The sequence below is a fragment of the Amblyomma americanum genome, chromosome 11 (assembly GCF_052857255.1).
Source record: "Amblyomma americanum isolate KBUSLIRL-KWMA chromosome 11, ASM5285725v1, whole genome shotgun sequence".
Lineage (NCBI taxonomy): Eukaryota > Metazoa > Arthropoda > Arachnida > Ixodida > Ixodidae > Amblyomma > Amblyomma americanum.
Window position 1 is genome coordinate 86288415 of NC_135507.1, and position 72089 is coordinate 86360503.

The following is a 72089-nucleotide window of genomic DNA, read 5'->3' on the forward strand; positions in this document are numbered from 1 at the left end:
GTGATCCTAGACACCGTTTTTTGGACACCCTGGTGTCCGGCCATAAAGGCGTCATGTCCTAAGCGTAATCCGGTCTCTCCATTATCTCTTGGTAACACCAGCTGTTGAACCCGCCTTCCTGAACTAAATATGTATTCACTGTGCAAAGGCCATTTACCAATTGATACTCGAATTACGTCCGAGTCTTCTTTCTTTTCACCTTTTCCCCGACTCTTTCGAAGCAGGCCTTCAAGCTCGGGTCTTCTTTTTGCCTAATTGGAGTTTCGCCCGGTGTTACGTTCAGGCACATCGTAACAGGAGTAGAGAGCGGACGCTGCGTTGCTCAGGCTGTCGCTTGAGCTCTTGTCTCCACTGCCGATGAGAAACTGACTGCACCCGTCTGAGCTGTCGCGCGCCTCTCCTCTGAATGTTCTTCAATGTCGGGCATACTCCACTCGGTATCGGGGTCTTCGACACTTTTTCCACCCGTAATGTTTCCCAAGATGAGACCGTAGATGGGTTGGTCTACGCATTTTGCCACTACCTGCCCCGTATAATATGGCGTGGACAGTAGAATCCTGGCTTCAGGAAGGTACCTTAGTTTAGTATCTACAAGAGTGACGGCCGACGCTACTGCTGTAAGATCCTCGTCCTTCACGAAGCTTCTCCGAACCAAGACTTTTTTGGGTCCGCTGTCTCTAATTACCAACATAGGACGGTCCCCCATTTTCCCAACCACCACCGGCAATGCTGCTTTCGACTTGGGTGTTCCACTCACTGCCTCGTTTTCCAGCGGCGTTTGCTCTCCTTTAAGCTGTGGAACTTCGGGTGGCGTGACAAGTTCTACACTAGCGTCGACAACGCATGCAGCTCGGACCTGCGTTCTGTATCGGCACTCGTCCAGAGTGGGACCCCTCCTCTTACAACCTTGACACAAACCTGTGCTATTTGGGCAGCGCTACTATAGTTGGACAGTCAGCTGTACGGTGTCCCACCTTGCCGCAGAGAAAACACCTTACTGGCGCCTTAGATGCACCGCCATATGCTCTTGGTTTTGCCGAATCTGACTCTAGGGTGTCATCCCCCGCCACCCCAGCCTTCCCAAGAAGATTCGAGAAACCAGGAACTTCGGGCCTTGCGCGTCGAGGTAAGCCGTCTCTCCTTCCTTTTAAGCAGCCCCACCCCTTCTCTGCCTACTCAACCCGCACCCCCTCTCGTTAACCCGACATCCCTATCCACAGACACTTAGAGCACCCCTCCAGCAAAGAAGCAGCGCACTTCAGACGCCACACCGCCTCCCACACCCCTAGAAATATACGCTAAATCCGCTCTACTGGATGCTAAATTTGACCACAAACTAAAAGAGCTAGACGCCCGCCTCGAGGCCAGATTCAATCACCTTGCCGCCATCCTCACCGCAAAACTTGAGCAGCGCATGCACGCTATGCTTACCAAGATGATGGAGCTCACGGAACATAACCTTACCCATAGCTTAACCCAAAATCAGACCACTTCCAGTCCTCCCCCCTACCTCCGCAAGCACAAAGCCCCTTTGCTGAACACATACCAATTGACACCCGTCTCACTCCCCTCCTCAACCCCCCGACTCTCCAATATGCCGGGGCGGAACACAAATTCTCTCCCAATTTTAACTTGGAACTGCCGCGGTTTCCTTGCCAAGCGCGCACCTCTGCAACTTCTCTTTCCCACCCTCACGCCCACTCCCCATATACTTCTTCTCCAGGAGACTGCACACCGCGAGCTACACATCTACACACTCGGACACCACTAGCAAACCCAGGGCGTCCACACTCATCCACCGCAGCCTCACCTATAAAATTCATCACATCACGTCTGAGACACCCTGCGTGATCACTGATCTTATACATAACACACATACACTTCCTTCAATCTCTATAGCAAATATATACCTCCCCCCGTCCCAGCCGATGACCTCGTTTGAATCACTTCTGCGAGAGCTACACCACCTAGCAGAGAAACATCGTGTATTAATTGGTGGGGACTTTAACAGTCAGCATACTGACTGGGGATACACAACCACGACACATCGAGGTCGCAGGCTGTGGCTGCTCCTGCAGAACCTCCATCTCACTGTTCACAACACGTTTCAGATACCCACGCGGGTCGGCAACAGTGTCAGCATGGACAGCAGTCCGGACCTGAAGCTGAGCTCCTACATCCGCGGTGTTACCTTGAACAGAATTCAACATACATTTGGCAGTGATCATTACATTATAAAAATCACTGTCCCGTACGAACCACCCCGTCATTCCTATACAACACATAAACTGGTTAACTGGGACGCACTTCGCGCTGCACGCACCGCCCACCCAGACACTCCTATCACAGATATCGACGCCTGGGTGCAATCACTCAAGCATGACGTTCACCACAACACACAACACATTGAAACGACCACCGAAACCTCTACCCTGGACACACACCTAGCCCACCTCTGGGAGGCTTATGACAGCCTCCTGGAACGCTGGAAAGGCAATAAATATTACAATACACTTAAAAAGCGGCTGGCCGCGCTGCAGACAAAAATCCAACAACACTCGGAGGAGCTCTGCCGATCCAACTGGGGACAGATATGTGACAGCATCGCCGGAAACCTGTCCAGCAAACGAGCATGGCAACTCCTCCGACACCTCATCGACCCCACAAACACCAAATCATCAACACAACACCACGTGACACGCCTCACACACCAACATATTGACGATCCCTAGGTCCTCATAAACACACTTTCGAACACATACTCCTCTCCGGGTGCCCCCACACCTCTACCCACCTACTCAGGACCAGCCAATCCAACACTCGACACAGACATCACTGAGACGGAAGTCTGAGCGGCCCTCCTGACTCTCCGAACCAACTCCGCACCTGGTGCAGACCAAATCAAAAACTTCATGCTGCGTAATGTGAACGACCAATCGGTCACCCAAATTACGCAATACTTCAACCAGTGCAGGAGGGAGGGTATCCTACCCAGTCCTGGCGCCACGCGAAGGTAATAATCATACCCAAACCCAACAAAACACTTGCACTTCGAAACCTTCGCCCGATTTCGCTAACCTCATGCCTCGGAAAGCTCTTCGAGCATGTTGTGTTAGCAAGATTCACAACGCACATAGCGGACAACAATCTATACCCGCATAGCATGGTGGGATTCCGCCCCCATCTATCCGCACAGGACGCCATGCCGCAACTCACACATGACATTTTCGACCCCCTTCTGCCTGGTCACACAAAGGCAGTCTTAGCTTTGTATCTCTCCAAAGCTTTTGATCGCATCGAACATCAGGCGATCATGACTGCCCTATCTCCATTGAATGTGGGAGCGCGCACATACGCCTACATTCAAGCATTCCTCACTCACCGCACGGCTGAGATACATTTTGGACCTCTCTCTTCTCCCTCCTACACGCTTCAGAATATCGGAACCCCTCAAGGGTCCGTCCTCTCCCCCTTCCTCTTTAACATCACCCTCATCCCATTCGCCCGAAAATTGGCACCTATCCCCCACTTTAGCACACTCTTTATGCCGACGACATCACACTGTGGACCACCCACGGCAGTGAAGGCGACATAGAGAACACCTTACAGGAAGCAGCCACCCTCACCCAAACTTATGCACAGAACATCGGACTGTCTTGTTCCCCAGAGAAGTCTGAACTTCCTCTCATCCGGCCTAAGAACCAACGCTCCCCCCGCTCCCCCATTGCCGTCGAAATGAATGGGGACCCGGTACCGGAGGTTGACACCCTCCGCGTATTGGGCCTGCATATCCAGAACGATGGCAAAAACACCACCATCCTTAAGAAACTCAAGCAGGTTGCAGGCGCGATATCGCATCTCATCCGCAGAGTTTCAGGCCATCATAGAGGCATGAAGGAGCGCGACCTCTGTCGCCTCATTCATGCCTTTGTCCTCAGCCGTGTGCTCTACACTACCCCATTCCTAGAATTATTCAAATACGACATAAATACTTTGGATGCCTTGATCCGCAAGGCATTCAAAGTCGCACTTCATCTTCCCCCACAGACACATTACTAGGCCTGGGCCTCCACAACACGATCGGGAAACTCGTGGAGACCCATCGTCAGGCCCAATACATAATGCTTACACAAACATCCACAGGCCGGTACATCCTGGACTCCCTCGGAATCAGAATACCGGCCAACGACCCAACCCTCCTCCCCATTCCTCGATCCCTTCACCGAGAGCTGGTCATCAAGCCACTGCCAAAAAATATGCACCCCTCCCACCATGAGCAGCGCCGAAGAGCCCGTGCGAAGGCACTCCACCGAGTGTACGGCTCCGAGCCGGACGCCGTATGGGTGGACGCCGCCTGCATGGGTGACGAAGCAACCGCAGCCGTGGTTGACTGCTCTTCATCCGCCCTCCTCACACTACCTCTCCCTCCTGACACCACCCCAGAGGCTGCAGAGGAAGCCGCCATCGCAATTGCCATCCCCCGCACGGAAGCCCAGTACATTTTAACAGACTCTAAAACTTCAATTCTAAATTTTGCGCGAGGCCGAGTCCACGTCCCTGCTTTTGGCATACTGGGCTCGCCCGATGCACCCCCACCCCGCCATGTAGAGCTTAAATGGGTGCCTGCGCACTCTGGGAATCCCGGAAACGAGGCCGCCAACCTTTTAGCCCGAGGTTCTTTAAACCGGGTTCAGGTGGCCTCTGATCGGGGATTCGCGAGGGAGCGAATGCACTCGTTCAGCGAGATGACGCAGGCCTACAGAGCCTCGTGCCAGCTCTACCCCCGCCCCACCCTTCCCTAGATAACAAACACGCAACACTCTGGCGCAAACTACAGACACACACACTCCCCTCACCCCTCCTTCCGCACTCCTGCCTGCACCTTGTGCCCAGATCCATTCGCCTCTTCCCTCCACATCCTCTCCCTCTTCCCGGCGGACCCTCCCCCGCGCGGCCTAGAGGACCTCAATACCTGGGAGGACTGGGAGACCCTGCTGCGCTCGGAGGACCCGGCCGTGCAGACAATCGCCACCGGGCTGCCAGTGTTATGGACCTTAGGCACATAAACCCTTGAGTGCAGTGGGGTCGTGCGGAGACCCAGGGGCGTGCCCCGACTCCTCTCCAACAATAAAATTTTTCTATCTCTCTCTCTCTAGGGTCTTTTGGGTTTCCTCCTTTGCCTTACTCAAATTTCTTGCCCTTGAGCCTCGAGGATTTGGTCTGCAGTGTCGGCGAACTCTTCCAACGAACACAACATTCTTTCAGGAATAGCGCCAGCATTGAGCTGCAACACGCTAAAGATTGCTCTGTGACCAGCTTGTCACGCACACCTTCAAAACTCTTTTCTGTGTTTGACATATCAAGCCACCTATCAAAATATTTGGATAGCCTGCAGAGAAACTGCTTAGCGGTTTCCGAATCCTCAGGTTTCGCGGTGCGAAATCTCTCACGAAAACCCTCTGCCGTAAGCCACAATCCTTGGAGGAGCGCCTTTTTGACTTTCTCGTAGTCCATGGAATCAGCAGCGGGCATCCTTCCAAACACATTCAGCGCCTCTCCGACTAAACACATGATCAATGCCGTGGCCCATTAACTGCGCTCCCAGCCTTGCCCCAAAGCTATCCGCTCGAATCGTTGCAGATATGCGTCCAGATCATCTCTTTTGTCATCGCAGGGAGCCATCAGCTTTTAAAGCAGACAGCTGGGCTAGTTGGTGATCTTTAGATTCAATGCACATGGTAACTGCGCTAGAGACACGAACAAAGATAGATAGCGTTCTAGGTGTCCTTCTATCTTTGTCCGTGTCTCTAGCGCAGTTACCATGTGCATTGAATCTAAAGCCATCAGCTTCCCTGGACAAATTCTGGCCGGTCTAGGAGATTTTCTATCCGCTAAGGAACGTTTATCACTTTCCGTGATCACCTCATATACTCCCGCGACATGTGTCTGTTTCCACAAAAGAAACTCCTTCTCCCGTTCTATCCTTCCAGCCTCTCGCTCTTCTGCCTCGCGAGCTCTTTTATCCTCGCGCTCTTCTGCTTCACGAGAGTCTGCGCGTGCTTGCGCCCTTTCCTCTCTCTGCCTATCTGCCTCCTCTCTCTGCCTCTTTGCCTGCTCTTGGTTGCCAACGAATGAACGCCGTGAGCGGACGCACTTCACCTCGGCTCCGTGGAGTTTTACTCGTGACGGCAAAATTTCGACCTGAAATGGACTGATACCACCCACAATCGGTCAGTGAAGGTGTTCGGCACCCGTTCCCACCATTGCCTGTGCAATTCCGACCACTTTTGCCCGAAAAAAGACTATAACGCTCCGAGCCAGGCGCGGAACGCTAGGCTTCGCGTTGTGCCTAGCACAAGGGCGGTCCTCCAGCCCATGCCTCGCCCCGCGCCACGCTGCGTGGCGCTGAAAATGAGCTCGGATGCGTCCCTGCCAGCCACAACAAATGAAGGCTTGGATTCCGACATGGACTTCACCGACTCTCAAGACCGAACGGAAAACGGCCCGACTACCAGTTCGTCCCCGGCCTCGCCACCGCCTACTATCCCTCTGGCCAACGGCTGGGAGATAACCTTGAGCAGACATCAAGAAAGGAAGCTTCGCAAAGCAGCCCGGACTGAAACCAATAGCCAAGTGCAGGGCAGCACTGACTCCCAGGACCCCCCACCAAATCAGAAACATCCTACGCCAAAGAAAGGCGGCCTTCGAGTCCGCCTCCCGCCTCTACCGCAAACGGACATCAAAATCGTGATTCGACCTCGCCGGGGATTCGCTTTAAAGAACTCCTCAAATCTCGATCTTGCCCTAGCAGTAAGCAACGCCTGTCCATAACCGCAGCAGGTGGAAGGAAGGTACCTCCTCCGCTCCCACTACGGATCAAATATCCTCGTAGCGAGCACTCCGCACGCAGAAGTTGCCAACGAACTTCGACAAATCAAGACACTGTCCCTTGGAGACCTCACTCATGACGTGAACGCCTACATACCTTTCACAGAGCACGACAGACGGGGCGTAATCCACGGAATTCTGGACCACGTGACACCGGAAGCTCTTCAGACGGGCCTATACATCCCCTCACGCGGGACTACCGTACTCTACGTACGACGCATGGGCAAAACATCGTCGATACTGATCACTTTCAACGGCCCGACCACCCCCAGAGTTGTGTATTTCAAGAGCACAGAGTTTCGTTGCCATCTGTACCGCCCAGCACGACAATTCTGCTATGTGTGCATGCAGCCGGGTCATCGCTCCTATGTGTGCCCCAGACCAGACCTGGCGGCCTGCAGGAAATGCGGGGCCCAAAATCCTCCTGACGGACATCAGTGCCTGCCGAAGTGCCTCCGAGGAACAGTGGGAGTCTGCCCTGCTCAGCTCTGACTTGGAGACGCAGCGAAAGTTGATATCCCAAGCAAGAGCAACTGTGGTGGACATTGGGGTCCTGAAATAAGGACTCCACCCAAAATCTGTATTTTCGCCTCTCTATCCTACCTTTTTGGAATAAATGTTTCCTTCTACTACTACTACTACTGCTCTTTCTTCCTCTTTCTCTCCTCGTCATAGAGACGCATCGCCTCTTCCTTGCTTAACCCTAGCTTGAGCGCCTGTTCTAATGTTTTTCCCAAATCCATACTTTCTGCCGTCGAGATAGGAAAAATCCGAGACAAAGCAAAAAAGAAAAAGGAAATGTATCCTGACGCAGGCTCGCCACTTATCTTTGTCACGGATCTCTCCGTAGAACACTCGGACCGAAAGAATGAACTAGGCGACGGGTGTACCCACGCAAACGCACATTTAATACACCCTACGTGACACACACGCTAGAACACAAAACTAACACAAACACTATAAATACACACGACCCGGGCACACTGCTACCAGCGTCTACTACTAGCGTTCTACTATTAGCGGTCGGCGTTCGTGCTAACGGTTGGTTCGGTGCGGCTGCGGCGTAGTATGGATCCCGTAGCCAGCGTCGAGGCGGCGTTCGACGTGCTTGGGCTGGCGTTGCTGGCAGCGTCGCTGGCTGCGTCGTATAAGCTCCCGGTCCAAGCGTCCGTGGAGGTGATGCCGGTGTTGTTCGCGTTGGGGGCACCACCAGGATGGGTGGCAACAGCGCTGGAGACACCCCTGGCCGTAGCAGGTGGTAGTGTCCTCCGTTGACTCCCCGGAACGGGCTCAGGCACGGCAGGAAGTCCATGATGCGATGCCGTAGAACGCGAGCTCACCGGAGCAGTAGCCGGCGTCGCTCTCTTCCAGCCAAAGTGTCCCTGATCCGCCGGAGCCTCCGCTTCTCTGCTGTTCCCCCCCCGTGCCTCTCTCTCACTCGCCCTTTTATAGCCTTCACATTAGTACACGTAAGCCTTGTCGTCGTCTTCGTTTTCTTCTCTTCTCCACCAATCACCTCTCTCTCCACCTCAACGAACGCTTCTTCACCAATCTTCTCTCTCCACCTCACCGAACGCTTCTTCTTCCTCTTTATTCTTCGGTTAATTTATTCTTCGGTTTATTCTTCCTCTTTATTCTTTCCTTTAAAATTTAATTTAGGCTCCTTATTATATGTGTCAAAGACCTGCCTAAAGAATTACGCCAGTGCCGGAATGTACCTGAGTGATTTGCAGTTTCCTCTGGATATGTTAATTCCTGCTGGTTGTAAGGTTTTAAATTCATTAGGAATGCTTCTTTGTGCTTCCTGTCCTTTGCGGGTTTGAAACTTGACTGAAGAAAGAACATTTTAAGTTCATCGAAGTTGTGAGCGCGTTGATTAAAATGTTACGCCACCGCCGTCTATAGGTTCACTGCTGTGTCAGCTCGATCACCATTTAGTCTGGCGTTCATTGATTGCAAAGTTTTTCCGATATATTGTACCTGATAGTAGGAGCATTGAACTATCAGATAATATCAGACGACGCGCAGTTAAAGCAAGTCTTTATACCGAAGCAGAAGTCGCTTGTCAGGCACTAAACGTATTTTCGCCTTGTAAGTGCTTCCATGCCCTGCCTCTAGGCCGAGAGCATGCAGTTATTAGAGAGTTTTAGTTTCACGTACGTAGAGGCTTCACGTACGTAGAGCTCTTACGGGTGACCAGTGCGCATGCGCAGAACGCAAAGGATATGCGCGAGTCTCACGTACGCACGTGAGATTCGGATTTCTACGTTGCGGTCGTTGCGTTGCTTGCGTACGTAGCGTTGGCACACATGGCGGCGCCCTGCCCGCCGCTTCACAGCGATAACAGCTTCGTCGCTAATCCCTCGACGAGATATCGTGTTCTAAATTGTTGTATTCGCCTTCGATTTGCCCATTCTTACCCTCGCATAAGGTTTCAAGCGACAAATAGCTTTTGTTTTTCAGACAGAAGGGCGATTTTTCAGCTGTTAAGCCTGACGAAGTAGCGTTGGTCGTCGTCATAGCAACGGTCTCGCTGTGAATGGCTTGGCCTAAAGACTTGTCTTGGATGATTTAGGCTACAACCAGTGTCTGTGTTTCTTAGTAGATGGCGCTAGGAGTAACGCGCGGCGTGCGTGGCGTACGTATAACTATAAGGGTTTCAAACGACCTGCATGCAGGCTACGTAGACTTCTCACGTTTGCGTACGTGAGCCCTCTACGTACGTGAAACTAAAACTCTCTGATGTCGGCGAGGGTTCCGTATCAAGCCAGACGGTACTGTCTTTGAGGTTTGTGATGCGTCGGGAATTATTTTTGGTGAGATGATCATTGCCAGTTATAATAGAATGGCATTCCGGCAGAATGTTGTTTATGTTCAGAAAGGCGTTCGAACATTTTGTTATAAATGCAGGAGGCCGCTCATTGTTAGATTTTGTTCGTTTTCTTAAGCAGCTCGACTCGTTTTAGCATTAAAAAAGGAGTTCTGTGTATTGTTTCTACCAAATATGGTGCTTTTTAGTGATAGAACGGGTTTAAAGGGGTTGTCGTCAGTGCATATTGTTCTCAGGCGCGTTGCCTGTCCTACAAACATACCTAGCTTACAATGTCTTCGATGACGGACAGTGAAATCCAAGTATTGCTGTCGGCCTGTAGACTGTGGCTTTCAGCTGGACATTTTATCAATGGACGGTAGTGTAGAGAAAATTGACTTCCATTGTACAATAATGCACGGCAAATTTAACGCCAGAGTGTAAAGAATTAAGGTGCGAGACGGATGTTTTTGGGGTCTTAGATCCGTGTTCCTATATTATAAAAAATTTCGTCTATGTAACGAAGGTATGTGAGCGGTTTTCTTGAAAATGAATTTAGATATTTACACTCCAGTAGCTCAAAAGAAATATTTGCACAATTCGGTACGAAGAGAGTGCCCATACTTGTTCCAAATACTTAAAGGTAGTAAGAAGAGTCGAACTGAAAATAGTTGAGCGTGAGTAGCAATTCAAGCAGCGAGATATACACTTCAGATTCATGTGGGTGTAGATTTTGAGTTAGAGCATAGAGGAGCGCATTGATCCCTTCATTTAAGGGAATATTTATGCAATTTTCCCATTTCTTCTTTGATCAATTTTATCTTTAGCTTTTGCCCTGACTGTTTTGCCCCCATTTCGCAGGAACAAGTCTTCGTTATCCTTTCCACCCCACACACACATCCCGTCATGCCTTCTCTGAACTCGCCCGCATGTTTTCTCTTATTCATTTATTATTTGCTTTTTTCGGTATTTCGTTGTACCATGCTGGCTAATCCCGCATCTGAGTTTTCCAGGTCAACACAGCCAGTGATACCAAGCCACCCGTCACAGCTGGACACACAACCTTTCAAGGCCACGCTGGCTATCTTTACACGCCTCACACCCCGGAATCATTTCTGCGGAGTTGGCGTTTTTCCTTTCACAGTTTAGGAGGTCAACCGGTCAATAAACTTTAGCAGCCATCATGCCTGGTCAAGATTCACCCTCTCAATCCTAACACCATTCTCAATTCACACTCTCCTCACCCAAAGCGGGCTATATTTACACGCCCCAAACCCCGGAACCCTTTCTGCTGAGTTCGCCTTTTTCCTTTCACAGTTTAGGAGGTCAACCGGTCAATCAACTTTAGCAGCCATCATGCCTGTTCAAGATTCACCCTCTCAATCCTAACACCATTCTCACTTCACACCCTCCTCACCCTAAGTGGGCTTTCATCTCCGGAGGGATGACACTTTTTAAACCCAGCCAATGATTAATGCTTTGCGCAGACGAAGGAAGTCCATTCCTCTTGTCGGAACGTTGGCAACAACTCTGAGGTTTTCGTTCCTTTCTTCACTTTGACTTTACATTTGCAGGAAGAAACGAGGGAGAAATAAAGAGCTTTAAACGGCTCTTTGAAACCTTGATAGTAAACGCAGGATAAATTCAGTGGTAAAAAGCATAATGTAGAACTAACTGTACGCAAGCTGCAAAAACCACATCTTTAAGGAATATATTTCTATGATAGATCAGGAGTCACTGCCCTACACTTTACAGCTAGATCGGGCTGTCTTAGAACGCGAAGATAAAAAGTAAATTTAACCAACAAGATGACACGTGAGCAATTTTCGGTACATGTAGAAAGAATTCAACATCTTATACAAGAATGTGGCGCTCTCTTGGGGATGTCGATGAAGACACAGTCACTCTTTCAGAGGCCCTAGGGTTTAGAGGCCACCTTGGCCATGTGAATGAATCGGCGCAATGAAGATTGAAAAAGCTATTCTAACCTTGGAAGAAGAGCCGGATTAAAATTTGTATTTGACGAAAATGGTGAATTTAGAGACCAGTTTATAACACCGTTAAAAAATTACCAAGCAAAAAAAAGCCGAACATGGTGGCAACTGCTACCACCCCGTTTCAAAGGGGACACTGCTATGCTCCATTCATCCACATTGCGCAAGACGGCGAATCAGTGGAGGTCCACGCATAACTCGTTCCTCTATATTCTCGTTCCTATCACATTTTTTTATGAACACGATTTTGCGGGTTAAATTCAAGGTGCGCAGGCGAAGCTTCAACAAGACGAAAAGCAAAAGCTCCAGTTAATTGCATAGGATCTGTTAAAAGGTTGGAAGTGGCCTAAGACATTTTGTTCTTCCCCAACGTTTTCCACTGCGTACATATGTATTTTTGGAAGATGTCAACACAGCATAAAAGGCGATCTTAGAGCAGACAGCCACCCATTGAAAAATTGAATGAGGGTCCTTCTTCATCGATTTCTTTGACTTTAAATGTCCAGTCGCGACGGTAAAGGTAAAATGAGCAGATGTGAAGCGCCTTTCGGTAGGACAAACCGCCTGTCCTCGCTAACAGCTCAAAAAGCCCGCGCTAGCTTTGGTGAGTACTTAGTGGGCGACCACAGTTACGCAAATTGCTCGTGTGTGTGAAACGTTACAACGTTCCACTAAGGACGCCAGAGTAGTTCAGCCGCTGCTGGACATGAGCGCTAAAGCCTGCGGAAGCGGTCTTCGATCACCGCCGTCGCCGCCGGACGATACTGGCGTCCCAGTGCCCGAAGTTCCGTCACCGCGCAGTCGGTTCTGTGGACGCCTGTTGAACAGGCATCGCGGCAGCAGTGCGCGATTTAGAGTGTAATTAGTGCAAGTGCGGATATAATTAGCGACAAAACAATGTACACTAGAATTACGTGCTACAGACTTCCTGCAAAATTCGCAGTCAGTGGTGGACTGCGTTCCAAAATCCCATGCGATTTTTCCTTCACATTGAGGTCCTCCATTACAGTAACCTCCTAACAGTGTTATAATATTAAGGTCCGGTTAGTATCTTTGCAACCGTCGATATACTTGATGATTCCATTCATTCGTCCCGGACAGAATCTTCTCGACATCGTCTCTCACCTATTCTATGCCTTCATCAAGACATTTTACAAGATCGTTTTCTTGCTTTGCAATAGTCCACCGTCCATAAATAAGCTACATGGCTTTTTCCCGCCATTCGCTCCCGTTACCCAGGCACGTTCCTTGCAATTTTATTTTATACCTTGCCTTTTTGTTTTTCGACGTACCAACTTACCAGTGCCTCACCCCTTCACTCCGCTGTTTACCTTTTGCACTCCTCTAAATTGCATAGCCATCGATAAACACAGGGTAGTCTACATCCCTGAATTTCAAATAGAGCTTATGCACCTATCTCACACTCCTTTAAATGATGATCTATTTCTGACCGTTTCGCTCTTTCTCTGCCCTTCCACATGTTTGCGCGACTGATCACGTGCTAAATTTGTTTTTACGTATCTCCTTCCTGATGTTCATAGTGGCTATTTTGTTGGCCCCGGCCTCCATTATTACATTTCCTTCTTCGCTGATACGTATTCTTAAGCCCGGAGTTCCCGTTGACCCCAGAAATAAAGCTACTGCATGGCCTACCTGTCCCCTGTCAATCACTGCGCCCCCACCTCCACTAATGGGTCTCATCTTGTTCAAATCCCCGGAAAAAAACTACTCCGTGCACTCTCCTGTAAAGAGGGGTTTTCCCAGCGGAATCCAGCGGCGGGCCGCGAAGCTGTGCGCACTGGGTCTGGCAACATGGTGTAGGAAAAAATGGGCCCTGATGAATCGTGCCCAGAAAGTACGTCCCACGAAAAAAAGCCCCTGAGGAAGCGCCCACTTTGAGAAAAAGTACCCAAGCAAAATTTTACCCGAACAATGAATTCTTCAGGAGCCCACTTTAGCAAAAACATGTCCTCTTTATTGGGCTCTTTCTTGACTGATATTAGATGTAAGCACGAAGTATTTTGAGCACTAGATCACACTATGGCTGGGTAGTGCAGGTCAAGCCAACGTTTCTCTTCCCAATGTTTAGAAAGGGTGGCTAGTGCTTTTATTGTCTCTTTCATTTTGACCGATATCCATGAAGCCCCGGTTAATTCGATTAAATCCTAGTTATTCCCCATTCTACTGCTTCCCCCTGCGATTTCACGATAGCCAGCCAGAGGTGACCGATCAGGGGGAGAGGGAGAGAATCGGTCAAAAGAGAGAATAAGTTGACGCCATCCGCTGGAGGGCCTCATTTGAGGTGGTGTTTTCTGATTGTTTCTTGTGTTGTATTCGACTGTTAGTTCATTCTTCAGGACTGATATGCAGAGATGTGGAGGGGAGATATCCTAGAGATGGGGTTGGTAGGGTGCGGACAAAAGCTCGTCTTCTTAACTTTCCTGCTTCCCAGCGTTGAAGAAACTTTCGCTGACGACTGCGTTGTCTGTTTTTCTGCTCCGCCGTGTCCGCTTTCCAGCATCGGACTGCAGATCAGTTTGTAGAGACGTGTGAACACGTGATGCGCGGGCCGCCGACCAACCGTCCGTCGTCTGAATCGCCCGTTATACCACCTGGCGCCTTATAACATTATCTTTCACTCGGCCTGTCAGATCATGTTCGCCCCTCCACTGGTTGAAATAAAACCATCACCTTCTTCACCGCATGCGCAAACGACAGATGACAACAGCTGTCAAGCAAGCACGCAGCACTTCGAAGGCAGAGTACGGATCTCGTGGAACCAGGTCTCGCCTACGTCACCCACATGCGTTTGCTTTGATCGAGTTTTCTAGGCAGCAGAAGAGCCTTCCCTCATTCCTCCAAGCGCACGTCATCTTGGGAAAAGAGGGGATTTTCGTCTCTGGTATCACCGCCTTCATTGTCCTCTCGGGGAGAACCCCGACTGCCAGTCGCCTATCTTCCTTACCCCCTCCAGTTTAGTTGGGGCGCTGTGTCTCTGGTTTGAGTCACCGGCTATAAGCATGTGTGTGCTCTCTCCCTCTCTCCGACTTTCGTCTATCCTCTACCTGTTACCACCGCCATTATGGCTTTGTCCCTTCCCAGACTCTTGGCTCTGCCCTCATCTCTCGGCTTTTCATCGTTAATCTCCTAGGTATCACTCCCTTCCCTATGAGTCACTTTTTCAGAGCTGCTCTTGATTCATACTTCCTTACCTATTTTCTCTAAGTTGCCCAAGCTACCAAACCAATTGAGGACTCCGTGCTTATGTTCTGCACTGTCATGTCCGCCATGTTCATTTACTATGTCTGTAGCGGCCACGCTTTCCTCCATTTCTGGCCACCTTTCCCTCAGTATTCGGCTCTCCCCAATCTTCCTATTACAGCTAACTTTCCGCGGCATCCACGTACGACGCTTGTGTGGGGTTTCCACTGTGTATCCTCATAAAGTGAGCACATGACACCTGCACACAAATACTTCACAGTTTAGCACCACATAATTATTGCTACCAGAAAAATCATTAGAATATGTACAGGCTCAAACACCGCATGAAAGCACGTGGTCACATAAACTTTGGAAAGTTCGTTCTTGCGCAATAAGCCAAAGCAGGAAGCACATACGACGCAAGAATGTAGTTTTCAAACTATGAACAAACTTGCCCAAATGAAATTAATAACAGATATATTTTGTCATGCCCAAACTCCGACTCCCGTCTGGAAAACGATTAACTATTATTTGGACATGCAAGTTTCCGTTGTAACTACACAGCAGGAAAGCGTAATTAAAGAGCTAGGAGGAAGCCTGACAGTGGCGCAGATAGCACAGGCTGTCCATGGTACCCTTTCTAGCTTACAGCAAACCCCAAGACAGGTCAGGCTTAGCAGCTGCAAGGCGTTTTAGTGAAGGTGTAATGAGATAACCCAAAACAGCTCAATTCCCAGGAAAGCCCAGCAGCCTGCATGACCTGAGGCATCCAGAAGGCTTACTTCCGAAGCCAGATAAGGGCAGAGGGGCGTCTACAATAGGAGGGCCACGCCCGACAATGTGCGGCCACTGCCTGCAGCTCCGCGACGAAAGGTGCCAACCAATAGCGTGCCTTCTTTTCGGGCACATGATGCTATGAACCTACGTTTTCAAACCCGTCGCGCACCGGTCAGGAACGCGATGTGAAGTCAACGTGATGTCAAACGTTCATGGCCTGGCTGGCAAAATACAGTCTTGCTTCTGAACTGGTTTCGCTTAGTCAAGAGTTCCCCGATCGTCTTTATTCTCCAAATTAGATACGCCTCGGTACGCGCCACACCTAGTCGCACCTCCTGCACTAAGCTGACAACAGACACATATTGCAATGGGGAAAACGCTCGGAAAGGGGCGATATATAAATATATATATATAAAATATAGAATACTTAAAATTATATAATACGTAAAACCTACAAAAAACATAGTAAAGCAGGGCGCATAATGAGACTTTCCCGGAAACCATAGTAGGTATGGTACTTTCGCTTTCAAACCCGTGAGGTGATGACAATTAAGGTGTACTGCCGTTTTTGTGAACAGAAAGAGCACTCGTGGTCGGCGTGGTAAGCGCATATCTCTTCTTCTATTAAAATGCAATTTGCATTATTTTTTTAGCATAAACCACTAATAGGAAATTGGTCCAGAACAGTTGGAAGTCGCTTGTGCAATGGCGAAATTTTCGTTCAAAGTCACCACGAATAGCAACAGGACGATCTCAATGCTTTTACAAAGCACACATCTAACCCTTTTACTGAAGTATGATTTGTTCCGTTGTGAAATTATAGTCAGTGAAGGAGACATGAAACGAAGTATTTCAGCAGTAATTTAGTTACAGAAGTGACTACCGCCGATGAATAAAGTGAAAGAATTCGGCGACGCCGATTGCAACAAACGTGCTCGGTGGTCATCGAAGAGGCACCTTCAAGATAAGGCGCTAAAAAAAAAAAACTAAAACAGCCCAGAATAATGTCGAAATAGTTACGCCTGGCTGCAATCCTTCCAGATAACGCTGATCGCATCTCGGATAACAAAGTGGTATACGCGCGCGCCAACGGCTTTGAACTCGAACAAGCAAGTAGTACAACACTTTCGCGGCATTACTTCTCTCAAAAAGCATCAGCTGGATGTTTAAACGAAAAGTAAGATCAACAGCAGCAAAGACAATGCAAAATAAACACTGACAGCGCAAACAATGATGGCTCAAGAAGATTTTCACTGATGCCGCGTCCTCGAATCGGTGTCCACACTCGTACACGGTCACCAGGCTTGTATTGCGAGTGGCGACGGAGTCATACTCGGAATACGGAATAGCCGGCCGAAGTGCGGAAGGGAAGGTGTTCCCAGGGTGTGTCAAAATATGACTCACACTTGTCTGTTTTGGCTAAGCGAAACCAACACTGCTTCGAACTACAGGCTGTATACCCCACCCTACCATTGTAAATGAATTATCGCAGCAAAAATGCGAGGGAGATTAGGGGGACCCAAAACGGAAAGGGTACGTTTCCTTGTGGCAGCTGGGTAGTGGATTACTGGAAAAAGGTCCATTCTCTGATCGCCACTACTTGAGACGGAGAATTCGTTCTTCTGTCTCCCAGCTTTGGCAGGATGTAGACCTCCTTCACCCCGCGACGTAACGAAGATGCGGTGGCGCTGATGTCAGCAGCGACTGTCGCATGGCAGGAAAGACAGGTTGCGCCTGCCCGTGCCTACCGCAGCTGTGGCAGCTATCGGCGGCTGCATCATGCCTGTGCAGTGCAGAAGCAGCATGTATTGACCTGCTGCGTCACTGTTGCATCCGCGTAGTGGCATAAAATGAAATTTAAATTAGCCTCGATAGGTTTCTCGCACATAAATTTCGCATTAGGAAACTGGCTAACAGGCGGTGGGCCACGGTAGTAAAGCGCGAAGTCTGTTATTGGACTGGCACTGCCGCTCAGTGCACTTAATAGCATGCAAGTTACTGAGTTCATTCACTTGAACAGCACGGTAGTAGGCTGATAATTGCACAAGGAAAAAATACACATATGTAGCTGCACACGTATTTATCACCTTGAGCCGGTGGGCACGAGGCGCCGGCAGGTTCACGCGCCCCCAAGGAATGCGTTGTTTTTTTTAACAGCACAGCATGCTTTAATGGCGCGCTTTATGGCATTTAATATTTATTTTAAACTGTTTCTTAATATGACCGACGGAATTATTTCATTCGAGTAAAAAGAAGTCTGGTAGGTTCACGCGCCCCCAAGGAATGCGTTCTTTTGTTAATAGCCCAGCATGCTGTAATGGCGCGTTTTATGGCATTTAATATTTATTTTAAACGGTTTCTTAATATGACCGACGGAATTATTTAATTCCAGTAGAAAGAAGTATAGTAAGTTTTGTCAATCTTGCGCGGTCGCTTTGGCGTGCTTAGAATAGCGTACCTTAAGTGTGGTAAACGCCACAAGCTTTTGCATTGCATCATGCATGTGTCGTGTTTCATGAGGTAGTACATGATCGCGAAGCTTGCTTGGAAAGAAGCAGCCCCAGGCGTGCTACTAGTAGACACGTACGTGGCGAGATTGAGAGGGGACGCGGCAATGAAAAGTGTTTCCGATATTTAGGCATGCGATATGTAACGAAACTTGGTGCAAATGTGAAAAATCTACGCTAGTTTAAGTAATGCCTTTTATTTTTAGCCATACCTGGTGCAGTTCTGGGTAATTATAATTAACAACCTCGTCAAGCAACCCCAAGGTCTTAAAAAATTGAATAGAAGGCACGCAAATCATTTTATGCCAGCATGTACACAAAGCCCTGTTCTTTATGATGATGCGATTAGTTCTTTTTATATGATCAGTACTTATGCGTGCACAGTTACATGAAAACGTTTCTTAAAAAAATAACATAGTCCTGCACGTATAGGGAAAAAAATCTAGATATTTATCACGCTCATCAACGTCTGAGGAATAGTTTGCCACAAAAGAATCATTTTATTTTCATGCGTTACGCTATTACGAAGGTGTGAGTGATGCCAGTCGCAAAAAATGTGCGAGGTCAGAAAACGAACCTTAAAGTTTAGTCCTTCGTGTATGGCCTCTTCGCTTGCGCTTTGGTCAAAAAAATGCGGCACTGAAATCAAAGAAGTTACCTCACAATTTTCGACGACCACACAGCTCAAAAGCGGATTTTATAATTTTGTACTGAATATTTTCTTATAATTTTTCGCCACGAAACAATACGCCAGGGCTAGGAAAGAAAATAATTCCAGAAATCAAAAATGTTAACCAAATCGATTAGTTTAACAAGGGGAGAAGTCGGCCTGGCTGGTGCGTGATCATGCGGCTAAAAACAGAGCTTAAGCGAGAAAGAGGAGATCGGGGACACGACGCTGTCCCCTCTTTTCGCATAGCGCGACACGTGTGTCTACAGACGGTGAGCGCACGTCTGCTCCGCCGAAACAACGCCAGCACTTCCCCTGACTACTGCTCCGAAGCAAAATCATTCCGGCTAGTGCAGAGTGTCAAAACTTATTTTATTCATTGCCTAGCGTATATAGCAACGGCAGAATCGCTTTCTACATGTTTACTACTAACCATATACACAATACACAGTGGCAAACCATTTCTCTGAATACGCCGCACGTGGCCAACGTGAGCTCGTGTACTTCGAGAAATTACTAAGTTGGAAGCATAAACCATTGCTCTGATTCGAAGAAACTAGAAACGCGCTAGAAGCCTTGAAAACCCGCGCTCAACACCTCTCCGCGATGCCACTCCCGGGCCAAAATATTGCCTACCGCGAGCTCGCAAGCGACTGCCGGGCCACCTCGTTTGTTTGCAAACATGCAGCAGGTCTGTACACAGAAAATTCTCGGCCCGACTTTTTGTTCCCGGAAGAACTAATGGTGTCTTCGGCTGACGGCACTCGTGGAGTTTTCCACGCATTTGTGCGGTACCCCACGTTCGGCTGGATGTCACTCGTGCAGTGCCTTACGTTCGGCTGGGACGAGGACGACACGAGTGTGCGCCAGCGCGCCAGCGTGGAGAGCGACGGTGGAGCGCGGTGCAATCCCGTCGTGCAGCTCGCGCAAGCAGACGTCGCGGGTAGACGATGCTGTTGGCACAGACAGTATCACTACACAGTGGCCGATAGGAAGTATCGACGAAGAGGAAAAAACATGAAGCATCACAAGTGGGCATATTTTCAAGAAATGTTGATTATTGTAACGGCTGCAATGCATTTATTCGCGCTGCAATCATGCAGCCACCGGCCGGCGAGCGCTGTGCCTTGACCGTTTGAAAAAATTAAAGGTTCGTCAATATTTTTAGTGCGGCGAACGGCATATTCGGTTCATCTGGCACACATGCACCTTATGACATCATACTTTTTGTCAACGTGAGCACAGGGTTAAAAGATATATTAATACAGTGACAATGTGAGGAGCTGAGATTGGATTGAGAATCGTCGGCAGATACTTTCGGAAGTCACTCTAAAGCGTATGCATCAAAACCAGCAAGCATAACGCCGTGGCGTGTCTGACAAACCTGCACAAGCACATTCGCAGTATTTCATAAGCATGTTCGTGGTTCCCGCATTGCCCACAGTCGCTATGAACGCCGGTCCTGCGCGCTGTTACTGAAGAGGTTGTTGCTAACTGTAAAAATTGCTGGCTGCAGTCGTTGGCGTCGGCCGCTCGTAAAAATGGCTCTTGTCTCAGAGGCCACGGTGAACAGAGGGCAGAAAGAGCAACGGCACTCTGAGAATGTTTTGCACGTTCGGCTGAGGTGCAAGTGGGCGTGCCACTCGTGTAGTATTTGACGTCATTTCCTAAGCACCGGCACGGAGGCAGTGCGGCTCAACCGAAGACACCATTACACTTTCGTGTCGCATCAAGAATGTGTCGCGGTAGAATTTACACACCTGGAGGGGAAATAGCTCTCTCCTTTTTGTGGCACTTAAGGGCTGCCATCTATCGGCAAAAAAAGTTCAAATCTGAGTTGCCTCGTAGCTTGTGAGCCCTTTTAAACGAAAAGTAATGTCAACAACAGCAATGGCAATGCAGAATAAACACTGGCAGTGCAAACAATGAGAGCGGTAAAAGCTTTTCACTGAGGCCGCGTGGTCGAATCGGCGTCCACACTCGTACACACTCACCAGGCTTGTATTGCGAGTGGCGACGGAGGAATACGCCGAAGTACCGAAGGGGACGTGTGCCGAAGGTGTGTAAAAAGATGACTCGCACTTATCTGTTCTGGCTAGGCGAAACCAACACGGCTCATAACTACATGCTGCTTAGCTCACCCTACCATTTTAAATGAATTTTCGCAGCAAAGATGCCAGGGAGTTTAAGGGGTCCCAAACCCGAAAACGTACTTTTCCTTGTGGCAACTGAGTGGTGGTTTTCTGCCAAAAGGTCCATTCTCTTACCCCCACTCCCTGAGAGGGGTTATTCAGAAAGTTCTCGGCACTACTTTTTGTTCGCGGAAGAGCTAACACTTTCGTGTCGCGGTCAAGGATGTGTCGCTGTAGACTTTACACACCTGGAGGGGAAATAGAAGTTCCTTTCTTTTTGTGGTAATTAAGGCTGCCATCTATCGACAGAAAAAGTTCAAATCGGAGTTGCCTCGCAGCTGGTGGGCTGGCTTAATGTACAGCTTTTGGCAAACGTAACCATGCCAATGAAGTTAGCAGTGTAGCGCAGCAAGAATGGCGCCCAATAAGCTCTATATACAGGGTGTTTCACCTAAGGCTTCACACAACTTTTAAATATAGGTCTTTTGAGTTAGAAGGGCGCTTTTTTCGGCATAGCATTCTGAGCTTTGTAGTACGCCAAAATGCAGCCAAGATGTGCGATCTAGAAGGCTGGTTAACGAATACTAAATAGTTTACTTTTGAACTTTTGCTGTTAGCTTCTATAATTATTGAGAGGTGTGTAGCCCACCGATACCATTATCTATATCAGTTTTTAGAATTTCAAAAACGCTGCAACTTTCTGCGTTCTGGCCGAAAAAATTTAAGTATACATCACGCCAAAATACAAACGTTTTCGAGAAGCTAGCAGACAAAGCAACCTCTCCACTGCACGTAACTCATCGAAAAAGCCGAAATTTGTTTGGCCCCAGAGCCGACAGTAACGGTATTTTCGAAATTCTAAGAACTGGTAAGGATATTAGCTATGGAGGCCTTCACTCCTCTCAATAACTAAAGAGCTTTACGATAATAGATAAAAAGTTAACCATCCAGTATTAGTTACCCAGACAGCTAGTTAGCACTTCAGCACTTCTTTGCTGTATTCGGGCGCAGTAGACCGCTTACAGTGTTATGCCTATAAAGGCGGTCTTCTAACTCGAAAAGCATATTTTTATCAATTGTGTAAATTCTGAGGTCGAACACCCTGGGAGTGTTACCTTAGGCTTACCTTTCGAGACTTTGAAGACATTAGTGGTACAGTAATGTCTCCACTCTACAGCTGAGAATCAAATCCTGCTGTTTGATTTCTTATGGGAAAGACTGCTCTTGTAGTGGTGAGAATGCGGTCCTGACTACGGGTGGCTAATATCAACGAAATTCGTTTTTTCGACACTTAAATCAAACGATCATAAAATAGTTTGAGAGAGCATCTTTATGGACAGGAGCGTTTTGTACTACGAGACCGGCTAACTTCAACAGCGCCGTGAGACAGAGGGTGTAAAAGGGCGCCGGAATAATTTAGACCACATGGCATATGGGTTAGGGAGATAGGTTCGCCTTATTCTGTGCCTCCCTATTCTTGAAGGCAAGGGGGCTAAGGATTCTCCGCAAAGAGTGCGAACAGCTCCTTGAGGGGATTGCCCCAAGTCGTTCTGCACAAGTGGCCAACCTCTATATAATCCTGTCTTGGGTGTATATGTTGCGCGAAAGAGGGCGAAGTGGCGGTGTGTTCTCCGCTGGAGGGACTCCTGTGAAGGACATACGCTGCTTCTTGCTCTAGTTTATTGTCTCTATATAGCATATAGAGGAACACTACACAACCCTGCAGTGGAGAGCCGCCTCCTAAGAGCTGTTGTGTTGGCACGCAGGCGCCTGTACTCTCTACTCAGCCTTCTCCCTCCTCGGTTGGGAAGACTGGTTATCCCAAATGAGGAAGATTGCTCTGACATCTCGGTGGACACCTCAACCGCGCTTTAAGGGAAGGCAGGAGTGACGGAAGGAGAAGATAAAGAGGTGCCATTCAAGAGTGATGTGGAAATTTCCACCACCCAATCAATTATTTCTTCCACGTGGGGATGTTTAACAGGCACCGACGTCGCTCAACACACTTGAGCCTTTAGCGTTTCACCTCGATCGATACGCGGCTGCCGCAGCCGGATTCGAACCCGCTTACCCCGGCTCAGCAACAAGGCGCTATTAACACTGAGCCATCGAAGCCAGTTTCTCGTTTGGGAGGCGGACGGAGGGTAGCACGTCATGTGCACCGGACGACCGCGACTGTGCAAAACAGGGGGAACTCGGTTACAGATGTGGTGATGTTGTAAGAAGTTGTCAGTTGGCAGACATGTTACTCAGCTTACTGGATTACGCAGAACTCCTGTCTTCTGTCGTGCTCTACTCTACAGGCATTACGCGATAACAAAAGGCACCTTAATGCGTCAAAAAGCCTATTGACATCTACAGGAGAATTCCGCTTAAACACTATGTTTTTGCACTTTTCCTGTGAATATTAAGAGCTGCCTCCATATTGCTGCCTACTATTCTTTGAGAACTGAATTATACCTTTGAACCTTACCTGCGTTAAGCTTGTATTAGTCCCAGCTGTCTTGAATTTCATGCTGTGGCCTATTTTTAGCCCTTAGGCATCAAGCCGATTTCGCATTCGAGTGAAGGAATCCACTGCCTGAGTGTTTCAGAAACACAGTGCGAAAACATTTGCCCGTCATGTGGATGTCCATGCAACAAGGCTGGCATTTCTTTTTCAGGGCGGATGTGCGCAGTGCTACCAGTTCGTGGACAAAAAAGCGAACGTGGTGTACGCAGGAAAAATTGTCTCCAAGAGTCATCTTAAATTCGAGATGGATGGGCAATATGTGAGTTCCGATATCACTCTGTGTCTTCTCTATTTGAAGAAATTTTCTTAATTGGACACTGAGGTCATAAAAGTTGCTTTTGTCGCTTTTAGACCGAGAGCTCTACTCCTCGGGGTAAAACTTCCGGTTTCGATGTAGATAAGGCAATGACCTTCAATGCCTCATAAGCTCCATACACACACACTCACTCCATACTCACAAGGTCACATACAAGCGGCGCTGTGGTATGTCCCAACCTCTGGTAGTATGACCATGGGATCGTATTTCTACTAGGTACCTCTCCTTGTCCTTCCGTTTGAGACAGTGGAGAGCATATATAAGAGAGCTTTCGCACGGATAACAAGGCTCAAGCCACGCTGAACCCCAGGCATTTTTTCTGGCCACTCAGGCGCAGCGAAGCGGGCACACACACGGAATCTAATCAAAACGAAAGTAACGAAGGTTGTGATGTGGCATAGGATTCTCGCGCAAGGTGAAAATGAGTGGCGCCCTCTAGCGAATGCAAAAAAGCAGGTGTAATCGTTGATTGGCTGTTGTCTGCCTCTCGCCCTGTCGCAATGTTCCCCTGCCCACGCTTACGTCGAAATGACGAGACGTCAAAGACAGCCAGTACCAAACGCAAACGTTTCGTGGATTTGGGCCCTGTGGCCGTATTCTATTATGCTGCATTATCCAGTGTAGATTTCGAATCCGCTTAGACCTCTCGCGTACTTGAGTAATGATCTGCGGCTTTGAAGCGTCAGTGGGAAGCAACCAAACCATTGGCTGTGATACGGTGAGATCCGGTCTCATATGAGCCAATGTGACGTCGATTCCGACGGACGCTTGAAAGACGCGGCAACATCACAGAACAACAGTGACCGTCGCGTAAGGACCAAATAGATTCGATATGGATAATGGGTCCTTACAAAATACGGCACCTTTGGGTTGTTTTCTGGCGTTTCCTAATGCTTAACTAACCTCCCTTTACGTCGGAAGTAACACCATTGAGACGGTAACGTCTCAAGTGAGGCGAACTTCAGTCTTTCCTTGTCTTTGTAATGCTGCCATGAATTTTTCTGTAATCCTTTATCTGCAGAAGATGATCTCAAGCAGGGAACAAAATTTTTACTCCATTGAGGCAAGACAAATACAAGTAGAGCCTTATATTGCAATATCCCGCTCTAGTGACCGGTTACCTTTATCATCGTTATGGCTTCTTTCTTTTCAGCGTAAGGCTTTATTAATAAAATTAGCAGCATCGTAGTCCACCACAATTCTTTCTTTTGCGTACGCTTAATGCAAGGTTTGGCTATGTTAGTAATTAATTTGTTGTCTACAGCTCGAAGAGGAAATCAACATCCATCGAACCCTGTGCCACAAGCACGTCGTTCGCTTCCACAGCCACTTTGAGGATGTCAATAACGCGTGCATCATCTTGGAGCTGTGCACAAGACAGGTGTGTTAACATTCCTGCTTTTGGTGGTACCTATTTCCACTTAATTTCTTTGCGTTAATTAAAAAATGTGGATGTTGTCATCAAGGTTCGTTTTCATTTCGTTTAATGGTGCTTAACGTCCCAAAACAACTCTTGCTGTGAGGAACGCTGTATCAGAGGCCTGTGGAATAATTTCGACCACCTCAATTTTCTAACGGTTACGGACTTCGCGCAGTACATTGGCCTCTTGCATTTCGCCTCCACGAAAGAGCGACCGCCGCGGCTTTGATGGAACTTGTTTCTTTCGGGTCAGCAGCCGAGCCCCATAGCCACTGAGCTTATACCACGGTGCTCATGGTTGCATCCATGCAGTAATTAGACTGCAAGATCACATTTAGAATAGCGCGGACTGGACACGAACAGAGTAGCCATACGGCCTAGTTGGTGTGTATTAAAGTTAAAGAAACCAGAGGCAAAAAAATTCGGCACATAAACTTAACACCGCTTACGTGTAGGAATGCGAAAGCATTACTTCCTCTGGGTGCTACTACCACCCAGACCCACCACCCACTCACACACGCACGCGCGTACGATACCACCCTGAACGCTGTACCTGCCGGCTACTCCGCGGTTGCGAAGGGTCAAACGGTAGCTGACGAGGGCAATGCATGCATGATGCTCCCGCGTTAAAAGCAGAAGACAGAAAGAGAAAGTATACAGAACAGCACAAGGCGGAACTCAAGGGGCAGGCACCTCAAGCGCATTTCGTAGGCAGCTCTTCTTGATAGACCGAGCTTGCGGTGCCTGCTCCTCGACTCCCGTCCATCGCGCCCTCTTCAGTATGAAGACCCACCGACAAGTGAAATTTAGCGCTGTCGGCACGAAACCTTTTTTAGAATTAATTTCGCTTCTCTGCGTAGCGCTCTGCGCTTTAATTCTCTTGGTCGTTTAGATGACCCCTTCACCTCTCTTTGCAAGGAGATTAGCCAAGTTGAGCCTTAACCGTTAACCTTCGGGGCTTCCTTCTTGCTATGTCGCTTTAAATCCGACGCTTACATCTGGCAAGCTCCGCTTTATCATCGAGTCGCTTGCGATGTCACTATGGGCGACGCCCAATGCGCAGGCGGCAATTCACCATACGTGGCACAAATACCTTCTTATCGTGAAGCCGCACCTTGAGAGGCAGCCTTTCTCCCCAAGTGTTAAGCTGCCAGCCTCTCGAGGTACGCTTTCAAAGCGAAAGCTTTACTAGCCGCGAACTTGCGATTTCCAAGTGGCGGTACTCCGAGGAGGCACATGACGTCCCAACGCGCACCTCGCCGTGAATATTTCTCTCTCCCTCGCTCCCTACGCACTACTGCGCATGCGCCACTGGTAGCACCGATCAACAGGTGTTCAGCCCGCGCCTTTCCTCAAAATTCAACTTTCAATTTTTTCTTTCTACTTTCTCTCCCTCCTTTATCCCTTTCTTTACTGCGCGGTTCGGGTGTCCACCGAGATATGTGAGATGATTACTGTGCCATTTCCTTTTCTCAAAAACCAAACAAAACGAGTGAGCCGACGGCGTTCATAGAGTTCATTGGCGTTGACACCTTTGCAAAGGCCATTCATTTTCATTAAAGGAATGGCGCACAACTAGCTCCGTGGGCCAATGGAAACCCCAATCTCGCTTTCGTGTACGTGGCGTTGGTGTCCTACTGTAAAAGCCTGCTTTGATTGCATTCCGCGCACAGGACAAGCAGCGCGCCCTCCCTGCCACCCTGGGAGGTGGCGTGCAGTTATTGGTTGATCGCCAGAGATTGCTCACCAAATGATCGCGGCTGCCTAGCTATTGCTGCAGTGCCGCATGTCAGTCACAACGCTGTCAGCGCCAATGCATTCAGGCCACATCTCTCTCACCAACGCCACATGTATCAAAGCTCGAGTGAGGCATCCGCATTTCCAGGGAGCAAGTTATCCACACCTTCCTTTCTTCAAAGCCATTATCAACGCCAATGCCAATGAACGCAGTGATAGCCGACATCTTTCGCTTTGTAAATCCTATATTAGCTGAGCTAATCCACATTATTTTTGCTATCGCCGTCGCCACTATTATTCATCCGCGAGCGAGACAGCCCGCACCCAAGAGTACGTGCAAGTCAAGTTCGAACGCGCGGCCGGATTGGTAGCGTGTAGCAGTTCTTTCCATAGCTGTCGTATTTAATTTTGCACAACACCGAATTTCCCCTGCCAAAGATCAGTGAGCGTCCCATTTATGAAAGCCTCTGGTATACAATACTTTCTATAGCTTTAGGTGGTACGCGTTCTCAGGGACAAAAGACACTCTCTTATATCGTAAAAAGCGCTCTTGACTCGGCCGCGGTTTTCGTCTGGAAAGAACGCAACACACAAGAGTGAAGACAAGACATCGCTGCGGATTGGCTCGTCTTCGCTCTTGTTACTTGTGCTGTTTCAAGACAACATGCTCAATCAACGAAGCCGTTTACGCTTGGATTCTTCCGAGGGCTGCTCAGACCACACTCCTGGCAAGAGCACAGCCTTTCGTTCGTTCGCTCGTTCGTTCATTGCTTCATTCATTCATTCATTCATTCATTCATTCATTCATTTAATCTCTATTAATGAAAGAGAATCGTTGAGAGCGTGACGCCGGCCTGACATTATCAGCGTGTGTTGAATGCATTGTAGCCAGGGAACGCCGCGGAAGGTGTGGAGTCTTGCAAACTGTAGTGCAAAGAACACCTTGTACAAAGCGAGCAGAACCTTCCCAAAAAACATTACAGCAGAAATGTGGCGTCATTTTTTTCTTACTTTTCGTCTCCTACACAACTGATGGTATTTATTTTTGAAGGCCTGATGATATGATATTTAGGGTTGCCTATCATCCAAACCGCCGCTATAAAATTAGGTTGTTCCAGTGTCTATTTGGGTGTTTATTTGTTGCGGTAGTTTCTGCGAGAATTCTGCGTTCTCGAATCATAGTTTAGCGCGCAGTCAAAAGCTGAAAACTTGCTTCGTTGCTTCTAAAACAGCCCTGCAATATTCTGGTGCCCTCGAGTGAGCACTGTGTTTTCTATCACGGAAAACAATTACTTCAATCAAGCTTTCTCCAGACTTGCGTGATTTGAACAAGTGCGCTACATGTGTCTAGTTAACTCACAAGGGACCCAATTTTCTTTGTCATGTTCTTAAGTGCGTTGGTCATTCAAGAGTCTTCGCCAGGCTTCATTACCGAACTTATTCCGCAGTCTCTTGAGGAGGTGCGCAAGTGCTGTGAGAAGCTGACCGAGCCAGAGGTGCGGCACCTCCTGCGCCAGCTGCTCCTCGCCTGCGAGTATTTGGTGCAGGAGCAGGTCATCAACCGAGACCTGAAGCTAGGAAACCTGCTCATCACCGAGGATTTGCGACTCAAGGTGGCCGAATTCGGACTCGCTACCCGCATCCGCTGCGAGGGGAACCTCATGACGTCCGTCTGCGGCACCACCAACCACATGGCCCCCGAGATGCTGACCCAGAGGGGCTACAGCTACGAAGCGGACATCTGGTCCATCGGGTGTATCATGTGAGTCTGACCTGATTGAGCAGAAATGTTTGCAACTCGTTAAAAGACTGATGGTTGCGGATGTCTGTGATAGGTATCATAACACTTAGGTGCTTGAATTTATAGTTCCAAGAAAACCTATGCATCAGTAAATGGGGTGCTCATTATCGTAATGGTGTCAAACAGCGCAGACTAGACGAGACACAAACGAACGCAGAGGAAGCCACCGCATGCGCTTCTTCCTTCTTTACTATCTCATCCGCCAGTTCGAGGTGTTTCTCATAATTTTCAACTTACGCCACGAGCCCAAACTCTAATTTGCATCCCTCATTTCCACTGACTTGGTGTGCAGTCTTCTACAAAATCCTTTCGCTGTTGCGCCTCTGATGTTGGGATTCGCAGACACCGGCCACCAGACCGGAAGTGGCCCTAATTTCTCGAGAAACTATGTTTGAAGACATATTGGCATGATTTCCAGGTACCCAACCGATCATGGGTATCTTCGTGCCAGGAACTTACCTCTGCCGCAATAGAAATATTGTTCATAGTAATCGCTATTAGGCCGTTTTTGATGTTAAAATATTGAGATATCATGCTCTCCACCTTCAAAACCGGGCACTTTCGTGCCCCACAAGCGTTCTTTGCCCGCACTTATACGTCGCTATTTCGCCGACATTGGTCGGTAGGGGTGTCGTAGCATGGCTGCGCCCACAATCCTTCTAGTTTTGCCGGGCTGAGATGTTGGCCGCCACAGACGGTGCGGCCACAACCTGACTCCCGATCGTCCCGCTAGGGGCGCTGCTCCGGCGCGTGACGTCACGGAGGAAAACCTGGGCCCCAACTCGCGCGGTCGCGCGCGGCCGCAGACACCACCTGACTCCCGCTCCTCCCGCTAGGGGGGCTGCGCCGGCGCGTGACGTCACGGAGGAAAAGTTGGGCCCCAAATGGCGCGGTCGCGCGCGGCCGCAGCCACCACCTGACTCCCGCTCCTCCCGCTAGGGGCGCTGCGCTATGATTGACGTCACGGCATATGTATAAAAGAGCTGCGCTCCTTCGCCGGGACAGTCTTATAACCCTGTCACACGGGCATTTCGAGGGCCCTCGAACCGATAGTCTATCGACTCAAAGGCGATCGAGCGCTGCTACACGGGCAGTTTCAATGGCGATCGAGTCAATAGCCTATCGAGTCAACGGAGCAGCACGGAACTCCATCGAGATATGCAACGCATTCTTGGATTGACCAAGCTAAGCCTGGCCATTTTTGCTTTTGTTACTGGTATTGTAACCGTTGTTTTTTTTGCACAATCCAAGGTTTAGGCAGCTTTTATTTTCATTCAGTGTTGGAAGTATATTTTTTCCTGTTAACATGCACTCTTAACCCATTGTCAGGGCAGCACATGTACACATCATATTTTTGACAATGCCTATGTCGTTACTGCCAAGGCTTCGATTGGGTTCCAAATGCGGATTGCAGTGAATCAGTTTTCATCTCTGCAATGGCTGTAGTGCGATTTTAATTTTTATAAGGTGAACTTTTGAATAAATATTCTATTATACTCTGTTTGGTGTATTCATTGGCACTTGCTGCAGCTGTTGCAAGGAAACTGTCGTCTCACAGAGGAAAAAAAAAATTATGACAGGAGCCAGAGCTTTTCTACCCCACCAACCGCGGAATCTCGAATCGCGAAACTTTGCTATCTCACGTGGCCACTTCGTAGAGGTTACCAGATGGCATACCGCCAATTATGGGCAGGACAGCCAGCTTCCGGTGGTGTCCTATAACTCTGTGTGTAATTTCTTTTTGGTTATTTTTAATCCATCAGGCCCCTTTTACTACGCCTACAGCTGGTGGGCATGCTCAATCTATGGACTAAGTACAAAACCTAAACCGGGATAAGAAGAAGCGTAAAACGCAATCACACTGCAGCAAGAAGATGACAGGATGATAGTTGAGTTACAAATGAGAAACAGTGAGGCCATGGTGGAGAGAGGTAAATATATACTCACCGCAAAGACTCAATGCGCAAAAATTATGAAACGAGTAGTGCTACATCGGAATGACGTCACGCCAGATTACGGCGTGACTCACACTTACGGCATCTGTTATCGCCGCGGTCCTCCTCACACTCCTTCTCTAATCGTTTCACACAACGCCTATATTAACACGCTTCAAAGCAATAAACGCTGTCTTGGTCCAGCCACCGCTGTGTATGGTGCGGATTCTTCAGGTGCGACGAGAATGGGATGACAACGGGCCGCCCTCTTAGTACGCCGCAGCCTTCGCCACCGTGGGAGGATATGCCAGCCCGCCGCAGTTTAAGGAGACGAGCGACAAGTGGCCAGCTTACCAAGTTCGACTGGAGGCTTTCTTTGAAGGCAATGGCATCACGGACGACAAGAAGCGGGCCCTGTTGGTTGCAGCGCTGACGACCCACACCGTGGATTTACTTAGTGGTCGATGAGCGCCAGACAAGGTGAACGAACTTTCTTACGCCCAAGTGGTAGCATTGTTGCAGCAGCACTTTTCGCCGCAACTATGCGAAATATCACAGTCGTACAAGTTCTTTACGCGCGAACAGCTGCCAGGCGAACCTGCCAAAGATTCCATAATTGCCATTCGTCAAATTGCGGACACATGCAATTTTGGCGCAACGTTCGATCGAATGCTGCGAGATAGCATCGTTTGTGGGCGCAGTAGTGCGTCGACTGTTGCTGGCGAAGCCGCAGCTGACGAGGAGTGAAGCAGATTAAATCGTGCTATCAGCTGAAATGGCAGAAGCGAGCGCGCAGCAGATAAGCAGCCACGCCCCTGAAGGAAGCCCACATGCGATGGGAGGATAGGCGTATCGCCCAAGAAACCGGCCACGGATTATTTCGTGCAACCGCTGCGGAGCGAAAGGGCACGATTCAGAGGATTGCCGGTTCCGTTCGGCAATATGCTTCAAGTGCCAACAGCGGGCCTGTTTCTCTCTCGAGAGAGAGAGAGTTCATTGAAGGGCCACCAGGTCTGTCGCGTCAGGTAAGTACCCTATCGTCTCAGGACAAGAGCACATCTGTGCGCACGGACGGTATATTGGCATTGGAAACAGCGGACACTCATTTAAGCCACGTCGGCATCACGCAACCGATTGTACGCGGGGGGGGGGGGGGGGGGGGGGGGGGGCGTTCCAGTGGACATGCAAGTCGATACAGGGTCACCAGTGTCGGTCATCACATGGCCCACCTATGAGCAAAACAAGACAGTGTGGCCCAAGCTGCTTGAATCGCCATTGAAACTGACTTGCTTCCTGGGAAGGCTTCCCGTTCACGGACAATTCAAGCTCAAGGTTTCGTGCTGAAACCGATGGATGGAAAGATCCCTCACATTCCTCGGTTGCTCCGGAGCCCTCCAAGATGGCACCTCTCTTCTTTCACTACCTCCTTTATCCCTTCCATTACGGCGCGGCTCAGGTGTGTGCCGATATATGAGACAGATACTACGCCATTTCCTTTCCCTAAAAATCAATTATTATTAATTATTATTCTTGCAGTATAACGAAAATGACAGTTTACAGGAAAGAGAAGACGCCATAGTTCTGTGCGGCCCGCCGTGGTGGCTCAGTGGTTAAGGCGCTCGACTACTGATCCCGAGTTCCCGGGTTCGATCCTGACCGCGGCGGCTGCGTTTTTATGGAGGAAAAACGCTAAGGCGCCCCTGCGCTGTGCGATGTCAGTGCACGTTAAAGATCCCCAGGTGGTTGAAATTATTCCGGAGCCCTACACTACGGCACCTCTTCTTCCTTTCTTATTTCACTCCCTCCTTTATCCCTTCCCTTACGGCGCGGTTCAGGTGTCCAACGATATATGAGACAGATACTGCGCCATTTCCTTTCCCCCAAAACCAATTATTATTATTATTATTATTGTTCTGTGCGATTAAAGATCCACAGGTGGTCTGAATTATTGCGGAGCCCTCCACTACAGCAACTCTCTCTTAGCAGGGGCTAAGAATGACCTCTGTTTGTAGACGTCTGAGTGATCTGGCTTGCACCCTGTCCAGGTCTGGGTGATGTGTGGGATAGTGCATCCTAGCTCCCCCGCCGCGGTGGCTCAGTCGTTAGGGCGCTCGACTACTGATCTGGAGTTCCCGGGTTCGAACCCGACCGCGGCGGCTGCGTTTTTATGGAGGAAAAACGCTAAGGCGCCCGTGTGCTTCGTGATGTCAGTGCACGTTAAAGATCCCCAGGTGGTCGGAATTATTCCGGAGCCCTCCACTACGGCACCTATTCTTCCTTTCTGCTTTCACTCCTTCGTTTATCCCTTCCCTTACGGCGCGGTTCAGGTGTCCAAAGATATTTTAGACAGATACTGCGCCATTTCCTTTCCCCAAAAAACCAATTATTATTATTATTCAGGAAAAACAAGACGCCAGTGTTCTGTGCGATTAAAGATCCACAGGTGGTCTAAATTATTGCGGAGCCCTCCACTACAGCAACTCTCTATTTCTTCATTACTACCGCTTTTCTCCTTTCTCTTGCGGTGCGGTTGGGATGTGCACCGAGATTAGACAACTCCTCAACCGTTTCCTTTCCTGAAACAACCTATTTTTCATAGGCCAATTTTCATTGGACAGCGCACGGCTGTTTTTTTTTTTGCTGCGCGTCGTCAACAGGGTAAAGCAAAATGAAGAGTAACAATATCTCCGCTTCGCTTAAATCTCAAATTCTAATTTGACATTGATTAAAGTATCGATGAAACGCCGCCAGTACACAATCCGCGATGAAAGCAAGCAAGATTTCCACTTGGAGGCGGAATTTGTTGTGCAGAGGCCACTTACTGGACCACTGATTTTTTGTGCGCTGGATACATTAGCTAGCGGTACCTAATTAATAAGCACCGGCTCTATTTGCGCTCGACGAACTCTGCTGAACTCGAACATGGGCTTAACCACTTTGTTTTGTAACTGATTGTATCGCCCAAAAATATTATGTTCTACCATGTACACTTGTTTTTGCACATTGATTGCGGGTGTGACGGTCAAACTTCTCTATTTTTATTTAATAAGCTTATGTAGCTACAGCTAGCCAGCCCGTCTTCATATACTTCATTCTTTAAAATCACCTTGCAAATATGGCACGATAGTTAGTTTTAAGGTGTCTGTGCGGTCGCTTGGTGATTTCTTGGCGCACCAGTACGCAGATATCGGCAGCTTTTCACGTGACATCACATCCTGCTGTAATACACATCTTCGCCCGTAATCCGTGTCTTTAATTAGTGGCCGTTAAAACTAAGTTTTCCTTTAGTATCATTTGCGCACACTTCTGCGTGACGTTCATGTAAAAATCCTCTGTTTATCTTCCTGAACGAACATTCTCATTGGTGAAGAAGTAGAGGGCGCGGCTCCCGACAGAAGGGTCTCCAGTTCACTTGAGCTTGACAACGTTTTGAAGCGATAGCTTTACTAGCCTAGCGACGCCGATTTCGCTGCGTCCGCACGAATGACTTTGAACAAGAGGAGCGGAGCTGCGTAAGTAACCACGTGACGCACCACGTGACTCGCAGCAGCTGAAGTCGCGCTCTCTGCCGTCGTCGCGGCGGCTGCGCGCTGCCTATCCAGTGTCTCGCTATGGACGAACCAAGTCAGTCGGAGCCGACACACTCGAGAGTGGGCACTCGCAGACGTCGGTCACGCAGGCGTCGGTCAGAGTCTGATCACGCGATCGACATGGCCAACTGTGCAAGGTATTTAGCAATCGATAGGGAGTGTAAACGCGCTAAACGGCCAGCCGAAAGCAACGAAGGGCGGGAGCGTCGCCTGGCTAGACGACGAGCGAAAGATGCCGAATGAAGACAGCGACTAGCCTTGGAAGCAGCCGCGGGGGAGACTGGCGAGCCGCTGGAAGGGAGTTCTCGCAGTGCGGAACCCGCAACGACCCTGGTGATATGTCTGTCTGTCACACTGTGTAACGGCCTCAAGAACCTTATAAAGTGACCTCACATGTAATCCTTGCCTTCGCTTACATAGCTACCGTTAAGCCCAAACTCGATGGACAATTCCGAGGCGTACACGCGAAGCGCCTACGCACACGAGCGTCTGCAAAACCGGTCTGCGCATGCGCGAAGCGCGAGGCGCGAGTTGGGCGCGAGGAGGGCGCAGATATCTGGCAATGTCAGATATTTGCGCCTCGGCGCGCGCCCGCGCGCGCGTGCGCCGGAAGGGGTTCGCTGGTTTCTGACCAACGTGCACCAGAGAGCGCAACTCTCCCAACATCCGGTACGGACTTTTTCGCGCCGTTTCCTCGGTTTCGCTTGGTTCACCTATGGCTGCGGCGATGTCTGAGGTTATAGGTAACGAACTACTCATTGCTGCTGTAGAGAGGCGGCGCTCACTTTGGCTGGCAAGCGACAGGCTGCATAAAAATAAGAACGTGAAAGCAGCACTTTGGAGAGAAGTGGCGGAGGATGTACTACCGGGAGCACCAGGTAGGCATATACTTCGCTCATGATGAGCACTTCATGGTTGAAATGTGCTTGAAACTTTTCGCGCTACAATTGTGCAGAAAGCGTGGACCTTGTACAAAAGCGCTGGAAATCTCTGCGCGACAAATTCCGCCGCCTGTACACGGCACGTGAGTTGGGGCGGAAGAGCGGCGCTGGCGCGGACGACGTCGAGCCCACGGACTTCGTGTGGGCACATTACGAACAGCTCTTGTTCCTCAGGGACACGATGGTCACCAGGCCGTAAGTTCATCAATATTTTTATTCCCATAACGAGCTGTTCGCTTTAAGGAACACAAGCAGTGCCGTCGTTTGCCGTGGTGGGAACGTTGCATGCGTGAAGCAAGCGCTATTTGACGTGATGCGATTACATCCGAAGCAAACGTGTTTTTTGATGCAGGACTTGTTGCAAGAAAATGCGGCAAATTCTGTGGCAAAGCTGCAGCTGCGCGTGGTGTTGGCAATTGCTCCAGGTCATAAATCCAACGCAAAGTGTGCAAATGCACCCGACACAACCACCCCGTTGCTGCTTGCGCCGCTGAGCAAGCAGTACGCCGAGCCGCCGTCACACTGGCGGGAGCTAACGATAGGTGTATGAAAATCAGGCACTTTAAAAGTACGCAGTCTTCATATGCTGTCTTAATTGCTCAGTATTGTGTATTCTTAAACAGGCATTTTAAACATGCATCTTGTGTTGCTTACTGGGCTTTTCATGCAACTTGAATGCCACTGACGTCCACACATTAAAAATGAAATCTCGGCATTTATTTCAGCCACGAGAGTGTTGTAAGTTTACAACATAACAGGTGGAATTTTTGCTACTGTTATTGAATTCTTCCTTTCCTTGTTTTTTTTTATAACTTATATATGAGGTATTATTTTCATCCCCAGGTTGAAAATCTGTTAATTTGATTGTTTTCTAATGATTTCATCTGGTCCCCGAAGGAAGCCTTCTGGTTTGCTGCTGGTTGAAATAGCCCCTGTAGGGCACAAACTATTTTTTGGCTTTAATCTACTGGTCCCAAAAGGAAGCCTCTGGCTTGCTGCTGGTTGAAATGGTCCCTGCTGGGAGCTTCTGGTTCTGAAGTGAGATCTACTGGCTACTACTGAACTTTTTGTTGTCGGATTTACAACTTTTTTCTGTTGTATATGTTGTAATGGTGTTCCTCAACGCACAAAATTTTTCATCAAAATCTCTTCGAGGTTTTCTGCTATACATTGCATAAATAGTGCTGAAGTTTAATGAGAAAACTATGTTTATTAACTAGCTGTTCCCCGCTAACACCTGTGGGATGCCCTTAATGAGGGTGTATATAAGCATGAGCACATAGTAAGTTTCAACCAATGTGACTGTAAGTTATGTGTATTGCCGCGCTTTGTTGTTGGCCTTGTTGGCACTCAATTGTTATGATTAAAGCTGCGTGTTCTCACTATAGGCAGATGTGCGTGGTCCTGCAGGGCAACACATTTTAGTGTAGGTTGCTTCTGTTGTCCTGAATTTTTGGTGTGTGTTTATTGTCATTGAGCAACTCTTTAAAACATTTTGTAACTTGTCAGAAAGGGATGAAATCTAAGGACATAATACACGGATGGTTTATCCAAGTAAATGTTCGCGCTATCTGCAGTTACTGGTTCCAGCAGCTACAGGGAATGGACCAATAGACCATTTGAACGGGGACAATAAAGAATCCCATTTGGACATTTTCACCGCAGTCCTATCTCACACTTGTAGATGCTTGTAAAGACATACCTGCAGCTCAAGCTATTCTATTTGAAAGGATACCCTGTTGCTCAGGTTCCAGTTCATGATCTGGAATGCCAGGTGGCGGAAATAAATGCGCAGATTTCATTTTTTATTTGTAGCTATTATGTGGTTGTGCGAATTAACATGCCAACCAATTGTATTAAAACTGTTCCCTCGCCATGAAATGCACGTGGCAGGCCGTGTGGATACGTTAAGCCAAACAGAAGTGCTGGAAATATGTTTGAGGGCATATCAGCTCCATTATTAATGAAGAAAATGTGACAATTGGGAATCCACAACAACACTTTTATGATGCAATTATCACAGCTTGACTCTTGGCTGCTTAAGCAGTAAGTGTAGATCATGTTCAAAATATCACAAAGCAGCATGACCAGAAATAAGATCAACACCTTCAGCCTTACTTGCCTGTACACTTCAAATACAAAGCCCTCACAGTGAAATACTGTTAAAATGAAGAACTAGCATATGAGTTAAGACCAAGAAACACAGCAAATGGCACTGTAACATACAAAATATATTGCACATTGAAAGAAAAACACTGCTTTGCACTGACTGGAAGCATTTAACACATCTATTATGCGACTCCAACACAAATGCTCAACATACCGTGTGCACCCAAAAGGCCTCATGAAGGTTCCATGTTTATGCATATTCATGTAGGAAAATTGGACGCTATATGTGTACAAAAGGAACACCACCGTTTGCAATGTGCTTTGTGCATTGCAGATAAAATGTGTTTTTTTATCATGTGCACTGTCACAGCTAAGATCTACGCGAGATTCCGTGGCACCAAACAAGAAAGAGACCAAGGCACAAGTGCTCTTTACTTCCTTGTTTCGCGCTATGGAACGGCACGTGAATTACCCACTAGCCTGAACCCTCACACTTCTAAGCTAAGGATCATAGGCAATGTTACCAGTGGTTCATCATTATTCACTCAAACACTCACTGCTTAATCAATCAGACAGGAGTGCCACGTTAAAGTGCAGATTTCCTGCAGCTATACAGATACTGTATAGACAAGCCAAGGAGCTGCATAATATGCTTAATGTGTAAGACAACTACTAAGTGCAATCAATTTATATTATATATTTTCATATTTTTCATATTTTTCATATATTTCATATTTGCATATTTTAATTTCTATACAATGTGCACCAACTCCACACATATAGTTCTTTGGGTCACCACTATGCATATGTAGCTCACATGTATCAGATTTTGTTTCATATAACTTCTAGTTGACAGGAACGTCTTCCTCCAACCAAGCAGTTGAAAAATGGCAGCACTTTTGTTGCATTAACTGCTCACCAAAACCTCAGAGGGTAGCACAAACACTGTGTCACCTTTATACTACAATTATGGTAGTCTTCATGAAGAGGTCAGTAGTAGTAATGCGTAGCAAAATCAGCCAAAAGATGAAGCGGTGCAGTGCACGAAACAAAAAATTTGGGCACATAAGTAGGCAAATGGCTTAGAGCAGTTTAAAAATTTTACAATAATGTATACAGGACTTTACAAGATAAAAATGCAAAAAAGCTAGGATATACAAGACAGTATGCTCAAAAAATGGTATGCAAGACACACGAGGGAACAGCACATGAGGATGTCACAGTATGTACAGCTGTCATGAGCCAGAATAGGGTCAGTCCGTTCTGCAAATATCATTGCATGACTTGAAAATGATGAATGAATGTAAAAACACTCGTTAAAAGTATATCGAAACATTCTTGCAAAAAGTGACTTGAAACACGCAACTTCATGGTGCATATACATGTACACTCTCATATACAGGACGTCAGGAAACTACAGGCAGCAATTAAGGGAGCCAGGTCCAAATGTCGTGCCAGGGGCAAGCAGTACGCCGGCGTACCAGCACAACAGTGCCCCAGAGCCATCAGAGACCATCATTGAGTTGGAGGAGTGGCGCCTGGACTGCGCATCGCAGGCGTCACTCGTGCACGAGGTGGTTACTGACGAGCCACTGCCATCACGCCACGAGTCGCTGCCGTCACGCCACGAGTCACCTGCGTCGAGCCAGTCGGTGCCATCCCTCCAGGCACCTGTTGGCTTGCTGGAACAAGAGGCATCAGTGCCGCAGTCATCAGCGCCTGGACAGAACAAGCGAAAGAGTAGAAGAGAATGTGCTGATGATGCTCTGGTTGAACACGTCGGAAAACTCGCAGATGCACTGCAGACCTGTGACGGACATGACGAGTACGACCAATTTTGTCTTTCAATGGCCAAAATGATGAAGGGCGTGAACAAGAATCAGCAGATTGACCTGCGCGTCAAGCTGCTACAAGTTTTTAATGAATTTACTTTTGAATGAAGTTGCGCTGTTAGGCATCTTTCTTTTGGCTCTAGAATAAGCTTAAAATGTGACACCAAAATAGTAACATTTATGCCACAGTGCGAAATTACGACGCGCGAGAGATTTTGGTCAGGAACATATGCTTGATTATGTGCCTGACACAGGCTATGGGATTCACGAGTATAGACAATTCCTTTACCCCAAAGAAAGAACAGAGGCCGTGCTTTTGATTGCCTAAACACATTATGCGTAAAGAGGCGTCAATCTGTTGCGCAAGCCTTAGCTTTATACACTTTCATCAAATTCGGACTGTCCTTGGCTGCATTTGCTTGCTTTCTTTTTTTTTAAGTCCTCGGGTGCTACAACCCGGCCTTCCTGTGCTGTGCACCTGCATTGCTAGGGGTTCCCTACTCTTTTGGCCACGTCTTAACCATTTTGTTTTTGTTCTGGTTTCTCCAGTTGTGACTTATTACTTTTATCTGACTTCTTTTTTTTTCTTCGCATTTTTCAGGGTATGTTTTTGAGCATTTAGCACTGTTTCGTTTGCTTTAATTGGTTTCAGCTCTTTAAGCAACAGCTGCTCCGGTCTCTCTCGCCCTTTCATTTTTTATTTTTTGAGAGGACCATTACAAGGCTTAAAGGGTAGCATGTGCATTTCGACAAACTATCACACAACTATGTGTCGAAATGCTTCTTCTCAGAGTGTCGAACTCAAGCTTTACAAACCTCAATGCTATTGCCAGTCGCTCACCTGGCTCCAGGGGCTCTCTCACAACATGCTGCCGTGTGATGTCTGGCAAAACAAATCCCAGCACTTCGTCAAACAGCACTGGAGTCATCCGGAAAAACTTTCGGAAAAATTCATGGTCACCTTCACGCATGCGACGCATCTGTAGAGGGAAAATAAGCGGTTTGTTATGCGAACAAGTAAAAACCAGACAGCATGACTGCAATACACTGTGATGCGCTATTACAGCAGAACTATTGTGGGTGGTTTCTGTGACTGAATGAAGCAGCCTTGTTGTGTACAGTGTCTGTGAAAAGTCATCAGGGTCAAAGATTTTCATTTCAGCCGCAGAGTGGAGATATCACGATGCTATTAAAGTCCAAAGGACCTTGAAATGCTAGGTTTCTTCTGATTGGAGAGAAGCTTACTTCTTGAATTCTTCACTAGAAGAAGCATTCAAGGGACATTGATTGCACAAGTGAAAGTTGTGGCCTGACGACCTGACAGCGTGTGCATACTATTTATGCCAGCTGAGTTATTGAAGTTTTTTCAAAACTGCATCTTGTCAATGTCAGTGCTGCCCTTCTGCCTCACTAGCTTTATTATTTCAAAGTTGCATCTCTGCGATGCAGGCACTACACTTCTGCACGAGCAGTGCAGAAGCAGCCAATTTTTCATGCCCCTTGGTTCTCCTGACACTGTTTTGCAATAGCGATGTGCCCCAGAGACCACCGAGAGGAGCCCCAACTTTCGAAGACCGCGCTTATTCGTCAGTTGCCAATGTTCGAATACGCTGACGTGAAACTCCTTTGCCTTTTTTATGTATCTCTGTTGGCAGCGAAGAACTTTGGAGCCTACTTCATCCGAGTTGCTTCACATCTCCAACGGTGGATGATAGTTGGCCTCCAAGTGGAACTCAATGCTTTCAGATAGATAGATAAAGAGGAGGAGGGAAAGACAGAGAGTATATATATATATATATACTCTCAACGCTTCACTTGGAGGCAAACTATCATCCAACGCTTTCAAGAGTATATATATATATATATATATATATATATATATATATATATATATATATATATATATATATATATATATATATATAATATGCACTAAGTGCCTAGCATTCAGTTCAGATGGAACATGACTGCTATTTTAGTCCCATCAAACAGCAACTACCGGCACTGCAGTTCCACCTGTACCAAAGCCTCCATTCCTTTTTGGTACTAACCCCTCCCACCCACTCCCGCTGTTGAATGTCACTTCTTATGTTAACGGTATGTGTGGACACCACTACAGAACATTAAAACATGTATGATGGCGTATTGGTAGCTGGCTTTTTTTTCTTAACCATTACACCTCAAATCCAAGCAGTTATGTTTGTTTCAGTTTGGGTTCGTTGTCACAGAGTGGCAGTTGCTGTTCATTTTGGACACAGCTACAACAGCGGCGAACTTTTCTTTCTCACAGTGCACAGCCGACAATGTACCTGCTGCTGGAATTCCGTCCGCACGTACCACTGCACAGTACCACAAAATGTAGCAATATTTGCTGTTGCGTGGCTTTAACCTGTTAGCTAGATCACGTCCGCTGTCGTTACGGGACCAATAAGTGACTGCACAGTGTAGACGCAATCAAACCATTGATTATATAGCCCCACGGGACAAAGCATTCTTCTTTGCACAAGGTGCAGTCAAAGGCACATTTTCCAAGCAGATTAATGCAGAGAAGCCTACCACCAGACCACGGGGAAAGGATCTCTGTACCCAGTGTATCATAGTGGGTACCCGGCGGCACTGGCGACCGAACTGCGCGCCTACGGCATAGGGGTCGGATGTGTTAACCACTAAGCCGCCGAACTGTTGCGCTAAATGTCTTTTCAATACTCTACACGGACCTTTTACACTTACAGAGGAAACGAAGATACTTACCGTAGGGTGATATCGGCCTTCTTGCCTGCGCGCCACGAACACGGGCCGAACCCACCAGCGGTGCCTCTTCCGCTGGCGACGCTCCTGCCTCCTCCTCACAATGAGCTGAAGTGCTGTTCTTATCACAAGCAGTAAAACTCGTCTTCGTGCACACATCGCTGGCATTATTGCAAATAATGATGCTTGGAGGGGAGCGCAATACCGAAAAGCTGAACTGGGATCCAAGCGATGCTATGTCGATGGTGATGCAGATTACGCTAAACACCGAAGAAAACTGCGAAGCGATGTGTGCGCGTTTGCATAAAAACCTATTGTGTAAACTACAATTCAGTTTATAAATAGATTTACTTCTCCTGCCGCTTTAAAAAGCTAAACGCTTCAAGTGGCAGTCGAAAAGTTTAGGCCGATTTTAGCCTATGCAGTCTAGCAACGATACGGCAGCGCGAGCGATACGCGAGCACAAGCGCGCGCCAGCAACTGGCCATGGAGATTCGCACCGCTTTCGAAGTCCGTCGCGGCGCGCCGCTAGGCTCGTAGGCGCTTCGCGTGTACGCCTCGGAAGTGTTCATCGAGTTGGGGCTTAAGAGTGAGACGCGACAGCGGGTTGAGGCGTTGCCAAGGTGTGCACGGAACGCCATCGCCCGTTCGGTGCGACTCGTGGCCCGTTGGAAAGTTTAAGGAAAGGACGCCTGTATCACATATCTCGGTGGACACCCGAACCGGGCCTTCAGGGCAGGAAAATTAAATGAAATTTTGTTTTAAGGAAAGCAAATGACCTGTCTTACAATTCTCGGTGGACACCCGTACCGTGCCTTAAGGGAAGGAAAAGGAGGAGGCTGAGAAGTGCGAGGAGGAGGATTTTTCGCGGACGGCCGACGCCGCTGACGCGGACACCGGCATTTCGGCGACACGATCTCCTTAATGCTATCGCATTAAAAACAGCCGTGTGTTGTACAATAAAAATTGGCCTTCCTAGCATGTCAGGTGACTAGTGGCGTGGGATAGACGAGACGCCTTCATAAACATCACCCGCTGCGGCGGCTCAGTGGTTAGAGCGCTCGGCTACTGATCCGGAGTCCCCGGGTTCGAACCCAACCGCGGCGCTTGCGTTTTTACAGAGGCACAACGGTAAGGCGCCCGTGTGCTGTGCGATGTCAGAACATGTTAAAGATCCCTGGATGGTCGAAATTATTCGACAGCCTTGCACTACGGCACCTCTTTCTTCCTTTCTTCTTTCACTCCCTCCTTTATCCCTTCCCTTACGGCGCGGTTCCGGTGCCTAACAAAATATGAGACAGATACTGCGCCATTTTCTTTCCCCAGAAGCCAATTTTTATTAATACTATGAAAAATAGGCTGTTTGAGGAAATTAAAGGGTGCAGTAATTGTCTCATTTCTCTGGACGCCCCAACCTCAACTTAAGAGAGAGGAGGAAAGTGGTACTGAAAGAAGAAATAAAGAGTTGCCATAGTGAAGAGCTCCGGAATACTTTAAACAACCTGTGGATCTTTAACATAAACTTACATCGCACATTACACGAGCGCCCTTCGAGTTTCGGTTCCATCGAAGCGCTCCGTCAGTCGACTAGATTGATCACGGGTACTCTGGAGTAGCAGTCGAGTGCCCTTATCAACGAGGGGCCGAAGGTTCGTGGACTTGATGAACTGCAAAACTCTTCGTCACCCTCGTCACATATTCACATTTTAAAACCTGGTGTCTGCCTCTGAAATCCTCACATTAACCTCCAGTTGTTTAGACATGTGAATTGCTGCGTGATACCCTTTGAAATAAGCAGCAATATACTTAAAGCGAAAATTCTCAAGCGCTACGTGAGTGAAGTAATCTTGAGCTTAAGCGCGGGCAGCTTTCGAGGAGCTGCCGATAGTGTCCCATCGTTAGCCGAGCGTTGCAGTATGTGAAATGTTCAACTTATTCCACATTTGATTCGAATTCTTCCTTGGCCATAATTGTGGTTCTACTGAGTTCAAGGTTTAAACCCTGCCGAATCGTAAAACAATGCAGACTACCACGAGGGTACGAATACCATTCCATTCGTTATAATGCTAAGGGTTTTGGCGCTGGCAGTCATCATCATCAGTTTTCTTGTTCAAAAATTCACTGCAACGCCTCTTGTGCATTAGGGAGCGCGAAATTAGCCCTGAGCGCTGAAAATACACTACAGGTAATAAAATATTTCAAGATCGATTTCCTATACCACAGATTTCTGGATAAGCTGAAGAAAAGCATTTCTCGATACCAGAGTAGCACAGCTTGCATCAGCAAACTTACCATGATCATGCAAGGTATTCACTAAGATAATCGTTGAAAAGTTTGAGGAATCTTACACTTTCGTCAACCAAAGAAGGCGGCTGGCCTTAATAACAGCGAAGCTATTGAAATTCAAGAAAACTGCATAAGTTCGAACGCCGTCGGCAACAAAATGGCGTCAGCAACACTTCCATGTTCTTCTCATGAAATCCCTATCCAGCGAACAAGTGGCTATCTTCATGTTCGAACTGCAAAGTGCAGAAATAGTTTTGGAATATATTACCGATTGGTTTGGCACAACCATGAATTAAACCTTAAGGGACATTAGCGTAAGTCTGCGATAATATAGGGAATTCATTTTTCATCCAAGTGAACAAAAATCGCAAACGCCCTTTTTCGTAGAGTACGCATGTTACGGTTTTCGGTTTATGGTTAATGAAGGTTTAACGTGCCAAAGCGAGTCAGGCTTCTAGGGACGCCGTAGTGAAGGGGTCCGGGAATTTCGACCACATGGGGTTCTTTAACGTGCACTGACATCGCACAGTAGACGGGCTCCTAGAATTTCGTCTCCATTAAAATGTAACCGCCACTGCCGGGATCTAATACGCGTCTTTCGGATCAGCAGCCGAGCGCCATAAGCGCGGCGGCAAGGTGGAAGGTGGTAATTCAAAATATTTCAAAGTATGAAGTTTATTCAATAGCCACGAAGAGCTGAGAATTTTACTTTTGTAAATGAAACATGAATGCCTCTACTTTGGGCAGATAGTCCTTGATAATGACCACGGCATCGAGATAACAGGAGAATAAACGGCACTAAGAAGACTTACTCCGCTCATGAATGAAAAATTTCGCGTGCCCTTCAATACAAAAATATTAAAAACTTTTATCATGCCCGTACTTACCTGTGAAGAGGAAAGCTTGCCTATGCTTCCGAAAAGCCTTGGAATTAGGTTGCGGACAGCACGGCGGGCGATAGAAATAACATGATGGATGCAACGTTAAAACACAGGAAGAAAGGATAATTGGCCAGAGGACAAACTCGGCTAGATGACAGCGTATTTGAAATCTAGGACAAACGCAATTGCAAGCAGATGTGATGTGAACGCTTATAACCGCTGGTAATAAGTGGTAGCAATTGATCGTAGGAGGAACCAAGCGAAACAGGTGGCATAAAATCAGATGGGCTGATGATATTAAGTAGATTCCGGGGATAACGTGGCTGAACCTGTAAAGGACATGATTAGTTTGAGGGATATGGGAAAAGCCGTTGTCCTTAACTGGGATTACTCAGGCTGATATACTAGAGGGAGATGATTAGAGAGATATTATAGAGCACGCAGCCTCATATGGGACACCAAAAGAAGCTTGTGTCATTGATCACTAAAACATCAGAGGTTAGAAGGCTTATAGGAACACAATCGGTGTCAAAACATGCAATAATGATGTCGTTTTAAAAATAGACTACAGCTTCAAAATCACGTCGGTCACACTTTTACGCTTTCTCAACAAAGCCCTGTGCAGCGAATGACGAGTGGCCATCTCAATAGGTGAGCTGCGAAGTTAGGAAATAGTCTTGAAATGTCTTGCTGATTGGTTTGACATCACCATTATTTAAACAAAGGGACATTAGCGTGAGCCTGTGTGTGCGTGTGTGCGTGTGCGCGCGCATGCGTGTGCGTGTGCGTGCGTGCGTGCGTGTGCGCGCGCGTGCGTGTGCACGTGCGTGCGTGCGTGTGTGTGTGAGTGGTTGTGAGGGTACGTAATTCGGAGGTCTTGGGTTCGGATCGTACCGGCGGCACGGGTCCATTTTCTGCTGATTTATAATTAATTCCCTTTAAGCGACAGATTCAAGGACGTATTCTCCTCCCACCAATCAACGCTACGCATTATAAAAAAATGGAAACATTCACCTATGCACCTTACCTTAGTTTATATGACATTTGGCTTCCTCCAGTTGTTTGTCATACGAGCCCGTTATATTCCCACTTTTAAGATCGTGAGCTCTTACTCATCACGTTTCTCGATTTCTTGCGGTCTGCTCCCATCTCCCTAGAGTAAATCCACAGCCCATAGTAAATCGATACAGAAACCCAATTGGGGATTGATTGGCGAGGCATTATCGGCGGACACCTTAAAGGCGCAGTGAGGGAAGACAAAGTAGGGAGTGAAAGAAGAAAGAAAGAGGTGCTCAAGTGGAGGGGTCCGGAATAATTTCGACCACCTGGGGATCTTTTAACTTGTACTGACATCACACAGCACACGGGCGCCTGGGCGTTTGCCTCCATCGAAGCGCTGCCGCCACGGTGGGTTTGTCTCTGGTTTCACTTGTAAAGCCACGTTTTCGCATTTTCAAGTGATGTCGCAATGGGTCTTTGGGAGTCGTTTTACGGCTTCACTGTCCAACCACCTTCACAGCGTGGATGTGAGCCCACAATTTTTTGTAGCGAAAGCAACCTTGGGCTACCAGCCAATCATTTCGCTGTGAACCAGGGGAGATATGTTGTGCGCATGCTTTGTTGCCATGGCAACCGGAGAGGAGCAGCAGGTGCAGCGTGCGCTTCCCCGTCGCCGCGGCAGCGCGGCCACTCCACCGTCGCAGCCGCACGTTACGTCACGCGGATGAGCACTTGTGCCCATGTGTCGATACCATGGTAAGAAGAGATATCACACAGGTGCAGCGCGTGCGTCGTCGCCGCCTTGCCGCACGCCGCTCTATCACCCGAACTGCGCATCGCATGGGCAGCATTGTGTATTAAAGGCAGGGAAGTAGTGCGCGGCTGTATCACAACGTTTGATATGGATGCAGAGAAGGCGATTCCAGCGGCTGCTAGACGGCAGTATAGACAAGAGAAGATTAACTCTTCCGATCCTGAGGTTGTCGCTTGGCACTTGGGCGATCGGCAAAGAGAGATTGAGTGTAAGAAAGCCAAGAGAGGAGCGGAGACGCCCGAACAGAGAGAGGAACGGCTTGCCAAACCGAAATGCCAGACTGCCGAGAGTAACAGACGTCGCATAGCCGCCGAGATTGAGCCCAATGTCTCTCATTGCTAAACATAGAGAGAACAAAACAAGCTGAGCCACTGAAACGGACCTCTCGCTAGGTATATCCTGGCATAGCCGAGCTAAGCCACTGCCAATTTTTAAAGCGAAAGCGTTACTGGCTACATGTTGGGCAGTTTCGCGTGATTCCTGGTGAGCCATGCTGCGCATGCGCGAGGAGCAGTGACTACACACGTGCATTTCTCTCTCTCGCTCCCTAGTCACAACTGTGCATGTGCCACTAGTAGCACCGAGCCACAGGTGTTCCGCCGTTGCGAAGCGCCGAGCCTTTCCTGAAAATTCAACTTTCAATTTTCAGTTTTTCTTCTTACCCTCCCTCCTTTATCCATTCCTTTACGGCCGGTTCAGGGGCCCACCGAGATATGTGAGACGGTTACTGTGCTTTGCGCGCTCACCGCGCCATCAGGCATGACGTCACACCGCGCGACTAGCCGCCAACGCTGTTTAGTATGACGTCACACCGCGTTCCTCGTCGTTGCGCTCGCCTCCACTCGCTTCGCCAGCTGCGTCGCATGCCTGATAACATGTCGGAGTATTGAAAAGGAGAGTTCGCGAGTGCCGCAAGCACAGCTGTGTCGTCTTTAATGCGACAACAACATAGCTAGACAACCAGACTAACCTGGACTTGCAATCAGCTTAACCAAGGCTAACCATGCTAAGCCTTAGCTTTCGCTACTTATATCCTGGCATAGCCGAGCTAAGCCACTAAGCCGCAGCGTTTATTGGGTGACCAACCTTTCGCGATCAACCATTAATTTATCGGCCACCTGCCAGGGTAGGCGCGTTGCCTAAGCAGTGTGTAGAACGCACTCAACGTTACAGGCCAAGCCGCGTCTACTTCCCGACACACTGCAGCTTTCGCTCTCTTACTAGATTCAGCAATAGTTGAACCGCAGCTAATATTTGACAGTATAGTGTACCGGAGCTCTTTATCCGTCACTCGTACACTTTTTCCTTACAGAGTTGTTGAGGTGTCCTTCGAGAAGCATGGTAGTTACTGGCGCTTCGTATGTTCTTCTGGTTAAACAGCCTGCAGACTAGCTTACGATTCTTTTAACTGCCCAAACACGAGGGAGTGACCACAGGGCAGCTGAACTCTGGGCCCTGAAGGTAATAGCTGTATTATTTCGGTTGGTTTTCTTTCCTGTCTACGCGTTCCATATGTAATAGAATGAAACAAAACAGAAAAACACACTGCAAGTAGCGGCCACGAATGTAAAGCAAGCGCTTCTGCAGCCATCGACGCATACCTCCGCTACTGCAAGCCTTCAAGAATAGCGTACAAAGCTTTCTGCAGTAAGCTGTGAAACTCACTGTGCAGATAGAAAAGGATCGTGCAATACGCTCGACGTAAGCCGTCTGCACTCATCTTAAGGAATGCATTACTCTGTCAATGAGCCTGAAACTTTCATCATTAAGCGTAATGTGTTGTTAACGAGCAGCTTTAAATATGACATCTCCGTTACCGAAGGAAAATAAATCTAAATTATTTCTGAGGAAAGGAAACAGACCCTAACTGCCTGACTTCGCGATGTTGAGCAGACAGGGGAAGGGCACTAAGCATCTCATTAAGACATACGTATGATGGACGCCAACAACCACCGACAACAAGCAGCATCATCATTATCATCAGCCTGACAACACCCACTGTATGGGAAAGGCCTCTCCCATGTCCCTCCAATGAACCCTGTTCTTTGCCAGCGGCGGCCACCTTATCCCAGCAAACCTCTTAATTCATCCGCCCTCCTAACTTCCTGTCTTCCTCGCTATATTTTCCTTCTCTTGGAGTCCACTCCGTTGCCATTAACGGCCAACAGTTATCTTCGTTTCGCATTAGATGCCCTGCCCAAGCCCACTTCTTCCTCTTGATTTCGACTGGAATGTCATTAACCGCGTTTTTTCTTTCACCCACTCCGCCAGATTCCGGTCTCTTAACGATATTAATGTTAAGCTATAAATTTTCTTTCCATGGCTCGCTGCGCTCTCCTTAAATTAAGCTGAACATTTTTTGTTAGCAACGAGGTTTCTGCCAACTAGATGAGTTCCGATAAGATAGAGTTGGTGTATACTTTTTATCTTTTGGTATATTTGTAAACTTCCACTCAAGGCCCACTCTATTCTCACTCTTGTTATTTCTATCTCATATTCAGGATCAACGGACATTACCTAGACTAAGGAGACGTATTCCCGTATCACTTCCAGCACCTCGCTACCAATTGTGAAACGGAATTTTTCTGTCTCTTTTTAATCTCTGATGTTCATCAATTGTAGATTATTATTTTGTGGCTGAAAGGTTATTGATTGAGAGAGCACAGCACGCGAAATTCGCAGGTTGGGGGTTCGAACCCCACTCGCGGAATGTGGTTGTTTTTCATTCTGGTTTCCAATCAGCTACCTTTATACCATAAACTAATTCCACTGTTGATACCAAAATAATCAACACCACAAATTGAATAAAAAGCTGGCAGTCGCTTCGCTCAGCTATGCCAGGATATACGTAGCGAGAGCCGTAGTTCCCCGCTGGTTACGCATGTTGCCCAGTTTGTTGCGACTAAAATGTCAAGCATGGAAGGAGCAATCGCTGAGACAAATTGTTTATTTATTCAATTGTTTTGACAGAGCAAAACAATGACCAATGTTCGGTAAAGTAACACGCAGTTGTCTCATTGCTTTCTACACAGTATTTAGACTGGTTGCTTTCTCTCAGATACACATGGTCAATCCTTGCGTTCCAGGATCAGGAGTACCGGGTTCGAACCAGACTGCGGCGGCTTGGTTTCGATGGAGATGAAACGCTAAGGCATGCCCTTGCACTGTGCAATGTCAGTGCACGTTAAAGATCTCCAGGTGGTCGAAATTATTCAGGTGGCCTCCACTACGGCATCTCTTTATTCCTTTACTTCTCTCAGTTCCTCCTTTATCACGCCGGTGCACTTTGATGCGTTCAGCGAAATGATAGGTGTAATGATGTGTCCATCGAGTCGGGGGTTTAGCGCTTAATAATAATAATAATAATAATAATAATAATAATAATAATAATATTAATAATAATAATAATAATAATAATAATAATAATAATAATAATTGGTATTTGGGGAACAGAAAAGGCGCAATGTCTGTCTCGAATATCGGCGGACACCTGAACCGCGCCATAAGGGAAGGGATAAAGGAGGGACTCCGGAAGAAAGAGGTGACGAAGCGCGCGGCGCACCCACTCCTCCTCCCCGGTTGCCATGGTAACGGCGCATGCGCACAACTGGCTTCCCCATGCACCATGGTAACGGCGCATTCGCACAACTTGCCTCTCGCGCGTACCGCGAAATGCTCTTCTGGTAGCCAGTGTAGCTCCCGCTACAAAACGGCTGGGGCCCTAACTCGGCTAAACCACGTTATACGGAGCGAAAGGCAACCGAACCAGTGACCGATGACGACGCGACGTTGGCAGCATCCGCTGCCCTTTATGTGCGAAAGCATCTCTGGGATCATAAATGGCGTTATGGTGGCTAGAAGGGTGCCTTCTGGCCACAATAATGGCGTCACCGGAAGCTGTGGACAAAGCGTGTCCGCACGAACTGAATAAAAATACTGGTCTATTCAAAGCGCAGATGTCTCAGAAACGTATCTTCGAGATATGTACTGGAACGTGCATACGTAGTAATGAGCATCTAAATTACAGATGTACATTTCCGGTAAATTTCCTCCGTACTTGGAGTGCAGTCGCACCGCCGTCATGCGACACCCACTGAAAGACCCCCCCCCCCCCCCCAGCCCGCCCTCTACGCAATATACGGCGCTAGTCCAGCAGATGGCATGCGCTTAGGCGCGTAGGTACGTGACATGATGGAGGCGATATGGCAGACGCACATGTGGAGGAAGGCCGTGAAGTGAGAGAAATGCTTTCGCATTACTGCACCTAAGCACACTTAACTGCACCCCTGTAATTTTTTCGTTTCAGATACTTTTGTTTCTGTGCCTCTGCTTCTCCACACGTACCTCCCGTTCTTCATCGGTTCCATCAACTCGTCTGCTGTTGTTGCGACTGAAGCAAAAGTATAAATAAATGTGCTGGCCTTACGTGGCTAGGATCTAGGGGCGGTGTCTAGGCGGTGAGCGCTGGCCTTTACTCAGCAAGAGCGAATCACGTGATTGGTCACATGTCTCAACTTGCGAAAGCGAGCGGCCAGAACGGCGGTCAGCGCAGCGGCGGAACGAGCGGAAGTGCTACAAGTCTTACTTTTAGGTTTTGTTTAGGCTTACGGGGGTTTAACGTCCCAAAGCGACTCAGGCTATCAGAGACGCCGTAACGAAGGGCTCTGGAAATTTCGACCACCTGTTGTTCTTTACCGTACACTGACATCGCACAGCACACGGGCCTCTAGAATTAAGCCTCCATCAAAATTCGAGCGCCGCGGCCGGGATCGAACCCACGTCTTTCGGGCCAGCAGCCGAGCGCCATAACCACTCAGCTACCGCGGCGGCTCGAGCTACAAGTTACTTGTTATGGCGTCTCAGCCTCACGTCCGGCGCGCTAGAGGTGAAATTCATGCGTCATTTGACCTTCAGGTGTGCATTCGAAAAGTGAAGCATTTTTCTCCAAACATTTAGCTGTGCTTCAACCCGGCTGATCACAGTAAGACGAGCGAAGGATCTGTTAAGGTAATCACACGAAGGTAAGTACACGCCACACGTTTTTATATAGCGAATCGCGCGTCACGCGATTTCCGGCAGTTGCGAGAGCGGCGTCGGCTTCGCAACGTCACGTGATTCGATAGTTGCGAGGCGTGGAATGTCGCGTGGCATAATGTCCGAGAGAACATTTCAAGGCGCAAACCTTCCCTGGCTCATGAGCTGAGTGGACGGAAGTTGCACACGGAAGCTGTAGACGGAAGTCCTAGACGGAAGTCGTCGGCACGGACTGTCAATCATAAGTTGAGTGGTAAATAAAACAATAAATTGGAGGACGCTTACTCTTCGTCATTAAGAGTGAGACGCGACAGCGTGTCGCAGCGTTGTCGAGGAGTACACGGAACGCCATCGCCCGTTCTGCGCGACGCGTGGCCCATTGGACAATTTAAGGAATGGACGTCTTTCTCATATATCTCGGCGGACACCCGAACCGGGCCCTAAAGGAAGGAAAATGAAATGAACAATTGCTTTTAAGGAAAGGAAATGACGCCTGTTTCTTGCTCACTGGGCACCCGGATCGCGCCTTAAGGGAAGCAGAAGTCGATCGATTGATCGACCAATCAATCAATCTTTAATGCTATCGCGTTAAAATTCCTTCCCTTACGACGCGGTTTAGGTGTCTAACGAGATGTGCCATTTTTCGCTCACGGCAAAAGACGTCGACGACGCCGGCTTTTCTGCGACACGAGCTCCTTAACGCTGTCGCGTTAAAAAGTGCAAGTTGATTAAGCAGCAGTTCTTAAGCAACGTATATGTAATGAAATAAACCAGAAATCAAAAAATAAAAACAAAAATAAAATAAATGAAATATAAATAGAAACAGAAATAAGGAATTAATAAACAAAAAACAAGAAAACAAGAATATTACAGAAGAAACACAAAATTAAAAATTAAGGTAGAATGAGGATAGGGAATGGCTTTCGCATTTGCGCTCTTGGGCAGCGTCACTGACGCCTCAACCAACAACCGACTTCTTCCTTGTTCCAATGTCTCGGAAAAATGCGTATTGCTCCATTTTGTCCAAGAGAGCAATGACGTGCTTTCTTTCGCATGTCAGGATAAAACAAGCTGTTCATGTTATTTAGCCATCTGAGACACGATAACCGCCCACGCAGATATTAGACAACTTTACCATACGGTGTACCGTGATACCATTATCGGAGCACCGTGTCAGCACGTCGTCAGTGTGCATGCGCAGAACGCTTGGAGGGCGCCATCTTGCGCCACGTACCCGGCAGATGCGCACGCGCCCGCCGCATCGGCACCAAACAGCGCGGCCACACTGGTGACGGGCGGGCTCCCGAACATCAACACGGTATGCTAAAGCTGTCCAATAGTTTTTGAGTTCGATTCCCGCTAGAGCCGCTCCGGAGACGGCGACCACCCTTATAAGAAATACAACAAAATGTCCAGGATTTGTCTGTCTAGTTGGCGTTTGCTGAAGTGATTATTAAAAGGACTCTTTATTAGGCTGATTTTTGGTCACAGATACCTGAACAACTAGGCGGCGTAGATAGCAAAACCTGTGTTGAAGGGACCACGAAAGGCAGGATTTCTGCTTCCAACGGCCGCGGTGAACATAAAGGGGTCAAAAAAACTCCGATTGACCCTCAAAGGTAACTACGCAATCTCGAGCAATGTAGAAGTCGTTGGACGTACTGCGGTCAATCTAGATAGAACTATCCACCTGTCGCGTCAGGAAATGTTAAAGTCGCGTACCGTCGGATCTGAGCAAGAAAAACGAAACATTGAGAACGTTTTTGGGATTGCCCTCTTTCGAAGAAGAATCGATCAGATGCCTAACAGCAAAGAAAGAGGTGTCGAAAAAAAATCACCAGAGACACTTGAGACTGGTTACGTGTATGCATTACAAAGCATTGCAGCCCCGCGGGGGAAATGTTTAAGAAAGGATGCACTGCTCGCGAGTGCGCCTATGCATCAGCCTCCTGTTCGTTCCTCTGCAGCATTGCTTCCACTTCACCTTTCCGCAACTGAACGTTGGCCGCACGCTTCTATCGCCTCATGTACAATTCTCGCTTGCGCAGTTCAACGTCTCCATGCCGCTTCAACCTTTACAGACCAGCTTTCCGCGCTCTTACCGTAGCAGTGATCGCCGATGTTGCTGCCGGCCTCTGCCGCCGTCGTACAGCATTTATCGGCTCCCGTGCCTTGGAGCAGTAGCCTACCTTTGTGGGCACTCTAGTCTTCGTGTTGACGTAGACACGGTCGCCTCGCAGGTCACAGACGTTGACGTCGTCGTCGTTCCATCACTCTGCATCACACACACACACCATCAACACGGGAGTCTGAAGAGAGTGACGCACGCGCAGCACCGAAACCCTTCGCAGAGACACTTATGACTCCTATCGCGTGAGCGCTGCTGGCGCGACAAAGTCATGTGGCGAGTGGTCTGATCCTGGCGCCTGCTGCCTCCGACGCTCCGCCCCTTCCGGTACTTTTGCAGACGACGCATGCTGTTCGGCTATTTCTCTTCCGACGCCATTTGCAGTCCTATTTCCCTGTAGTGCTCAAGAGCCTTTTCTACTGCGACGCCTTCTCCGGTAATCTTTCGTCGCAGCGAAACTTCTCGAGTCGCTTCCCTCTCCACTTCTGGACAGGCGCACTACATAGCCGCCTCGTTGTCAAACCGCTACCCAAGAACGTTCACGCTCCCTGGCCGACACGACGCGCGCAGCGAACACAAAGCCCGATCACTGATTGATTTCTATTGTGCCGACGAACACCCAATATACGTCGACGCTGTAAGGCAAGATGCAACAACCTACGTGGTCCGTGCAAACACGCCGCAGTCTACCCTTATCTCCACCACAGGTGCGTGCCCTACCCCCGACCGCAGCGGAAGAGACGGCGATAGCGCTGGCCCTAGCTTACCGCCGTACGCGCAGGGTTCTCAGTGACTCAATACGAGCAATCCTAAATTACACGGCAGGCTGCATCTGGATTCCTGTCGCACGCATCCTGCGCGGCTGCAGTCCCGGCCGCTAAATTAACCCAATCTATGTACCCGCCCGCGCGGGCAACTCTGGAAACGAAGGGGTCGAGCGACTTGCCCAGGGTTTAACAATCCGGGCAGGTAGCCCCACGGATCCAGGCGCCCTCGCTCAAGCCCCCTACCTTTTGCCAGCGTCACCAATTTTCATAAAGAGACGAGACGCCAATTCCCGCCTCGACCGAGCACAGACCATCCCGCTTCACAAATTCCAGATGCACTCCATTCTTAGACACTCAAGGCTATCACTAATCACCGATGAGGAATATGAACCCACATGCCCAGATTACAACCACGGATAGCCCGCCGCTCACGCGCACATAATTTGGGGTGGGAAAATACCTGCCCCCACGGGTCCACCTGCCAGCATCCTCTGCGGAAAGCTGGGACCAACTCCTCACCCAGCACGACAAGATCACTCAACCTGCTTTGATTTCTTGGGCCCTGGACGTCGCCTCTACCTGGGGCACCACAGGACCCACTTGCCCTATTTCCTTACACCTGTACGTGGCAACTGAAGTTATCTTTCTTTGTCTTTCTTCCCTTATTGCCTTCTCGATGGCCCTCCCATTTTTTGTGCCGCAGTGAACACTACGGGCATTAAAGTAATAAAAATAGTAATAATAACAATAGTAATAATTGGTTTGGGGGTAAATGAAATGGCGCAGAATCTATTTCATATACCGTTGGAGACCTAAACCGCGCCGCAAGAGAAGGGGTAAAGGAGAGAGTGAAATAGGAAAGCAAGAAAGAGGTGCCGTAATGGAGTGCTCCGGAATAATTTCGACCACCTGGGGATCTTTAAAGTGCACTGATATTGCACCACACACGGGCGCGTTACCGTTTTGCCTCCTTAAAAACACATCCGCCGCGGTCGGGTTCCAACCCGTACCTGCACATCAGTAGCCGAGCGCTTACCACTGAGCCACCGCTGCAGGTTTAAAATAATGCGACATATAAAGCTTTCGCCTTTGAATAAAGTGCATTACTAGAAACGCAGGGCTATAGTAGCGCTCATAAAATGGCTTTGTACGCACGACACGCACCACTTTTCAGAGTCGACGTCGCTTGTATCTTGCCACTCCATCATGAACAACTTCAGTCCTGTTGACATAGTGGGTGAATCATCTTGTACGACCCGAAGCAGCGGCGAAAACATTTTCACTCAGTCGACAGTGGCGATTGGGCAACCAAACAAAGATTCAGTGTAGCTGGCTTGTATTCTGCGGGGCGTCGACGCCGATTGTGGTGCCAATCGTCGGTGCGCTACTCGTCTTGAATGCGCAACCAGACATCGAGGTTTTTCTGCGCATTGCAACTCTCTAAACAGAAACGTGCAAAAATGTAGTGAGGTGTCCTCTATCACTCTCTCTTTTATGAAATCGAGTGCGCTAGATTTTAGCTGCTCTCCTTTTTGCTTCCTTAAGGGCGTATTCGTGTTTTGAGTGGAGTGCAGGGCCCGTATTCTGAGTTTGTGTCGGTGACCCAGCACCAAGTATGTATTTGAAAGTCAGAACGTGTTCGTGAAGCCGAACGCTCAAGTACCGCAAATAGAACCGGTGCTTACTTGATTAGGAACCGCTAGCTAATGCATTCAGCGCACAAAAAAATCAGTGGTCCAGGAAGAGGCTTCTGCTCAACAAATTCAACGTCTAAGTGGCACCCTTGCTGGCTTTAAACGCTGATTGTGTACTTGCGGTGTCGCATCGAAGTTTTAATCAACGTCACATTAGAATGTGAGATTTAAGCGAAGCGGAGATATTATTGCTACTCTTCATTTTCATTTACCCTGTTGACGACGCGCCGCAAAAAATAAAGATAAAAGCCGTGTACTGTACAATTAAAATTGGCCTTTGAAACATAGGTTACCCGCCGCAGTGACTCAGTGATTACGGCGCTCGTCTACTGAGCCGGAGTACCCGGGTTCTAACCCGACCACGGCGGCTGCGTTTTTATGGAGGGAAAACGCTAAGACGCCCATGTGCTGTGCGATGTCAGTGCACGTTACAGGTCCCCAGGTGCTCGAAATTATTCCGGGGCCCTCCACTACGGCACCTATTCCTTTATTCTTTCACTCCCTCCTTTATCCCTTTCCTCACGGTGCGGTTCAGGTGTCCGCCTATATATGAGACAGATACTGCGCCATTTCCTTTCCCCACAAACCAATTGTTATTAAGAGCACCACTACACAACTTTTCTTGCTTTCTTCTTTCACTCCCTCCTTTATCCTTTCATTACGGCGCGTTTCGAGTGATCACCGAGATACGTGAGACAGTGCCGCATTTCCTTTCCTCAAAACCAGTAATAGTTTTTCAATTCCCGTAGCAGTAGAGAGAGACAGACAGACAAAGAACATTATTGATGGCCCTGAGGAACCGCGTTAGGGAACCTCCCTTTTCATTGAGTCCCCGTAGCCGTCGCGGGCCGCTCCCACGTCGGGGTCGGAAGACTGTGGTCCTCCGCCCTGTCGCAGGCCCGCTGGACAGCCCGTAGTTGCTCTGAGAGGTCGCCGCTCTTAAGGGCTGCCTCCCAGTCGGATAGAGTGGTAAGCGATTTGCTGCGTAACACAGGGCATTGCCCAGAGCATATGAGATAAAGAGCAGTAGGTCTCCCCACAGTCTAGACAGTGGGGTTCTACATTAGGCCCGAAGTGAGTGAATCGGCCCCTGGAGGGGAACGACTCCGTTTGGAGAATGCGAAATGCCGACGATTGTGGTCTAGTAAGTGCAGGATGCGGAAGCGGATACGCCCGTCGAACAAGTTGATAATGTGCCAAGATTTCATGGAACGTGAGAAGCCAATCCCTGTACAGTCCTAAGCCGCCGCACCTGAGTCTACCGGAACCGCCGCGTTGTGCAAGATCTCGCGCACAGTCATGGCCCAACTCATTGGCGTTTACAACTCCAGAGTGCACATTGATTCTCATATGGGCCGGGAAACATTTGATGATATGAAAACCAGCAGCCCCCTTGCTGCCGAGGATGGCCGCCGCGTCCTTGGAAATCGAGCCAGAGGCGAACGCTCGGGCGGCAGACCTGGAGTCTGTAAAGATATTGGGACGTAGAGGGTCCTTCACTGGTAGAGCTATAGCAACCTGCTCGGCTACTGTTGCAGAAACCTTCCGCACGGATGTTGAGTGCTATTGCAGTCAAATGAAACTATGGAATAGTAATTAGAGCGCCAGTACTGGGCGGCATCAACGAAACATGCGAGATTCGGGGTAGTCGCAGCCCTTTTTAACAGGGAACGAGCCCGGGCTACCCGGCGCCCTACTTTGTATTGAGGGTGGACGTTACGTGGCATGGGATCTACATGGAACGTATCTCAGACCATGGGTGATAGGGTCGCATTGCGCTCCATGATTACCTGGTGACCACCTCCAACGGATTCGAGGATGCGTCTCCCGGCTCACGAAGATGGGACCCGTAATATTTGGGCCACTCGTTGGGCCTCGATCACTTCTGACAGGGTGTTGTGCATGCCTAGTTGCATGAGACGCGCGGTGCTGGCAATGAAGGGTAAACCCAGAACGCGCTTGATGCTTTTGCACATGAGGTCGTCGATTTTGGCCTCATCCCGCTTATACCAGCGCAAAGGTGAGGCTGCATAATTAATGTGGCTCATAAGAAACGCGTGGTAGAGTCTGAGGAGATTGCTCTCACTTAACTCCCCCCCCTTAGGGTTCGAGACCTGGAGGTTAAGCCGAAGCATATTCTTCGTCTTGGAGGTAATGCGGGGTATAGTCTGTGAGTTGCCCCCGCGAGATTCGAGCAAGAGTCCAAAGACCTTGATGATATCCACTCTGTGGATTTGTTGTCCATCCCTCGTATAGAGGGCTATGGTAATTTGATCTAAGAGTGTGGAATACCGAAACCCCGTCAGGTGGGCCTATACAATAGTAGTTCGGGCTTGGTTGGTGGCAGACTCAGGCCTGTGTCTAGCAGGAAGTGTTCTGTGTCGTCGAGCGCCTTTTGGAGCACACTCTCAACTGAAGCGTCAGACCCTCCCATGCACCACACGCTAATATCATCCGCATAAATGGCGTGACTCGTTCCTCTTACTGTAGCCAGTCTCTCCGAGAGACCCTTCATGGCGATGTTAAACAGTAGGGAAGAGAGGACCGCCCCTTGCGGGGTGCCTCTCACTCCCAATGAAATTCCTGGGACTTGACTTGGACTGTTTTGACAGTGGCCTTGCGATCCCTGACAAAGGAGCTAACATACGCATGGAATCGTGGCCTAAGGCCCAGGCCCGAGATGGCGTCTAGCACGAACCGGTGCGAGATGTTATCAAACGCCCTGGACAAGTCTAGGACGAGGATTCCCCGTGTATCCCTAGTATCGTCATCGATTATCTGCCTCTTTATTTATTTATTTATTTATTTATTTATTTATTTATTTATTTATTTATTTATTTATTTATTTATTTATTTCAAATACCCAGATCCCTGTGGGAATTATTGAGGGGAGTGGAATGAGACGTACAATAACACAGATAACAAGAAATGGAAATGCGTTTATGGGTTACAGCACTACATATGGCTCACTGCACTGAGTTTAACAGATTTCAGCACTTGTGCGACTACATGGAAAGCTAGAAGAAAGAAAACGAAAAAATGAGAAAAGAAAACCAGAACTTATAAGGCAAACTACAAATCAGCAACACAGAGTTCATGTGGGACCACGAACCGATGGGCACACATGTCATGAAGAAGAAATGCAGGCACTCAACTTTTTCTTAAAATGCTCGAGATCGTCGGTGAGTGCCACATCTGCTGGCAAGTGATTCCACTCGGATGATGTAGTTGGAATGAAATAATTTAAGCGAGCGGTAGTGTGACAAGGTGGAACGCCCACTTTGCGCGGATGGTCAATGCGCGATGAAACATATAGTGGTTTCCATTGGGCGAACAGGAGCACTTTTAACTGCGCTCAAAGTGCTCTCGCTAGTTCCAGCGCCTACCAGTGGTTGAGCAGGTGCAGGAGCGTTGTGTTCCTTTGGCTGAGGAGGAGTGCTTTTGCGGCGCCGAGAGCAGCCGAGAGCAGTTCTGGGTGCTCCGTCGTCAGCGGCGGAGTAACAGGGGAACGGAGGAAGTCACGTGACCTTTTTGACGTCACTTCTGGTTTTATCTTTGGGACAGCCGAGGAGAAATGGCGGAAAGCAATAGCGGTGACAGTCGGCTGGTGCCAACAAACGTAATGTCAGTAGCTAAGCGCCGCCGTCTCGACGAGGAGTTGTTGCTACTTTTTGATGAAGACAGCAGCTGCAGCGTCGACTCAGACACAAGCTCGTCTTCGGACAGCAGCAGCAGGAGCGATGACGACGATTTGGCGTTGTACGAGGAGATGTTCCAGCAGCTGTTTACCCCGCCGGAGAAGCGACCTAAGGACGAGTCGTATCTGGAAAAGACAGTTGCCGCGTATTCTGACGAAGAGGTGAGTCCTTGTATCCCATTTAAAACGGGCGATCAATAAGTTACCTGCGTTTGTTTCTTTTTTTACTCACCAGTTTCGCAGGAACTTCCGATTGTCGCGATCGGTTGCAAATGCTCTTGCAGCTGAGTTCGTGAAATCGCCACACTATCCCTCAAGGACCGATCGCGGAGGTCTGCCCCCAAAGTCGCCTCAAGAGCATGTGCTCTCCTTTTTGTGGTAAGATATTGCAATTTTTTAGTAGCAAAGAAAAAGGAGCTGTTATTTAAGATGACTGATTGAAGAAATTTAGGAGCGAAAAAGTCTCGGCGCATCTAACCGGGTGCGAAGCCTGAAATTGAATGCAGTAATACGTCGCGTGATGGAGAGTTTAGCAATCGATTTCTCGCTAAGTGCTTATACTGCCTGAAAATTGCTTTTAAATGTCACTGCTCTTCCGCAAGCGCCAGGCTCAACTGGTCGCATTCTTTCCACGTGCGAATTTAAATGTATGGGATCACAAATTCGACTTGCGCAGTTTATTATTATTTCTGTTCTTGCCTGTGCTTCCGTTGTGACATTCAGCGGGAAAATATCGTATGGCAGTACCAAATGTGCCTGATGAACACGTGAAGCTTGTTCAGACAACTGGGCAGATGTGGATTTTTTTCTTTACGTCGCTGCAATGCTTGATGGTTAGATAAGATGCCAGTTTCACGATTTCGTGTTCTTATAAAATTGTAGCATTTTTTTTGCAGGTACGCTGCCAACAAATCCTGCATACGGGATGTTGCAGGGCGCTTTGAGCTCGGAGAAAGCACGCATCACAGGATGATGTACCGCGTCATGGCGTTTCTTCTCGACATCGCCCCACGCATCGTGACCTTCCCAGATGACTTGGAGAAGCTTGCCGATGAGTTTGAGCAGGTAATGAAAAAAAATGTCCTACTTTCAGTTTGTACTGTGTGTAGGAGTTGCACTAGTGTAGACAGTTGGGCTTGTTAGTGTGAGGTCATCTCAAAAACCAGCTGTTACAACACATGAAGGAAAGAAGGCCTTTGTCCTGTCGCCTTCTTTTTTTCATGTGTTGTATGGGCTGGTTTTCAAGATCATAGGAGTCGCCCTTAATCAAAAGAGCACTTCACTTGCCATGTATATTACCCTTCAAAGAAAGCTTTGTGCTTTTCTTCACGAAACACATATAACTTATAATAAATATAGTATATACAGGATACCCTTGAATTTAGTTTGAACTGTAAAGTTGTGACAGGCAGTGTCGTCTCATCATTTCTGCTGTAAGCTGCATGAAGACGTTGAAGAGCTTGCGAAAGCAATGTTTTCAGTTGGATCACTTCAAAAAGTTGTTAAGGCCTTACTTTCATGTACAAGCTTATATTCTGATAGGTTTGAAGAGTTTGAGCACGACTTCACTTACTACTTTGTTAGGTATTCAGTGAAAATTTTTACATTTATTCATTCTCAACTTTTAGATTTCAGGGTTTCCAGACACTATTGGCTGCATCGACGGGAGCTATATTCCTGTTAGGTGCCCTGCTGGCAAGGTGCGGTCAGTCTACGTAAACAGGCACCATTATCCATCCTTGACGCTGCAGGGAATATGTGATAACCGCAAGAGGTTTCTTGATGACAGCACTGGTGCACCTAGCAAAATCCACGACTCCAGGATCTTCTGACTTTCAAATGTTTCAAAGAGACTGCCTCAGCTCTGCGCCGGAAAATATCAAATTCTTGAGGACGCTGCGTACCCATCTCGAGAGTTTTTGATAACGCCCATCCGAGACTATGGAAGCCTTGATGCCTCTGACAAGGCCTTCAACACCAAACTTTCGTCTACCCGAGTGCTCATTGAAAATGCTTTTGGGGAATTGAAGGGTAGGTTCAGGCAACTACAGCGTTTGGACCTCATGACAGTAGATAACATGTCGAAATTTATACTCTCGTGTTGTGTCCTCCACAACATCTGCATTGACAATGGGGACTCACCTGATAGCCTACTTCAGGACAAGCGTCTGTGCTCCCAGGATAAAAGTGATCAAACCCCTTCTGCAGTTGAAGTTCACAGTGGCACCTCTAGAGAAGAGAGCCTCTTGCGGGCACCTGCAGAAGTCAAACGAGAAAAAATCAAGGCCAAGATGGGACTAAAAAGGAGGCAGCCACAAAATCTGCCATAATGCAAGCAAGCACAGTGCTAAACGTGAAATAAAAGTTGAGGCAATACTTAAACAAGCCTTGTTTTTGGCCGTGCACAGGGGGTGTATGAAATAAACAGTCATCAAAACATGTTCATTCGAAGTGCACTGTCTTTATTGCCTGAGCCCCAGGGCCTCGCGGATGAGCTGAAGTTTGTCTTCGTGCATCTTGCGACGTTCCTGGCGTTCTTGAGTGCGCTCAGCTCGCCGCTCAGCACGCCTCTTCTCCTTTTCTTTTTCCCGTTCTTCCCTGCGAGCCATTCGCTCTGCACTAATAGCCCGCATTTGGTCAAAAAAATTGCATCTGTAGCATACGACTGGTGCTAGCGCGGAATTCCCTTTTCTTGACTTCTGCCGACCCTTTTGTGCTGTCCCCACTTTCTGAACTGTTCGTCGCAGTACTGGAGCTCTCAAGTAGAGGTGAGGGCGGATCAGCTGAACTGTCAGCGCTTGATGATGCCGATGGCTTGTAGGTCACTCCAAAAGAGTCCCTTTGAACCTCTGGTTCAAGACTGTCATGTATGCTCTGAATGTTTCTCATTTCATCGTCAAATGGGACAGGACAAGGTGAAGCACCTGATTTGTTATTGTTATCACTTGCCTTTTTCTTCTGCCTCATCACCGTTTTGTAACGATTTTCACATTGCTGTGGCGTTTTGTGGCATCCAAGCACAGTGGCCAAATCCTGGGAAACCTGTTTAAAAAGCATCTTCTTGTTCTTAAACTTTTTGAAAGGGCCAACCTGAGGAAAGTATTTGTAATAGTAATCTAACATAAATTTCGTTTCTCCTGGTGTCCACTCAGGAGCTGAAATAAAGAGAAGGCCAGTTTACTAAAAGCGTAAAATGTTTCAAGCAGTGCAGTTGGCATAAGCTCACCTCCACCGCCTCTTTTCACTCCTGGCGCTGGCTGCAGTCCCCTCTCGCCGGCATCGGACCCAGCGGTGTTCTCTGCACGTGAACATACAATCATGGGCGTCCGGAAGGGGGGCGGTGGCCCCCCCCCTCCCCCTCGGGAATTACGGATATCATTCATGCACTAGTAGAAAACAACTACACAGCTTGATTAGCAAGCTTAGGTGATATTAAGTTATCAGATTTTGCTTATTAATTTCAATTCTTTGTTAATTAATAAATTCTAATGTTTGTTCTCCAAGCCTAGAACTAATTTGCTGCTTCTAATTTTTGTTTCATGTGCGCAGTTTAGACCACAAATAGTTCCTTTTTGGTGCTAACCTACTGCCTCCCCCATACCCGGCCATCGGGTGCACCCCCCTGGAAAAAGTTCTGCGGACGCCCTTGCATACAATTGCGACTGCGAAAACTCTGCCAAGCACCTCCTTTCTGCGCCGCAACGTAACCACAAAAATTTGTCAGTTGGCCCACCCGCATAATTAAATGAAGGCAAACAAGCGGATTGCTATCGCACCTTGGTTAATAACGTCTTTGGTCAAACAGGCATACACAGCAATCTGGGCGCATCGACAGACAAAATGGGCAATAAACTGCATAAGAAGGTTTGACAGTATAGCGAGAAAGTGCGGCGCCGTTCTCGTCCGTCGTCGCGTCACGCCGCGACGCCCCCGTTATCCGAAATAGTCCATTCGGCGCGAGAAACTGTGAGCAATGAAAGAAATGGACGAAAACAATCGTCAGATATGGCCCCATGCATAGTAGTTATTGTCACTTACCGTCGGGTCTCTCTTCAATGTTCTCACGAGAGGCCAACGCATCGATGGCAGTTGTGGTGAACACAAAGAAAGCGCTGGTATTAGCGCTGTTATGTTTCGCAGCCAATTTTTAGGATCGACGACGCTTACCTGGTGTAGCAGTTAGCGGGGAAGCATTTACCATGGCCATGAACAGCCGCTGCGCTTCTTCACCCATCGCAAGCTAAAGACGGCGACAGACAAAACAGGCGCGGATTGTTGAATGCCTCGAGTGCGCGACGGGATGCAGACAGCGCGAGCGCGGGAAAAAGTTTGGTCACATGACACTTGACGTCACGCGCTCTCCCGTGCTGCTCTGCTCTCGGGGCAGCGGGCATGTTCCATTCGCGAGACGAGGACCCGCGCTCTCGTGCACTACTCCAGCTGCTCGCTGCTCTCGCTCCTGTTCGCCCAATGGAAACCGATAATAGGTGGGTGGAAGGAGCAAAGCGTTTTTCCAAACAGGGTTCAGATTGTAGATCTTAAAAAAAGACAGAGTCGTGAAATTTTTCTGCGCAATGAAAGTAATGGTAGTGTCAAAGTGTTTTTCTTTAGTGTGACACTTGATGTGCGGTCATAGTTAGGGAGGATAAAACGAAGAGCACGGTTCTGAACAGCTTCCAAAACAGATATAAGTGACTTAGCTTGAGGGTCCCATATCCACGCGGCGTATTCAAGCTTTGAACGAACCCGTGTTTTATAAAGAAGAAGATTGACTGAAATGGTTGCATTCGAAAAGTTTCTTTTTATGTAACCGAACATACTGTTAGAGTTTCCTGTAATATAGGGGATATGCTGGTTCCAGGATAAATTTGATGTCAAATGTACACCGAAGTATTTATAGGAGGTAACCGCGGCCAGCGAAGCATTGCTGATACTGTAAGAGTCTGGTGTTTATAACCATTTTCCATTTAGTACACTCATCAGTAACACAGTTAAGATCTGCTTGCAATAAGTAGACATCTTTAGTGCTTTTAATTTCACAGTATAGTATGCAGTCATCTGCAAAGAGCTTGATAGATGATTTTATATTGTTAGGCAGATCATTAATGTACACAAGGAATCACAAGGTCCCAGTATCGATCCTTGTGGTACCCCAGACGTAACCGGTATTCAAGGTGATTGATGGAAGTTAACGTGGGCAAACTGCGAGCGATTAGATAAAAAACAACGAATCCATGCTAGAACATTCGGGTCGATATGAAGATGAGAAAGCTTATAAAACAGCAGACTATGGGACACTTTATCGAAAGCCCTGCAAAATTTAAGAAGATGACGTCGGCCTCTGAACCTTCATCAAGAATGGAATAAATTTCTTTGCTGAAAGATAATAACTGTGATTCACAGGAAACCTGTTTCCTGAAACTATGTTGTGTAGCCGTTAAAACGAAAATGATTCAAGAAAACCAGATAACTGAGAAAATATATGCTCCATGATTTGCAGAAAATAGAAGTTAATGATATGGGACGATAATTGAAGGGTGAATGCCTGTCACCATATTTGTGGAGTGGAATCACTTTAGCCAGGTTTCATTCCTGTGGTATATCTCCTGTTTCAAGCGATTCCTCACATATCTTCAATAAAAAAATTCCGGAGTATACTTTAGTATCCTTGAGGACCTTGGTGTTAATGTTATCAGGCCCGCAAAAAGAGATTTTCAAATTGTTAATTAAGGTAATAATCCTGTCGTAACCAAACCTGACAGGATCCATTGGAAAGCTTATGTTGCATGCATAGTCTCTAACATCAGTAATGTCAGATACGGCACATGAAAAAGCGGCACTAAAGGCCACGTTAAGCATGTCAGCGACGCCAGTGCTTGAAATAGGGTTTGAATGAGGGTCAGCGAGAGATATAAATGAGTGGTCTCGTTTATTGACACTACTCCAAAATTTTTTTGGATTGCTCGTTAGAAGCGTTGGCAACGTCTCATTAAAGTAGTAGTGCTTCGACTTCTGGATGCCATTTACTGTAGAGCTGAGGGTTTGCTGCTGGTTTATCTGCTGCTCGGTTGGTCTTACGACCGAGCTTTTAATGAAAGATTACTTTATGGTATGTTTTGTGTTCGTCTCCCGATGGGAGGTGTTCCTCACGTGAAGGCGGCGCGTCCGCGGCGATCGACCGGAATGTGAGCCCTCAGGTGGTCGCGGGCGCCTTCTCGTTCCCCCACAGGCCCTGATGAGCCGGGAACCAGATCAGTGAGATTAGCTCTTACGGTACTTGCCCTTCTCCCAGAATGTTTGGCGGCTGTAGCAGAGATATTTGCCATATCATAAATCTTAATGGTTGCCTCAGAGTCAGTCACTATCACCCTTGTGCCGTTTTGTATTATTGCTACAGAAATGACAATTTCTTCTGCCTGAGTTGAACTGGAGTTTTTAACGGTGCAGCACGGGGCCGGGTCTCCACTCTGACGAACCATTACCGCTGTGTGTGCTGCCTTTCGAACGTATTCGGCAGCGTCCGTATAGATAGAGCACATCGGTTCTACCTCGAAATTCGCCCTGTAGGGCCACAGCCCTATGTTTGCGTCTGCCTTCGTGAAATACCGGAATCATGTTCTTCGGCAGCCGTGGAATTTTGAGTCTATCCCTGGTTGCTCTAGGTACGTTATCTGTCCGCTTTGAACACTGCCAGGTTTCGAACACCAGGCGCTGCATGATTTTCTTGCAGTTTTGGTTTTTAAAAGCCTTTGATAATGTGACACCGTGGCAGCTTCTATGAGCTCATTGAGAGCGTGGGAGACATTTAGCCTTAGTATTTTTACCATTGAAGTGTTCGGAGGAAGACCTAGTGCGGTTCAGATCTGTTTTCTGATTGTGATTTCAATTTTGCCCTTTTCTGCTTTGGCCAGTTTGAGATAGGGCGCAGCGTATAGCACTCTGCTTATCATGAAATCCTGAACGAATCTTAAAAAGATTGGCCTCCTCCTTCCCGACGTGCTTGTTAGAAATTTACTTGACTAACTGGTGGGTGTGGCTGGTACTCGCTTCAAGTCTCATAATAGTTTCTCTGTTTATGCCATTTGCTTTTATGCACAGCCCTAGGACGAGAATACTGTCTACTGTCGGAATGGCATTGCCATTCACTCGTAAAGCACTATCACTTTCCTTGCAAGGCGGACAGTTTTTTCTTTTTTCTTTTTGTTTTTATCTTATTTTACTTTTTCATTAACTCCTCAAGCAATATCGCAGCCCTTGCAAGGAAGACTGTTTCTTTTCCCGTTCTGGAGCTGAGAGTCTCCCTGAATACGCGGGCTCGGAAAACCCGGAATTCGACAGTCCAATCACTGTCGAGGAAGTGAGGGCTGAACTCAACCACATAAAAACCAAAACAGCTACCGTGCCGGACAAAATCATCAACAATATGCTCAGTAATATGGACGGCAGTCCCTTTTCGAATCTTACAACCTATATCCAAGAATGCTGGGACAAGGAAGAGATACCGCAAGCATGGAAAGCTGCAAACCTGCTCTTCATTCCGAAACCAGAGAAGCTCCAATTTGAGCATCTTAGACTCATTTCGATCACAATTTGCGTTGGAAAATTGATGGAGCACGTTATTCAAATTAGATTGAATATATTCATGGAAGATCACAATGTTTATCCTAATACTTTGATAGGCTTCAGATCAAACCTGCCGGCATAAGATGTCATGCTACAGGTGAAGGAGCAGGTAATTGATGGACTGTTGATAACAGGGTCATTGTGGTACTGGACGTCTCCAAAGCTTTTGATAGTGTCAAACACGTGGCCATACTTGAGAACGTTAGCGCGCTAAAATGTAGAGTCAAGACATATAACTACGTAAGGGACTTCCTCTGAAATGGGACTGCCACCATCAGCCTGGACGGACAGTAACTCGCAAACATTAGATTGGGCAATAGAAGGACGCCGCAAGGGTCCATTCTCTCTCCGACCTTGTTTAATGTAGCGGAGATTGGGCATCCAGGGCAGCTGGACGGAATCATAAATCATTTTGACACCATATATGCAGAAAATTTGACGCTTTGGGTGAGCTGGTGTAGCGATGGACAGATTGAAAGGACAATTCAGAGAGCCTTAGATGTAATAGAGAAGTACCTGGAGCCTATTGTGTTAAAATGGTTGGCAGAAAATTCAGAGCCTCTTTTTCTCTCATCTCAAAAAAGGAGAATTTCGCGAAAAATTCGGTAAATGTGCTCGCAATGCGATTTGTGCACAGCCGAACTCTCGATCACTACATCAATTTCTTATGGGTTCCGGCTCGCGCGGGTAGCTCTAGAAACAAGGGGAAGACCGTGTAGCCCGACTTCTAACGAACCGTGGGATAGGAGACCTCTCGTTAACGGACCTCCCCGCCGAGGCGCCTCGCTCGTACTCGGAGATTACTAGCTTTTGTTGCGAGCTACGATGCACGTATCCCGCCCCTCACCCCGACCTGGACTGGGTGGAAGCCACGACACTAAGACGCATACAAACAACGGCAATTCCTAGTCCCTAGCGATTATATAATGAGAAACGGTTAATACGATCCTGCATGCCCGCACTACGGTGACGGGACGCACGCCCCGCAAGACCATATAATATGTGAATGCGCTAGCAAACTCACCGCGACAACACTCTTGCCAGCACCCTCGGCAGAGGAATGGGAGCAGGACAAGCTCTTCGCCAGTTCAAGAAAAACAACGCAGTTGGCCCTCATCACGCGAGCTCAACAGGTCTCCCCCGACTGGAGCCACCCTGGACTCGCCCCAGCCGTGGCTAATTCCTCTCATTTCGTGCCAACAAAGTTGTACCCCCCCTCATCCCCGCCGCTGTGTCTAGGCTGTTTTTGTGACTTCTGGAAGAATGAAAAGCAAAGTGCACGGGCCTGCCCAGTGGCTCAAGCTGAGCCACAATCGCTGCCACGTGCAGACAGTGGAAGATGTAAAAAAGATGCGGGGTGGTGGTGGAAACTTTATTAAAAACAGGAGAGTTTAGGATACGCAGGTTTTTGGGCCCCCGCATGGCCTCACTGCACACAAACGTTCATGTCCCGCAGGCTCATGACGCTTGCGCGCCCGGCTTGTGGCAATGGCTTGCTTGGCCGGGTCCTCGGAGCGCCGTTCGGTCGCCCAGGCCTCCCAAGTGCTGAGGTGCTCCAGGCCCCGCGGGGGAAGGATGCGCCGGGCAGAGGAAAAGGATATAATCGAGAGTGGCTTTGGAATGGTGGCGGAGGGTACAGGAGGATTTCGTGTGGACTTGGTGGTAGCGCGAGCGTATATAAGGGGACGGTTAGGTGTGTGTTTGGAGCAGACTCCAAAATGTCTCGTGATAATTATGGGGGGAGGGATTGGGTGGGAGTAGAGCCAACGCTCGGCTTTGCAGGCCTGCGTCAGTTCACCGAATGACTGCATGCGCTCCTGTGACAACCCAAGATCGGAGGGCGCCGGTGCCCGGTTGAGAGAACGTCGGGCTAAAGCGTTGGGAGCCTCGTTTCCAGAATTCCCGGACTGGGCATGCACCCATATGAACTCCATGTGGCGGAGCGGGTCTGCGGCCAGGGGGTTCAGTATGCGAAATGCATGGACGTGAAATCACCCGAGAGCAAAATTTGGAATGGCAGTTTTAGAGCCTGCCAGTATATACCGGGCCTCCGTGCGCGTGATGGCTAGGGCACTGACTTCCTCTTCAGCCTCCTCCGAAGTGGCAGTGGGGGATATGTGAGGGGTGGCAATCGATTGTAGGGAGGGGTTCGTGATGGCTACAACCGCGTCCTCGCTTGTGCATGCGGCATCCACCCACACGGCATCCGGTTCCGTACCGTAGGGTATTTGGAGCGCCCGTGCACGAGCTCTGCGGCAGCGTTCGTGGAAGGTGGGGTGCATGTTTTTGGGAAGAGGTTTAATAAATAGTTCGCGGTGAATGTGGTGTCGGATGTGGAGCCATGTGGGATCCGTGGCTGGTATCCTGGTACCGAGGGTGTGTGGGATGTGTCTGCCGGTGGTGGTTTTCTCGAGACGTATTTATTCTGTCTGTCGGTAGGCCTCGATAAGCTCACCTGTCGTGTTGTGTAGGCCTACCTGGAGGAGTTTTTCGGTTGAAATGGTTAGCGGTAAGTGTCGCACTGTCTTAAATGCTGTTCGGATCATGGCATAAATGGTGGATATTTTTGCCCTGGAGTTTCATGTAGGTGAGCGTGAAGAGAAAGCTGCTGAGGACGAAGGCATGAATGAGACGACATAGGTCATGCTCCTTCATGCAACGATGGCGTCCCGGAACTCGGCGGATTAGGTGAGATATCGACACCGCAGTCTGCTTTAGTTTGTTGATTGTGAGAGTGTTTTTCCCGTTGTTCTGGATGCAGGGCATAGTACCCAGAATGTGTACCGGGGTGTGCCGGTTTTCCAGTGTCGCGGTTATGGGGGCTGTAGGGCAGTTTCGGGGAGTGGGACGGAGTACGAGGAGCGCCAACTTCTCCGGAGAGCATGAGAGACCTATATTCCGAGCATTTATTTGGGTGAGGGCAGCTGCCGACTGCAGAGTGTTCTCTGTCTCTATCACTGCCATGGGTGGTGCATAACGTGATATCATCAGCATGGAGTGTATGCCAAAGGTTAGGCATGGTTTGTAGTTTGCGGGCAAGGGGGTTGAGAGTGACATTGAAGAGAAAAGGGGAGAGGACAGATCCCTGAGGGGTGCCAACCCCGCTAATAGTATATGGGCGGGATGTGTGGGGACCGAAGTGAATGTCGGCCGTGCGGCTAGTAAGGAATGTTTGCATATATCTGTACATACGTTTACCTATGTTCAAGCGGGAGAGCGCCGCCGTGATTGCTTGATGTTTTAGGTGATCAAATGCCATGAAGAGATCCAAGGCGAGGACAGCTTTTGTGTGGCCTCGTATGAGAAAGTCGAAAATATCCTGTATGAGCTGGAGCACAGTGTCCTGCGCCGACAGGTGGGGACGGAAGCCCACCATGCCGTGCGGGTAGAGGTCTTGCTCCGTCCTGTGTTGGGTGAGTCGGGCAAGTGCGACATGCTCCAAAAGCTTGTCCAGACACAATATTAGTGAGATGGAACGAAGATTTTCAGGTGTAAGGGGTTTGTGGGGGTTGGGAATGAATAAGATTTTGGCGTGACGCCAGGATTGCGGCAGGGTGCCCTCGTGCCAGCATGTGTTGAAGAATTCCGTTAGCTGGGCAATCGATTTATCGTTCAAACTGCGGAGCATGCTATTGGAGATACGGTCAACTCCTGAAGTTGAGTTAGAGCGGAGAGTCAGGAGGGCCGCTCTTACTTCTGCTTCCGTAATCTCCGCGTCGAGATTGGCATTCGTGGTTCCTGCATAGAGGAGCAGCGGGTTTGACGTACCGGGAGTTGTATGTGTTCCTAAGTATGTCGAGGAGAGCGTCGGGAGAAAGGTCGATCCTGTGTATAAGGTATGTGACGTGGTGTTGTGTGGCTGTTTTGGATTGCGTGGGGTCAATTAAGCAACGGAGGAGTTGCGAACTGTGTTTAGAGGACAGATTGCCAGCCACACTACCGCAAATCTGTCCAGAGTTGGATCGGCAGAGCTCCTCAGAGTGCTCAGTAAATTTTGTTTGCAGTGCAGCTAGCCACTTATTGAGGGTCCGGTTGAGCTTTTGCCCATTCCATCGCTCTAGGATGCTATGGTTGGCCTCCCATAGGTGGGTCAAGCAAGTGTCGAGGGAAGAGCTGTGAGACCTCAGAAGAACCAGCGCAAAAAAGAAGAACGGACAAGAAAGAAGGAGGACGACTGGTTGGCGCTGGTTCTACCGAGATCATGGCTGTCCAACTATCCCAAGTTTTGCTGAGATGTGAGAGGAAAGA

General features: G+C 48.3%; 1 protein-coding gene and 2 pseudogenes across 1 annotated transcript; 1 reads left to right on the plus strand and 2 right to left on the minus strand.

Annotated features, from left to right (window-relative positions):
* Positions 1-19452: 19452 nt before the first annotated feature.
* Positions 19453-35428, plus strand: LOC144109774 (uncharacterized; annotated as a pseudogene).
* A 2937-nt stretch (positions 35429-38365) lies between these two features.
* On the minus strand, positions 38366-42133 carry LOC144110654 (uncharacterized). The gene is made up of 3 exons (XM_077643705.1): positions 41922-42133; positions 40012-40150; positions 38366-39057 (listed from the first exon to the last, which is right to left on the minus strand). Exons 1-3 carry the CDS (start codon positions 42084-42086, stop codon positions 38753-38755), a joined length of 609 nt encoding a protein of 202 aa, XP_077499831.1. The 5' UTR covers positions 42087-42133; the 3' UTR covers positions 38366-38752.
* A 20547-nt stretch (positions 42134-62680) lies between these two features.
* The window catches only part of LOC144109775 (uncharacterized), an 11373-nt pseudogene continuing 1964 nt past the window's right edge, over positions 62681-72089 (minus strand).

Coding starts and splice junctions, on each gene's coding strand:
- LOC144110654 (XM_077643705.1), bottom strand. CDS start 42,086: ATGCCAGCGATGTGTGCACGAAGACGAGTTTTACTGCTTGTGATAAGA. Junction 40,151..41,921: donor AAGGCCGATATCACCCTACG/GTAAGTATCTTC, acceptor TTCCCTCTACAG/ATGCGTCGCATGCGTGAAGG. Junction 39,058..40,011: donor GAGAGAGCCCCTGGAGCCAG/GTGAGCGACTGG, acceptor TGTTCTGTCCAG/GCGCTGATGACTGCGGCACT.